At 44.3% G+C, this 60,948-nt stretch overlaps 2 protein-coding genes across 2 annotated transcripts; one reads left to right on the top strand and one right to left on the bottom strand.

The window, feature by feature from the left end:
• The first annotated feature begins 9,822 nt into the window (after positions 1-9,822).
• Positions 9,823-32,886, top strand: PLAT (plasminogen activator, tissue type). The gene is made up of 14 exons (XM_079779652.1): positions 9,823-9,968; positions 21,689-21,784; positions 22,618-22,660; positions 23,405-23,542; positions 24,171-24,281; positions 24,631-24,805; positions 25,524-25,615; positions 27,119-27,293; positions 27,827-27,912; positions 28,836-29,031; positions 29,122-29,258; positions 29,509-29,649; positions 30,520-30,686; positions 31,988-32,886. The coding sequence occupies exons 2-14, from the start codon at positions 21,710-21,712 to the stop codon at positions 32,144-32,146; spliced, it is 1,695 nt and encodes a 564-aa protein (XP_079635778.1). The 5' UTR covers positions 9,823-9,968; positions 21,689-21,709; the 3' UTR covers positions 32,147-32,886.
• A 5,341-nt stretch (positions 32,887-38,227) lies between these two features.
• On the bottom strand, positions 38,228-58,287 carry AP3M2 (adaptor related protein complex 3 subunit mu 2). The gene is made up of 9 exons (XM_079779488.1): positions 58,248-58,287; positions 56,168-56,512; positions 51,463-51,634; positions 48,048-48,185; positions 42,902-42,987; positions 42,510-42,643; positions 40,663-40,870; positions 40,243-40,387; positions 38,228-38,628 (listed from the first exon to the last, which is right to left on the bottom strand). Exons 2-9 carry the CDS (start codon positions 56,438-56,440, stop codon positions 38,528-38,530), a joined length of 1,257 nt encoding a protein of 418 aa, XP_079635614.1. The 5' UTR covers positions 56,441-56,512; positions 58,248-58,287; the 3' UTR covers positions 38,228-38,527.
• Between the last annotated feature and the right edge of the window lie 2,661 nt (positions 58,288-60,948).

Genomic DNA, 60,948 nt, shown 5'->3' with positions numbered 1-60,948 from the left:
ATGCACCCCTATGTTCATAGCAGCACAATTTACCATAGCTAAGATTTGGAAACAGCCTAAGTGCCCATCAGAAGATGAGTGGATTAGAAAACTGTGGTACATCTACACAATGGAATACCATGCCGCTATAAAAAAGAAGGAACTTTTACCATTTGCAACAGCATGGATGGAACTGGAGAGCATTATGCTAAGTGAAATAAGCCAGTCGGAGAAAGATAAATATCACATGATCTCACTCATATGTGGGATATAATGATCAACATAATTTGATGAACAAGAATAGATCCAGGGACAAATGGTAGGGGAAGGGGTGGGGGATTAGAGAGCAACCAAAGGACTTGTATGCATGCATATTAGCATAACCAATGGACACAGACACTGGGGCGGTGGGGGCTTGCCCTGGGTGGGAATGGCTGGGGGTGGGGAGCGGTCAATTGGGGGAAAAGGAAACATATGTAATACTTTAGACAATAAATAAATAGATAATAAAATATTCATTGAGAAAAAAAATTCTCCATAGTAACTCAATCCTCCTTTCAATAAAACTATAAAAGTAGGGTTTTTTTAATTATGGTCAGATTAAGGGAGGCAGAGGTGATGAAATGTTTGAAACGTTGACAATAGGAATGTCAGTAGTCACTCTGGTGGTTCTAGCAGGTGGTGGGCCCCGGAGGCAGCCATTCCGCATGGTATTATCAAACGGGGTTGATAGTGGGGAAGGGCGTGCAATAAGAATAGAGCCACACTTGTCTAATAATTACTCACCTTACTAACTATTGATAAGGAGTTTTCTTACAGACCCTGGGAAACTGGAGGATGAAAAAGGATAAGATGCCTCAATGGGTCTATTACTCAGAAAAGAAATACATTTTGAAAACAGACCAAAGACAGGAAATGCTTTGATTTGGTTGCTGTGCCCAGACTCTGACCCACTCCAGGAGTTTTTCTCAGGACCGCTGACCATCCTCTGTTCCCAGGAATGGGTTGAGCTGTTTGTAACATCATAAAAGATTGGCCACCTTGTTATCGGAGCTCCTGAAGGCCGGGCTGCAGACTCTACCCTCCCCTTTCACTTGCGGCTCCCAGCTGCACGCAGCTATCTTCTCCCTCGTGTGCATATGACCAACCAACTGTCAAGAAGGGTCAGATTGGCTCATTGGTTCGAGTGGTGACAGGTAGCTCGGACCTCTTGGTTGTCCGGTTATAGGGTCACAAAAGGTCTACCCAGAACCACACAGAATTGTGAGTTTGTAGATGGCAGAGCCACCTGGGGCCTAAATCTGCAGGGAAATAAAAACGCAAGTTCGTAGGTTCCTGAAATATTCTCTCTAGTGGGATGGGCTGAAGTGTGCTGATGCGGGGAGTCTCGGCCTTTGTCCTCTCTGCCCCAATTGAGGAAGTTTAGGCCACTGATGGAAACACAATCTCCTTTTGTGCAAGGCGGGCATGTGGATGTTAATAAACAATTGTTTAACATCTTGTCCCCACTTGCAGCAGGATAGAGCCACTTCAGATATATTTTTGTTTAGTGCTTAACCTTGAGTCATTTATAGGAATTTAGCACTCAGGTACCATTTCCTGTTTAGACCAGGCAGAAGGGCTTAACGGAAGTGGTGCTCGTTAGCCTTTGGTGCCCCTGCTCCCTGCATGTCGACCCCCAGGACTGCCAACCACACCCGCAGGGCTGGACGACCCCGAACTGGCCTCAACAAATCCCATGCAGCCGGGTCACCAGGTGGAGTGTGCAGAGGCAGCCTACTTCCTTCCCCACCTTCCCTGTCCCCACCCTCCTTTCCAGTCTGTACTCTTTTTAGTTCATACAGAATCATTTAACTTACGTTTGCACAGCAATGTCTCACCAATTATCATTGGATCCTCCAAAACCCCTCTGCAAGTAGGTAGCGTCAGATTTCATTTCCTTTTTTTTTAAAAAATATATTTTATTGATTTTCTACAGAGAGGAAGGGAGAGGAGAGGGACAGAGAGCTAGAAACATCGATGAGAGAGAAACATCGACCAGCTGCCTCCTGCACACCCCCTACCGGGGTTGTGCCTGCAACCAATGTACATGCCCTTGACCGGAATCGAACCTGGGACCTTTCAGTCCACAGGCCGACGCTCTATCCACCGAGCCAAACCGGTTTGGGCTCATTTCCATTTTACAGATGAGGAAACTGGCTCTGCGCAGTTAGGAGCTGGCCCCCTGGCCGGCAACAGTAGTAATACAGGCTGTCAGAGCTTCTGAGCTGATGTGCTCCAGATGTGAGCCTGTTGCTCCCACCTGCCTCCTGGCACCTCTCTCAGCTGGAAATCAGCTTCCCCAGCCTGGCCCTGTGGCGGCAGGCAGGGCTGCTCTTCAGGGTGGGGCCCAGCATCCTCTGGCCCTCACATCCTAGCTGCTGGCTGAGCACAGGCCAGAAGGACCCGCCACCACGATGGGGCTCGTGGCCCAGTGGGAGGTCACGTCTACAGGGATGACTTTAATGACTCTGGCAAGGGCACGCCTTTGGCATCCCTAGGGATGGAAAAAGAATGATCTGTCTCGGCCTGACAGAGAGGAGGGAGGTGCGGAGGCAAAGCTCTGCTGCAGCTGCAGCTTCTTGGTGGCCATGACCTCCCCCTGACCAGGAGGCTGTGGCCATTTCAGACCAACAGTTCCTGAGGGTTGCCCACTGGCACGCAGGAGCTGAGAAGCCCAGGAAGAGACGTGGGGGCAGTCATAAGACTCAGGGAAGGGTCTTCTATTCCCATTAGTGAAGGAGACAAGGAGGAGGAAATACAATATGCAGTAGTCTCAGGAACATTCTGTGGAGACAAGAGCTCAGCTCCACAGCTCTGCCATGAGGACATGAAGAGCACAAGGGTGGCGTGTGCTACAGGAAGCCACTTGGCATGTGAACCTACCACAACAGGATCCCTCCTGGCCAGCATGCCATGAGAGTCTGTTTCTGATGTGGTGTGGGTGCTGCTGGTAGCAGGTCAGACAAAAACATCAACAAACTTAATCCTCACTTGAGTTGCCTCCTATGAGAGCCAACGTTGGGTTCTCTAATTGCCCACTGACAGGTGGCCAAAAGGAGGAGAGTGTTTCTAATGGGTGGTGTCCTGGCTGGAGCCCAGATTTTATTTCTGTTGACCTTGTTGGGCTCCCTCTCATACTCACAAGCAGTTCTGTGGCCACAGGCAAGTTCTCTCTGGGCCCAGTTCCCTGCTCTGTGAACTGGGTATAACATCTTCTCTGTCCCTCTCCTAGGATATCACGTTTGTGAAGAACAAATGTGATCATGTGCATGAAAGTGCTTTGTAAAAGGCCAAGCACTATATAAAATTAGTTATTAGCTACAACCACATGGTGTCTGCAAGACAGGCTCACATTGGAAGCATGTGGCTTCCCCTGGTTTGAAGTCTCCTTCCCCCTCTATCTTCTCTCCAAATACGCACCATCCTCTAGGTATCAGCTGTGATATGGTGATGTAGAGGGCCACACCATCAGCACCGCCCTTTAAGAATAATTTCTACCTTCCTTGATGACTCAGATTCCCTTTCACTTCCCCAGTAAGCTGCCTTCCTTCCCAGCTTCATGCTGCCCCCCTGAGCCTTCCCAGTTCCTCTCTTCCTGGTCCTCGAATCTCCTCTGCCCTTCAGCACCATCCCCACCTATCCCTGACACCTTTGCCCTCTGCCAGCCTGGACTCAATGACCCATTACCCCAGTGCCTACTAACATGCTAGAAATCCTCCCTCCCTTATTCTAATGCCAAGGTTCAAACTTTGGTGATCTCAACACTCTCTACTGAGGGCTTCACCCACTCCCCTGGTTTCAAATACCATTTCAGAGCAATTGTTTTTCAAATCTTCAGCTACAACCTCTCCTCTGCTGTTAACCTTTTGAGGAGTGTGTGCTTTTTGTAACCTGATGTATTTCTTCACATTCCAAAGTCATTTCCATATTCGCCCAAACACATGAAATAGTGATTTGAGAATGGGTGTGATGATCATGACAGGTAGTGAGTTGGCGCTCACGAAGGTCTTTCCTTTTCGTTGGAGGACAGGCCAGATCATCCAGATGGACAAGAGCGCCTCCAGTGCTCTGCGTTCTCACAGCTTCCCTCCGTGTCTAAGAAAAGCCGTGGACTGAGTCACTCCTGAACCAACACAGTGAGATAGGACAAGGGACATTTGAAATGTGATAAAAGTCATCCATCGAAAATTAAACAGGAAACCCTGTGCCCCATAGATAAAGGAAGGCTGACAGAAAAAAAAAAAAAAAAATCTCAGGTTCATTCGGATTGGTTCAAACCCCACACAGGGAAAACATGTACAACTCAGTCAGGATGAGGTAAAAGAATCTCATAAAATATGCATCACTTCCCTGGGGTGAGGAAGAGGGGTCTGTGGAAAGCTTCCTCAGAACTGTATTCACTGAGCAAAAAGGCTTGGCTCAGGAAGAAGGTCTCCAGAGCAGCAAGTCCCGTGACACCACAGTGGAAGGTGGGTCCAATGTCAACAGTCTGTTCCTGCCACCCCGAACCGTGCAGTTGCGCAGCCCATGGCCAGAACTGAGGGAGAGCCTCCCCTTCGTAAGCCACCACGCACTCGGAGTCTGCCTCCCGTGTCAGGATGATCTCATCGCTGAGGTGAGGCAGGCTTTGCCGGCTCTGTCCGGGGAGCCTGCCCTGACACAGCAAGGACCGAACACGTCAGGGTCAGCAGGAGGGCAGAACTCATTGGGTGATCCAGGTCCACTTGGTTTTGGCTGCTGCTGCTGTCATTATTTTAAAACAAAAGACCAGAAAGGCTGAAAGGAAACCAATCAAGCACCTCACCTGAGGCTACCAGGTGTGGTGGCCCTAGGCACAGTACTGGGACCAGGGCTTACAGACCAGAGGACACCAGAATTCCAGCGCTGGCCAGCAGCCCCTACCCTGGGACTGGGAGCAGTCACTTCTCAGTGTCCTCAAGCTTAAAGTTAAGGGACTTAAGTAGATATATGCATAAGCCTTGGACACAGACAATACAGTGCTGAAGGCCTAGGGAGGGGGCAGGAGTGGGGTGGAAGGGTCAATGGGGGTGGGGGGAGGAAGGGGACATCTGTAATACTTTCAACAATAAAAGTAAATTAAAGAAAAATAAAGTGAAGGGACTAGAAGAGCTCAACTTTCCTGAACTTAATTGACTACAGACACCCTTAAAATCATACAATCCTGGTAGAATACCTGCAGGTATTGATTGGATAGGAAATGCCTGAATATAAATAGATGGCACTGGGTGGTATCATAGACCAACTAATCTCTGCAAAAATCTCCATAAAAGTTAGATTTCAATGTCTAATACATATGCATTATGTCTAATACATTACTAATTACATTATGTCTAATAATTACATTATGTCTAATACAATGTCTAATACATTTTCAATGTCTAATACATATGCAATGTCTAATACATTACTTTATATCAGAAATGGCTGCATTTTACATTTTCAAGTAAATATTTTTTAAGTTAATGGGCATTATGTTTTAGGAAAGTTTTAGGTTTACAGAAAATTGAGCAGAAAGTACACTTTCCCGTGTACCCTCCTCCCCTTCCACTCCCCACAGTTTCCCCATAATTATCTTGAGCTTAGAGTGGTGGTATTTGTAAAAGGAATGTGTGGTAATGTTCTTAAAAGAAAAAATGTTATTAGCATTGATATCCCCCCCTGACACCTCCCTCCCTGCTCCCACCCCACATGTGTGACACTAACACTGCTTAGAAGACGGTTCGAGAAAATCTCAAGCAGCTGCTCTTTCAGGTCCCTTTTGGCACCTCTGAAAAAAGAGTGAGAGTTTTTCCCCTGCAAAGGGCTTCCCATTTGAGAATAGATGCCGGAAAGGGAGAAAGCTGCAGAAACAAAACTTATGGAACAGCTCGTTAAATCGCCAATAGCATGCCATTTGTCTCAAAGCCTTTTCTTTCCCTTTTCAGCCAAACAATAATCCTCTGAAGCACAAGGAAGCTAAAGCACAAGGCAAACTGGCCCACAGACATGCAACTAATTTCGGAGAAAAAAAGGGCGAACTTCCTGATTCACAGCCACAGGCTCTCTCCGCCAGCCGCACAGCTCACCAGGCGTGAGCACAGGTGGGTGAGGCCCGTAGGTTTACTCCTAGAAGATTGAAACCAGCTCTGCCTCAAAGCTCAAAGGGGTTGCTTTAGGTCCAAAGGCAAGAGGTGCTGCTTTAGAGAATGGGGAGGCCACCCGGATAAGCTCGATTCCCCCCACAAAGGAACTGATTGAAAATGAGATGTATGGAAGAAGAGTTTGAATAAGTTCATGGAAATCTGTAAAAGGTTAAGGGAAATTCCCAACCTTCCCACACACAGTCATGGACAAGCCTGCCTTTCAGACCCTGTGTCAGAGAGAAGCTGCTGGAAACAGACTGGACCCAGTGTGGAGCCCGTAAGTCTCTTTTTACTAAAGCAATCTAAAAGTTTTGAGAAAGGAACTGAAAAAAAATTCACCAAAAATTGCAGCACTCCAACACTTGGTTTTATCTTTTAGTCTTCATATGTGTGTGTGTGTGTGTTTTATATCACATAGTTTATATCACAGTTCATGTACAAATTTGTTTTCTACTTCTTTGTGGTAATATAATATGTGATTGATTTTGATATTCTGTATAATTCTATTATCAATCCTCAGAATGGCTACACAATATTGCATTATAAAGTACTATTGCCTTGTTTCGGGACATATGTTATTTCCAGTTTTTAGATAGTCAAAATAATGTTTTGTACATATCCTTTCCTTGCATGGGAATTTTTATTTCATTGGCTAAATATTCAGAAGTAGAATTGCTACCCCGAGAGAATAACCCAGTTTTTACCTTTTATTTTAAAAGTCATTTGCAAGAATTATTTTGAAAGAGTTGTCAGAATAGTACAAAGAGCCCCCATACGGCCTGGTGAACCATTCATAACAAGAACAACCATATTTAAGGGCACTTCCCAGGCATTCGGCCTTAAAAAACCCACAAGAATTGATGTTTCTTGGTGTTAGTGCAGAATTCGGGTCACTGGTACAGCTGACCAACTTGGTATCTCTAGTCTAGATGAAGGCCGTGCATGTCATAATAACACCATTTCAAATCCACTGTGCTGTTTACCCCAGCCTCTGAAAAGCCAGATGGCTCCAAAATAAACAAACCTTCTGAGATTATACACAAATTTTCTGTCTTCTGATCACAAATTGCTTTGTCATAAGCCTCCTGTCCATCTCCCTTTGCCTGAGTTTCCACAGACATCACATCATTTCTTACTCAGCTGATGGGATCTCAGTGGTCCGTGTACTTCTGCTCCATCCCTGTGCCCACTCTGGTGATAAGGTGCCCCCCCAGTGACGCATTCTGCCCATCCTGGGAGCGGGGAGAGGGAGGCCCCGCCTCAGAAATAGTGCCAGGCTGAACAAGCTCTGTAGGAATGCTTTCTTCCGGTTTCCCCGCGCCCACTTTGGCTCCGTGTTATCTGGGCCTGGGTTTTATTTCCCTTCCTTGAAAGCAAAGGGCTTTGATACAATTTTGCCAGGATGTGATTTCACCAAGATATAGTCTCATTTTCCCCCCCACTGCAATCCCTTGACTAAAATCAAGGCTCCCATTGTGTTCCTATTAACCTCCCTACATCCACCTCCTCCTTCTCAGGCTGATCCAGAATCCGCAGAGTCTGTGAAAGAAAAACCGATCTCACATTTCGTAGGAACACAGAGGCCCCAGCGTGGGTGCTAGGACCAGGGACCCTCTGGTGTGAGTCATGTGGGAGTCATTCAGCAAAGCTCAGGGGCACCTGTTGGTGGCCTGCACACCCCGTCCTCTCAATCTCCTGCTCTCAGCCCACCCCTCTCTTTCTTAAGACCGCAGGTTAACTGATCACGTTTGTGTTTTAAGTGGTGGTTAAAAACCTGAGGGAATGAGTTTGGCAAGGTGGAATTGTAGGTGACCTGTCAGGTGGTGGGGAAGGATTCTCCCTATCCCTCTCCTTGATCAACCCCAGTGGTCACTGCCCAGGCCTTAGGAGCCATGCCCAGACTGCAGTCTCTGTGTGATCGAAGGCCGTGGTCAGCAAACTGCAACTCGCAAGCCACATGCGGCTCTTTGGCCCCTTGAGTGTGGCTCTTCCACAAAATACCACGGCCTGGGAGAGTCTATTTTGAAGAAGTGGCGTTAGAAGAAGTTTAAGTTTAAAAAATTTGGCTCTCAAAAGAAATTTCAATCGTTGTACTGTTGATATTTGGCTCTGTTGACTAATGAGTTTGCCGACCACTGATCTAAGGAGTTAAGTGTGATCGTTCAGGTGCAAACCATCCTCTCCAGGAGTTCAAGTTAAAGTCTCATTACCACCACCACCCCGCCCCCCTACTCCTGCTGAACCAAAATGCCAGAGAAAGCCCCTACCCCTCCTCATGGCATACCATGTCACAGGAAAATAGACACATCTCTGTGGGCCAGGGCCGCCCTCCGCTGCAGCTTATCTGATGTCCTGTCTCCAATGCTCTGTAGCTAACGGGTCCCCTATTTCCCCTTTTCTAATAATGGCCATTGGCAGAACTACATCTTGATAAAAATATGGAAAAACAGTTTGACTTTGGTGACAACTGCCTTATTTTCCAACCTCAAAATCAGCTCTCGTTGCTTAACAACTATGAGCACATTTAGAATCAGAATAGATGAAATCTGGCCTCTCCTAGAATAGCTGCTTGTCCCACAATGTCCTCTGCCATCCACTGTCCCTTCTCCTGGCATCCTTTCTCTTACTCCTCGCTCACAATGCCTTGTCTCAGCTAGACATCAACCAGTAATAACACGTGCCACTTACTGTGATGAGCCACTTACTGTGATCGTAGGCACATTGTTTCTGATTCACACGTGACCTGCAGATGCGAAAGCTCAGCATAACTGAAAAACTCGCCTGAGCTCACGTCCCTCATGACTGGTAGAGCTGATTCAAGCCTAAGCCTTGCCCCACACTGCGAGGCTTTTATCAGTCATCTGTTAACAAGTCAAACAGGTTACCTGTTTCCAGGAGCATTTACACTTAAGGGCAAACTCCAGCACACGGAGCCGCTTCCATCAGTTTAAGGGATGGATGGATGGATGGATGGATGGGTGGGTGGGTGGGTGGCAGTGATAGAATTTCAGCTCAGCACTCCACCCCCTGCATTCCACTCAGGGAATGCTGCAGCTGAGATGACCTCAGTGATCACTGATTCACTTTACAGAGAAGCGAAATGATTTTCCTCATAATCACAGAACTGGGAGTGGCAGGGCAGGTGCCCGATGAAGCAGATTCTAGGCTGGGGCACTTTCCACTGCAGGTGCCTGCCCTTAAATGCCCCCACCGCTACCCCAAACGCTCCCACCCTGGCATTTCCTCTGCCCAGAGGGCAGCTGGTCCACCTGGCCAGTCCCTCCAACCTCTTGTGTCCAGAGGGGCGGAGTTACTGCTGGAGATTCCAGAAGAACCCCTCCGCCTCCTCAGTGTGTATTTCTTTAGAATTGTGAAGACCTCTTTTCGTGGCTTAGCTTAGAGCCTGCGGATCCTGAGGGTCCCTTTTACGTCATTGAGACTACGATTCTAAAAAAAATAAAGATGACTCTTAAGGTCCTGTCCAACTCCCAACTTGTATTCGATGACATCAGGACCGTGAATAATCAGGCTGGCCCAAAGCCAGGATGGGCTACGCAGCTTCCATCCTGAACTTCCTCCCCCTCTTTATGAAAACAGGCCCGCCCTGTTTGGCTCCCTCGTGGCCCTGTCCACTGGGCATCCTCCCGCTGCAGAGAAGCCCGCCCACCCGGGGCCACCGACCCCACCCCCTGCCTTGAAATTTAAAGGAGGCTGGAGCTGTGCAGAGATTGGCGTTGAGGTCCTGCTAGAGTCCGGGGCCGACAAGAAAGCCTTTCCAGGAGGCAAGCGAGGCAAGGAGTGGAGGTAGGTTGAAATTCTGTGCCTCGCTGTCCAGCGGCTCCTCTTCTCTCTCTTAAAAGTCTTTCTGGCAAACTAAGCCAATTCAAGGAATGCCTGAGTCAGGCACTGACTTTGTGCTCCAGGCAAAAAGAGGATTAGCTAGCGTCTGCACCCAAAGGAGACTTCTTATTGAATCTGCATTTAATTGGGACAGGCTGAAGTGTTTGGGGCCGGGAAAGAGAGAGAATAGGAGGGTTTATTTCTTGGGTAAGAAATCTCCGCTTGCAGGGTAAAGGGGAACGTGAAAAGAATTATACAGAAATGCTCTGAATAGGCAACAGGAGCACCTCATGACTAACAGGCAAGAAATGTAAAATCAGCTGCCAGCGGGCCACTTGGGGTGGGGGCGGGGATGTCTGGCTAGGCAGCCTCCCTCAATGAGCCCACGGGGGAAACTGAGGCTGGGGACGGCTCGGAGAGGGACATTTCCAGAGCACGATTTGGTGGGAAGTGCTGGGAAAGAGGAGGAGGGGGCTTCCAGAGAAAGGCCTCTGAGCTCCCCCTTCCCCCGCTGGACCAGAGAAGCTCTGTTTTCTGGCTTTTTGCCCAGTGTGCAAATGTGAGGTCCTCTTTAAGGAGTTTTCAATTACAGAGAAAAAAATAACAGCAACGTCCTTTATTCCTAAAGCACTCTGCAGGAAGCCTATCAAGCCTCTAGATTTGCACTGTTATTATCTTTATTTTCTTAACCTCACAGGGCAGGGGGGAGGGAAGGAGGGAGGCAGAGAGGAAAACATGCTGAGCTCCCAGGTAACTAATGATCTCAAGTGCAGAGCAGTGTGGTAAGGACCAAGCTGGAATAATGACAGTAGTCTCCTGCAGCCGGTTGATGACAGAAAAGCGTTACATGTGTGTGTGTATTTATGAGCCCGTGGAGAAATTCTGCAAATACAGCTGTTAAGTGGAGTTCCCTCAAAAGGACTTCCTAGCAATTTTAGTCTGTAGGCAGGAAGACTCAGGCTGGGATCTGGACACTATCCTGTCCAGAATCAATAGATGACGATCAGAGTGAGCTGCTGGGTGAGAGCTTCCTGTAAGAGCAGAGTCAGACTCCGGGCACTGGAGGGGATGCAGTCAATATTGAACTAGAAAGAGCTTCATCCCATCCATCCATTTATTTTACTTAAAATGCCCGAGACACCAGCTTCACATCTCTGGGTCTAGGTACCCAAATGGCTCTGTCTCTGTCCAGACTCTCCAAGACCATCTCAGGAGACTTTGTGAAGCCTCGGGTCAGATTCTCCCAGTGTCTGTGCTATTCTCAGTTGCTTCATCACAGTCTGGGATATCAGCCACCAGGGAGTAGCTGAGGAACTGCAGTGATGCTGTTATTAGTTTGTGCTCATTGACGCAGGACTCTAGGACTTGTATTTCCTTGGGGCCTAACACGCTGATGAGCAGAGCTGATGGTCAGTACATTTCAAACTATCATAACAGACAGTGCAGCCATAGCTTTGGTGGTGTGACGTAAAGTGACCAGGGCCATCTAAGGCTTTTGTAAATGAGTGATGGGAACCACAGAGGAAGTGGAGAAACTTACTGTCCAGATGAGGCCTGTTACTGATCTGCAACAGGAGTTTTTCTGGTCATGAGATTTATAGCAGCCTAAGGGGTCATTAGGAGAGGATCATCATTTGGAAGGAACAGTGCTGGCTTCAGGGCTTCCAAAGCTGCCAGGGGGCGGGGGGGGGGGGTGGAGATTATTTTCAGTCAGATGGCTGCAGTGGCAACATGGTTCAGAGCAATGATAGTGGGCTTAGCTCCTGTCAAAATTCAAATTCCATATACTACTCTGAGATACCGAGTATCTGGTTGCAAGGAAAAAATTGGGGTGCTGATTATTTGGCATTGTGCATCTGCAGTCTCAGAATAAAATTTCCATTTCCTGTGATTTTTCAGCTCCATCCTGATAAGAGGGCTAGTATGAACAATGAGTGAGCAGAATACTCTGCGTATGTATTCCTTCTTTGGGACATTGCTTTGCATGGAGAAAAATTCTGTTTCTAGTTTCATCCTCGTCAACCAGCTCACAAAATCGTGTGATGGGTGTCAAATCAAATCAGATAAAAAAGTGAGAATGATTTAGACTCGCAGATAGAGCTAGAAAGAATCTTAGAGATCGTCTACCCTGGTCCAACCCCACGTCCAGCCACATGGTTTTGTCTTAGTTGTCTACTTACATATAAGGACAACATGTTTTCTTAGTGATATTTTGTATATTTTATGTACACTCTCCTGCTGGGAAATAGACTTCTGTAGAAGAGGGTAAGAAAACAAATAAACCTCTTCATCGCCTAAAAATTAAGACTTATGACAGAAGGTAACATGAACCAGGTACTGGGCACACAGTAGGCATTTCGTAAATATTTTTTGAAGGGATAACTCAGGCAAGTTCTGATACTGATCATGATTACCCAGGAAATGCTAACCAGCTGTATGCATAGAACTAATACAGTTGAGTCTCCTTAGCAGCTGATAGCACTATCCATGCCAAAGGCCATGACCCAGAAAGTAACTCTTGGCCAACAGGCCCAGCTGAGGTGTGCAGGATGACTATGTGATGCTCCTGACCTGTACACCAGTGGCTTGGAGAGGTCTGTCTGGGAAATGACCTACAAGACCTGATTCCACCTGGGGCCTCTGATCACTTCAACGTCAGGTTGAACCCAGACACTGGGAGACTTTTATATAAAGAGCCTTTTCTGTTTATTATGTAGCCACAAATATTCCATTAACTTACAACTAGGCATTAGGGAATCCACATTGAACTCCTTCCCGCAAGGCCCCAACATCCTTAGACCTCTTGGGCCTTCCAAACCACCCTTCCTCCTAGGGACACCCTGGAAGGGAGACCCTGGGGTGTGTGAATTTTATTCCTTTGCCCAGAGAAAGGTGTTTGCACTGAAGAGAAAGAGGCTCTGGTTGCTTCTGGCTATTGTTCTTGGCCCCAAGCTATGGGCCCATCTCTGCCAGTGGCTTGGAGAGGTCTGTTTAGGGATATACTCTGTCAAGAAACACCCTGCTTCATTGCCTGGCTCACTCCTACTTGTGTTCAATAAACAGCTTATATAGTATCCATTCCAGAAAGCTTACCCTGACCAGCCCCTGACCCCCTGCCTCAACAAAAGTGAGCTAGACCCCCTCCTCCACAGTCCAGTAGGACCCCTTTTTCTTCTGCATACCTACCTTCCATCCCCTCCAACCCCCCTGCATATCACAGCACAGTGATCACACTCTTACTATGATTATCTAGTTGTTACTTGTCTGTCCCCTTCCTAAACTATGAGTTTTTGAGGACAGAATATATGTGTCTTTATACCATGAGCCTGTGCCTAGTGCATGGTTGGTGCTCAATAAACGTTTGATGGTGAATACAGAGAGTGAGTAAGTCATCAGAGAGTGAGTAAGTCATCACCTACAAATTCAAGAAAGGAAGAAATTAGATGTGAGATCGAGATGGATGGGATGGGGATCTGATAGACACGGGGAGGATGGTACCCAAAGAGGTTCTCAAGCCCCTTTGTTAGGCATCTTTGCATGAGCAGTTTGATATCAGCTGAGTTTCCTGAAGGTGGGGACAGGGGACTGGTTGGTGAAGCTGAACCCAGTAACCTACTATGAATAATCTAAAAGAGAACTTCTCTGCTGGCTATTCACATTTTGTCATGTTCACTAAAAAGAGAAACTTGTTTAATTTTGCTCATTGTGGCAAGAGCCAGTGTCTGCCACCTGGGCTTTTCTGTATTTTTCTGTTTTTCTGGGAAGCTCTGGTTTCCTCATTTTTCGCACGTAACGTCTCTAGTTGTCAAACATTCATGTGTTCTGCATCAGATGGGCCTTATCAATAGCGAGAGTCTAGCCTTCCAGCTGTCTTAGCCGCTAATTCCGGCTTCTCTCAACAATCACTCAGGCGTGTGTTGTGTAAATAGGCCTGGGAAAGGCAAATAAAAACACAGATTAAAGACAGGATAAAAAGCACCACCCCACATGCAGGAAATAATGGCTCCTGTTGATACTGATCTGTACACATAGATGAAGGGCATGATTCTCTCCATTGTAAAGCATCTGGCTGCAGGTCATCGCAAGATGTGCAAATGATCTAGGAAACAGAATTAACACGTGAACACGATGAGGACCCCATAGAGCTTGGTGTCCCTTCTACCTTGGCAGCTTCTAGTTATTGTTCCAGAGAGAAGCTGTAAACTTAGGTGCTCCCACTTCTGAAGGACAGTAAGCACAGTTAACCCTACTGTGCAACAGCCATTAGTAGGGGCTTTACCTGCTGCTTCTCTATGGCCGTAACAATGCGGCAAGGTGGGCATGACTGGCCCCGTAGAAAACCAGGAAGCTCCACACAGTCCGTAAGTGGTCCGCGGAGTTTGAAGTTAAGACTCTAGAGGCTGTGCTCCTCTCATGCTGCTCCTCTCAAACAGCAACTTTGACCACAGGAAAAACATGACAATCCAGCCTCCGGGCACAGTAGGAGTAGTGGAAAGAGTGTTGGGTTTTGGATATTAGATCTGGGTATCCTGGGTTTGAGTCCCGACACCACCTCTAACCAGGTGTGTCACCTAAGGGCCAAGTCCCTTATTCCTTTTGTGTTTTTAACAGCTTTTTAAAGATTTTTTTTATTGATTTCAGAGATGAAGGGAGAGGGAAAGAGAGATAGAAACATCGATGATGAGAGAGAACCATTGATTGGCTGCCTCCTGCACGCCCCCTGCTGGGTATCGAGCCCGCAACCCCGGCATGTGCCCTGACCTGGAATCGAACCTGAGACCCTTCAGTCTGCAGGCGGGACTCTCTATCCACTGAGCCAAACCAGCTAGGACCCTTATTCCTTTTTGAAGTTCAGTTCTCTCATCCCTAGAAACAAGATAATATTGCCTTAAATCAGGGGTAGGAATCCTCCAGCCCACAGGTCTTATAAGGCCTGTGAAATCATTTGGTCCGGCCCTGCCAAGGCATTAGGGGCGAGTTAATTAAATGGTTGACCAAATATAGCAGGCTAATTTTTTAAAATACATGTTTTATTGATTTCAGAGTGGCAGGGAGAGGGAGAGAGAGATAGAAATACCAAAGATAAGAGAGAATCATTGATTGGCTACCTCCTGCACGCCCCACACTGGGGATAGAGCCTGCAACCCGGACATGTGCCCTGACAGGGAATCAAACCGTGACCTCCTGGTTCATAGGTTAACACTCAACCACTAAGCCATGCCTGCTGGGCTAGCAGGCTAATTTTTAAGTTGATAATTTTGTATGGCCCTCGAATGATGTTATAAGTATCCAAATGGCCCTTGGCAGGAAAAAGGTTGCCCACCCCTGCCTTAAATAATTCAATGGATGTAAAAAGGTTTTCTGAACTATCTGGCAAGTAGTAGGTACTCAAGTACATGATGAGCAAGTGGCATTAATCCAGACATTTCTCAAAAATATCCTCCAACATCACTTTCATGTGAGGCCAGTAAAATGCGGACAAATTTCGATAATGATACAATGAAAGCTTCTGATCACTTTGTTTGGTTCATGTGTGTTGAAATCGGGAGGTTATCTGAAGAATTATCAAATTATTACGCATTTAATTACCATGCAGTGATGTTTGCTTTAGGGAGTGGAAGGAACAGGGGGAACTGCCCTCATTGCTTAACAGGAGGCTCTTTTAGATTCACATTAGATTGCACACTTTGTTTAGATCCAGATTTTGGGGTTAACATTTTATTGCACTGACTAATTGAATTCGCTTTTGCCAGCTGAACTTTGTTGTTTTTACAAGGATCTAAGTTCATTGGGAAAGGGTTTTGTTTTTGTTGTTGTTTTGTGTGTGTGTGTGTGTGTGTGTGTGTGTGTGTGTGTGTGTGTGTGTGTTTATGGTAGGAGAAGGCAGATGGACTTCTATTTCCCTAGACCCACAAACAACACTCCCTTGGTTCCCCCAGATCACTAGGATTACCTGGCAGCGGGTGGGATGTTGAGGAGATGACAATGCTCAGTATAGCTTTTTGTGAGTAGCCAGGTTAATAGCCCCTGACTTAGACTCAGTTCCTTATGCCGATATTTTCAAGATGCTTTGGAGAGAATTCTACCCTGGTGATTGAATGGAGATGTGGCAGGATTCTGTTCTATTGACCTCATTGGAATGATCAAATTAAATAATAGACAGACTCTTCCTCTCTTATCTCACAGTTATAAAGAGGTCTGTTTAAAAAGAGAGAAAAATAAGTTTTGGCACGTAGAAAATGACCTTTTTTAAAGGTTAAGAATTGCTTACATGATGGCAGTTTTTGAAACTGATTTCTATTCTGAGAGCATGGTCTCTATAAAATGCAGGACCTGTATAAATGGGACCAGAGCTACCAGGCTAATGGCTCCTGTCCCAGCCTCTGACTTTGGCTCAGACAATAGTGAGCTTTTGTGGGAGCTCACCCCCTTCTCCGAGGCCTGGTTCCTCCTCCCATCTCACCTCACCTCTTGTCCTTACACTGCTGGCATGCCTTTGCTGTCCCAAGGACTTCTGACCATTTCTTTTCTAATTTGTTGGCATCCATTCTGGGCCATGGTGGTTAAAGGGAGAGGGGGGTGGAAAGAGGGTGTTTTTGGTTTTATAACCATGAGTCATTTTAGGGTATTTGGTACTCTTACAGGCTGACTTTCTCTTACTCAGACTTCCAGAGAGAAACACAATAATAACTCCAAAATTTTCTTTACCAAAGATTCAGATTGCAAACCTTGCATACGGCATTAAATTCGATCAGAGTATCAATTTACTTTTGTCTTTCCCTTGCAATTTCCATCTTCCTCTACCTAGCTTGCGTGTCTGCCTTTTTCTTGTGGGCAAAAATGGGAACTAAATCCTCCAGTTCTATAACAACTGGGACAATGGCATGGTTTGTACCTAGGATTAGAGAACTTGACTACATGAGTGACTGCATTTGTACAGTTCCTTTATTGCCAATCACTTTATAGCAGGTGGTTGAGTGTTTAAGTAAAAGTACTTACACCCATTTGTAAGTGTTTTACAGTTTACACAGCACGTGTATACTCATTCTTTCATTTGTTCTCACGACAGAAACCATACAATGTTAGCCCTGGAGGAAACCTTGAGAATCCAGCCCACTGCGTTTTGCATCTCTGGGAATAGGTTCTATGTCTCAAAATATAGATGCTTTGGAAGAACAGCATGATGATTTTTATTCAGTCATTTTAACTTTATGTGACTGAGCGTGTCAGCTCCTTTATGGAGAGCAGATTTCTCTGGGGAAGATGAAGAAGGTAGGAGGACAATGGAGGGAAAAGGTAAAGCAAAGGGGTACAAAGGCACTAAGGACAACACTTCCTCTGCTGTCCCCCAGGTCCTTCCTCTAGCTGTCCTGCTGCCACTTCAGTGACTTCACCCAGTCCAGACTCAAACAATTATGAGCTCAGTGTTCATTTCCGCAGGGGTAGCATGGGGGAATGCTGATGGATGAGCACCACCCATCCATCAGCATTCCCCCATGTTTCCCCTGCGGAAATGAACACAGAGTGTCTGGTTGGTGTGATCATTGATTTCTCAGACAGAATGGCACACATCCTGGGCTTGAGGACAGTAACCAGACCACTGTTCCCGTTGTTCCCTAGAGCAGGCATCATTCACACTTGTTCAGAGGGACCAGTGACCGGCGCTACTCTGTCACTGCAGCCAGCAGGACCCAATGGGGCTCCCGGGCGGGAAGGTCAGAGGTGCTGTGGAAGCAGATGAAGTGTGGCTGCACATGCAGCGTGCAGGTGGTGTCCTGCCCAGGGGTGCCTGCCCTTGCATCCTTGAAATCCAGGCCATGCTTTATTTGCCGAGTCATGTGTCCTGTTCTATTTGCACAGAGTCCTTGTCAACTTGCCAAGCCTGAGTCTGCTGAGCTTCATCCACCAGAGAGGGTGCCTTTTACAAATCGGCAGAAATCAACTTTGTGTGCCAGGTTGAGCCTGCCAGGGTTGGAGCCTTGGGGCCTTGAGAATAGCAGGCTTTATGGCCATCCCATCACTCCTCTCATACAGTGATGCTTTTCTTTTTTAAAAAATAGATTTTTATTGAGTTTAGAGAGGGAGAAGGAAAGAGAGATAGAAACATCAATGATGAGAGAAAATCATTGATTAGCTGCCTCCTGCATGCCCCACACTGGGGATCGAGCCCACAACCCAGGCATATGCCCTAACCAGGAATGAACCGTGACCTCCTGGTTCACAGGTCAACACTCAACTACTGAGCCACGCCTGCTGGGCTCATACAATGATTCTTTCAGTGATTCAGAGAGTCCAGTCTAACAAAAGTGAGAACCCTCATGGTTTTTCTTTGTCTTTTCTCTTCTTTCTTTCTTTCTTTCTTTCCCTTTCTCCCATCCTCCCTCCCTCCCATATTTCTTCCTCCTCCTTCCTTTCCTCCTTCCCTCCCTCCTTCTCTTCCTCCCTCCTTCCCTTCCTCCCGTCCTCCCGTCCTTCCTTCCTTCCTTCCTTCCTTCCTTCCTCCCTCCCTCCCTCCCTCCCTCCCTCCCTCCCTCCCTCCCTCCCTTCCTTCCTTCCTTCCTTCCTTCCTTCCTTCCTTCCTTCCTTCCTTTCCCTTGCCTTTTTAGTTCTTTGATTCTGGGAAACCATCAAATATAGCAAAAGGAAGAGAACACATTTTTTAAAAATCTTTTTTCAGTTATAAAGTGAGCCTCAGAAGGACTTCTTACACTTACTCCTCAAATCTCACCTCCCACCCTGGCCTTGCCATGAGCATCTGGTACTGATCCCTTTGGTGGGAACCTGTGGTCCACTGAGGTGTGCTGGCATGGGTCCCAGGGGTCCTGAGTCTGAGTCCACGTCTCTGGTATTCACTTTCTTCTTTGTCCAGGCGCTGCCCAGACCTCTACACCCACCTCTTTTACGAGGGCAAAGCAAGGACACGTTTCCCTCCCTTTTCTCATTCTCCTTTGTCTTGAGACAGCGCTGCTTGTCTGCTGGCCGGGTGACTAATTTCTTTGTCATTCTCTTACCCCTTCAGCCTGCCCAGCTGCTCTCATTGCCTCTGACAGTGAGGATGGAGCAATCCCATTTGTGTGTGTGTGTGTGTGTGTGTGTGTGTGTGTGTGTGTGTGTGTGAGAGAGAGAGAGAGAGAGAGAGAGACTCATTTGCACTGGATCAGTGCAAGGCTAAAAGAGGCAGAGGAAGACAAGGACTGATAGAAGACAGACAGTCTCTAACTCTCCCAGGAGCCGAAGACAAAAATATGCTCCTCTCCCCCTTATGCTGATTCTTTAGTTACAAAAGGGTTTGACATGGTGCAGCTGTCGGAGTCTTTGCACCCAGCCCTAAGCCAGGCTCCTCCTTCCCCGGTTGGTCTCCCTCCCCCCATTTGTCCAGGGAATGCAAATATGTTAATACTTCACTTCCCACTTTGCCATTTCCAACATCTAGAATTGTGTTCCACTTAGGAGGATGGTGCGTTCTTGAAATAAAACAGTAACTCGGCAAGTATCCAGAGAAAAGACTACACCAATCCCCTGGATTTGGGTGAATGAGAATATTGAAAAGACTGGTTGGTTTGGCATGCAAGTTAAGTTCCTTGTTCAGCTGGTGGCTCATTTATTCGTTCACTCATTATTTCATTCAGAATTTCTTCATGTCCCGAGAGTTTAGAGGTCTCCTTGTCCTCAAGGCTTGGCTAAGACAATAAAGGATGGGACCATCTACAAATATGTGAAAATAATTAAGGTTGGGAAGAAAGGGGGGGAATACATTTCAGAAGATCTGTTTTTAAAGGTCATAAGTAATGAGATAAAATTAAGAAGGGAAATTTAAGAGGAATTTGGGGAAATTGTGAGAAAGGGGAAAATTAAGGACAGCTGAGAAAGAAAGTTCGGAGCCGTTCCCCGTGTTCAGAAGGCTTTCTGTGTGCTCCTGCTATAGATGGCCTACTCCTTTCTCCTGAAGCTGCCTAAAACCAGTGAATAGTAGTGAGCTTCCTCCTCTAAGAAAGGGGCCCCCAAAGGGCACCGCCCCACACCCCCGCCTGAGAGGGGGGCCTTGGGCAGGCCAAATTGGAACAAAGGCCCAGATCCTGAGCTTCTTTCTGTTCCTTTCACAATGGGCAAGGGGAGGTGGGGGAGGGGGATGCTGGTTGGCAAGACTCCCTCTGAGCCCATGGCCTGGGTTTCCTGCTGAGTTCACTGTTGACCAGGCCCTCCTGCCCTCTCCCCAATTCCCCCAGCTCTGGTTTCACTCCCCTGCCTGTCACCAGCATCCTAGGAAGAATCGTTGGGGCATAAAGAGTCTCCCACCACCCCTCTCACCCTTGATTTTGTGAAGGGAGCCTGGGGCCACGTGAAGGGAATGACACTTCCAACAGGGGGAGTTCTATGCAAATAAACAAAGAAGGAGCCGGAGCCAGAGCCAGGCCAGGATGCAAGTCCTGTGAGCCTCTAAGGGACAGGGCCCTGAAGATCCTTGGGATAGGGGGGGAGGGGTGGGACCAAAAGTTGTTGTGACTGGAGGGAAATGAGTCAAGGGAAGAAATTCCCTAATTTAATCCTTAAGGGTGAAGGAGCGAGTGGGCCTGCCAGACCACAAAATAACATCCCGACCAACTAACCTACTTCAAGCTGCTGAGAGCAAGAGCATGGGGAGGCACATGAAAGCCGGGAATTGGGGGTCCAGGAAGATCTGAGCTTCATGACTAAAACCAGATGCCCCTGCTCCTTTCTACACATCTGTACTTTGTCAGGCCTATCTGTAAAGAGACAGACATTCCAATGGAGCAGTGGGGAGGGGGAGGGCTGGCCCGGAGGAGCCTCCTCTTGGTTGGACAAAGAGGCCTGGAAGTCATGAGTGGAAGAGCTGAGGCAATCTGAGGTAGGCTGGCTCTGTGATGTGCCAGCAATAAACCCCTATGGTTTCCTCTAAAAAAGTCAGGAAGAGGACATCACTGTGGCTCTGTCTAGTCAACCCCAGGGCAAGAATTCACTTCAAGGGAAACCACGCCAGCTCACCATGGTCCCCGGGCTGCCAAGAAGTGCCAGAGATGGTCTCACCCTTCAGCCCACAGAAATCTCTGGACAAAATCATCTTCCAGCAATCCGTGTCCATCCATGGATGAATGGATAAGCAAACTGCGGTCTATGTAGACAAATATTATTCAGCTTAAAAAGGAAGGAATTTCTGACACATGCTTCGACATGGATGAACCTTGAGAACATTATGCTAAGTGAAATAAGCCAGACACAAAAGGACAAATATTGTATGATTCTAATTATATAGGTACCCAGTGTAGTCAAAGTCATAGAATGGTGGTTGCTAGGGGGATGGGGAGTTATTGTTTAAATGGGCACAGAGTGTGTTTGGAAAGGTGAAGCTTTGGAAACAGACAGCTGTTGATGACTGCACAACAATGTGAATGTGCTTCATGCCACCAAACGGCACTAAAAAATGCTTAAGACGATAGGTTTGGTGTCTTGTGTATTTTACCACTATATATAACACACACACACACACACACACACACACACACACACACACACACACACATATCTTCCGGACACTTGTCAGGGCATTTCCTGCGGAGGAAACTGATTCTGGGGTGCCCGGCCATGATAAGTTGCAGGTTCTTGACCTTTGTTGTACTCCTTGACCTCTCACATCACACGATTAAGCTTCACCCCCATTCTTCCAGAATCCAAGGGACACTGAAGAAATGACGGCTACAATGAAGAGAGAGCTGTTGTGCGTGCTGCTGCTCTGTGGAGCCGTCTTCGCTCTGCCCGGGCAGGTGGGTGTGCAGTTCCGGTCCCTTAGGGCTGTGGTCCCCCCAAGGGCTCCTCAGGGGAGAGGCAAAGGGCCAGAGGAGCTGCTGAACACACACGTCCATAATCCCCTCTGTATAGGATGCTTGGGATTCAGGCTTACAGCAGCAGACCCTAGGCACTTATTGTGACTTGAGGGAACAGTTTTTAATTCTACTCCTCTACCTCTGAACACCTTCTTTGGAGCTACTTTTTAAAAATTAATCCATAAAATACAAAAGTATGCAAGTGCTGCAAGCCCTCCTGCTGCTTACTATCTCATTGGAACGGAAACTGTACAATACACATGCTCTCTGAAAATGTCCAGCAGCAAAGGATGTCATAGAAGGCCAACTGAGCAATACCTGAGCAGCAGGCCTTTCCAAGAGAGTCAGAGATGGCTGCATAAAGAGATGGGGACTACAGCTCCACTGTTCAATATGGTAGCCACTAACTTCTTGTGATTATTTCAATTTAAACTTAATTAAATAAAATATAGGGTTCAGTTCAGTCACACTAGCCATATTTCAAGCGCTCGGTTGCCACATGGATTAGTGGCTATATATTGGACAGCCCAGGTATTAAACATTTCCATCACTCAGAAAGTTCTTTTGGACTGCGCTAGTCTAGAAGGGGAGGAAGAATTAGACCAAAAGGCAGGAAATGGACTTTCTCCATGGGGCCAGTTACCCTGAGGGGGAATCTCTGGGCAGGTAGCATCTGATTGGCAGGTTGATGGGTGGTCTTTTGGATTGGCTACTTTTATTCTTAAGACACCCAGCATGTACTGAGCCTTTCTCCACCCTTGGTTTCTCTGTAGGAAATCCACAGGCGATTCAGAAGAGGAGCCAGATCATCCAGAGGTAAGATGAAGCTGAGGTGGAAAGGGGTTGATGAAGGTAGGAGGCAGGGTTATGGCTCAGGGTGATTCAGGCTCTGTCAGGGGATCTATCTTCTATCCCCCACCTGATAACTTAAACTATGTGTGAAGGTGAAATTGTACAGGGCAATTCTGCAAAGATGCCTGTGTGGTCCCCCCATCACTCACTCACATGCACCCAGGTAGCTGAGGGGAGCGAGTCAGGATCTGAGAAGACAGGGACAGATGTGTCCTCAAGGAGCCAGCTGTCAGTCAGGGAGTCACAAAGCTGGGGGAGCCTGCAACTCAATGGCCCTAAGTCCTTCAAAAATACTAATGGAAGTAGCATGTTTTCTATACAGATCAAAATGCCAATTTTCTTTGTTTGGGGCCAGAAATGCATCATTTCAGTGTGGTAATACTCCTGTGGATCAAAAACTCTGGTAGGCAATTATATACATGTATATAGTTTTGATGAATTAAAATGAAAAAAAAAATAGAGTTTACCTAAAACATGTATTTTAATAGATAAATTCCTTCAAAATGAGGGTCCATCAGAGAAAAAACAATAAAAGGAGTCTTTGGAGAAAAAAATATTAGGTACTTGTTGTCTTCCAGTGGAGAGCAAGAAAGGAATAAAGGATGGATTATCTAGAGAGTGAGGTAGGAATGTTCTCAGTAAGACTGGAGGTGGACCATCAGTTTTGGTGAGTTGTGCCCTAAGAGGCCAGCCTGTCTTTCGTTACAGTGACCTGCAGAGACGAAAAAACCCAGATGATATATCGGCATCATGAGTCCTGGCTGCGCCCCATGCTCAGAAGCAACCGCGTAGAATACTGCTGGTGCAACAGCGGCCGGTCACAGTGCCACTCTGTGCCCGTCAAAAGTACGTATGACCCTCACAGGTTTGGCTCAGTGGATAGAGCATTGGCCTGTGGACTGAAGGGTCCCAGGTTCGATTCCGGTCAAGGGCATGTACCTTGGTTGCGGGCACATCCCCAATAGGGGGTGTGCAGGAGGCAGCTGATCGATGTTTCTCTCTCTCATCGATGTTTCTAACTCTCTATCCCTTTCCCTTCCTCTCTGTAAAAATCAATAAAATATTAAAAAAAAAAAAAAAAGTACGTATGGACTTCAAGCCCAGGCTTCGAGCTTCAGCATCCAGGCTCATAGCCCAAACCCTGTCTTTATTGATTCCAAACATGTTCAAATCTTTAAACGGAGATTCTGGGCATGATCTGCCTTAGGCAAATGTGAAGGTGCTGAGCAAAAAGGAGCAAAACTGAGTGACCTCAGGCAAATACCTTCACTTGCCAAGCCTCAGTTTCTTTTTCTGTAAAATGGGGAGAACAATAGTACATACTTCATGGTTTGCTGTAAGAATGAAATGAGTTAATGCCGTAAACTGCTCAGAATAGTGCCTGACATGTAGGCAGCACTCTTAATATTTTAACTCATATTATTCTCGGAGCTACTTTACAAGGAATTAGGGGTTTCTTGTTTCTGCTTGACAGGTTGCACCGAACCGAGATGCTTCAATGGGGGGACATGTCGGCAGGCTCTATATTTCTCAGATTTTGTCTGTCAGTGCCCTGAAGGATTTAGTGGGAAACTCTGTGAAATAGGTGAGTAGTGGATGGGCGGGTGTGAGAGAGGGACTGAAATCCCAATTGCCAAATCTACGCAGAAAGGAAATCTACCCTGGTGACAGAGGCGAGGAGGGGAGAGGGGACAGGAAGGGTCATCCCAGGGTTGGTTAGAAAACCAAAGTGCTGGGCCCACTTTGGAGTCTGGCTCTGCCACCAGTCAGCTGGGTGAGCTAGACACCCACTCCCCTCCTGCGCTCCAGTAGCTTCAGCAGCCAGTCTGCCTCATTGGTTTGGAGTGATGGCAGCAGCAGATGTGAGACCCCTTTGAGAAACTAAATGAGAGGGGGTTCACCTGTGAGATGTTGTGTTTCCTGCTTTCAATCAGATGCCAGAGCTACCTGCTACAAGGACCTAGGTGTCACCTACAGGGGCACGTGGAGCACCGCGGAAAGTGGGGCCGAGTGCATCAACTGGAACAGCAGCCTCCTGGCCCGGAAGTCCTACAACGGACGGAGGCCAGATGCCAGCAAGCTGGGCCTCGGGAACCACAATTACTGCAGGTGAGAGGGCTGTCTTCCCTACCGAGGAGTTTTTTCTCTGGTGAGAAGCTGCTACCATTGGGGACATACACTGAGTAGCCAGATTATTATGATCCCTGAACGCATAATAATCTGGCCACTCGGTGTATATATATATATTAGAGGCCCAGTGCATGAATTCGTGCATGGGTGGGGTCCGGCCAGCCTGGCCAGGGGGAGGGGACATGGGCGGTTGGCCGGCCTGCCTGCTGGTCGAACTCCTGGTCGAGGGGACAATTTGCATATTAGCCTTTTATTCTATAGGATATACACTGAGTGGCCAGATTATTATGCGTTCAGAGATCATAATAATCTGGCCACTCAGTGTATATATTGGAGACAGAATTTCTTTTCAACTTTTGCTCTTAAGGCCCTCAACTCATTAGGTGAGGCCCACCCACGTTATCAAAAATAATCTTAAAGCCAACTGATTGTAGATATTAACCACAGCTACAACACCAGCCACATTAACACAAAAAACTAACCATCACGGTCCACCCCACACACCCACATCTCCTTAAGCCACACTTGATCTCCAAATGAAGACAATTACTAAGTCATAGTCCCCCCTGACATGATACAGCTATCCTGTGCACAACCAAAAGCCCACTCTTTCCCCAGAAGAGGATGCAAAATCCTTGGGCCTGAGAGGGAAGCTCCGCTTTTAATGCCCCCTGGCTTTCTCTGGCTGATTTTTCAGAAACCCAGACAAAGACTCAAAACCTTGGTGCTATGTCTTCAAGGCAGGGAAGTACGTCCCGGAGTTCTGCAGCACACCCGTCTGCTCCCAGGGTAAGTGCAGCCACCCCACCTTCCCTGTGGGGTCCTGGGGAAAAGAGTTTGGAGGACAGGTTGAAGGTCCTTCTACAACCGGGAGACGAAGGAGCAGGCTGCGAGTTCACCGTTTGGGCTGCAGAAGGAAGAAAGTCATGAGACTTAGGTCCTCACCCAGACTTGGCCTCTAGCTCTTGTTGACCTTGAGCTGATTTCTTAACACCTCTGACCCTCAGTTTCCTCATCTACAGAGAAGGTGGGGCTGCATCAGTGGTTGCCAGTTCTTTTGAGAATGAATGGGGATTCTCCCTTTTTTTATTGCTGGGCCTATTTCTCAATGTCAATGTCTCTCTCTCTCTCTCTCTCTCTCTCTCTCTCTCTCTCTATATATATATATATATATATATATATATATATACTTTTTTTTAAAGTGACAAAATTTCCCAAATTTAAAAAAATACTAAGTTACAAAAGGTAATATGAATTCAGCGGTGCTTTCACAAATAATTGTTACTTATCACAATAGCATGAAAAACCCGTTTTGAAGTTCTAAATATACAATACAAAATAACGTGCATTCAGTCTACAACTAATGCTGACACACATGTGAATTTGAGGACTCTTTACAGTAATGCTAAAGCATCTGCCCCACCTCCCAGGATCTGGTCTAAATTGGGACTCCCTGGTCTAGATGATCTGAAAGATCCCTTCCAGTTATTTATTATGCTAGTATATTTTGTGAGTTTCAAATGGGGAGAAAAGAGGGTCAAGTGGGACAAGTAGATGAAAATAGGCAGCACTCTCTTTCCTTCCCAAGCCCAGCAAATCCTCCAGAGCACTTGCAGGCAAAAATCTGAGAAATCAGGGCCTGCTGACATGTCCCTCTATTGAACTACCTTAGTTCACTGTCAAATATAAACAAGGAAACCCGTAATTACTTTCAGAGCAGCTCCAGAAATAATCACCACTAATTAAACTCAGCACCCTTCCTGCTGAACCTGAATATACCCTCAGAAGCTCTTTCAACACAGCAATCTAGGAAGCCATCTCCAGGTGATGGACGTTGGCACACCAGCAGCAAGCCATTTGCCATCTCTGTGCGAAAGGGCTTGAAGAAGCCCTGGTGGGTGTGGCTCAGTTAGTAGGAGCATTGTCCTGAAAGGTCATGGGTTCGATTCCTGGTCAGGACACATATCTAGGTGGCAGGTTCAATCCCCATCCCCAGTCAGGGTACAGGTGGGAGGTAACCGATCGATGTTTCTCTTTCTCTCTCTCTCTCTCTCTCTCTCCCTTCCCAATTCTCTAAAAATCAATGAAAATATCCTCGGGTGAGGATGAAAGAAAAGGGCTTGAGGAAAACAAAAAGGGGAGGTGAGATGCTATCACACCCTTCTCACCGCAGGCTGGCTGCCTTAGCTTCTCCAGGCCAGCAGCTACATTGCAGGCCCTGTTGCAAACTCCAACCTGCCCGTTTTAGCAGTTAATGGGTTTTGTTTCAGTTTGAGATTTCCTCTGTTTCAGAAAAAAATGGGGACTGCTACTTTGGAAAAGGATTAGCATACCGTGGCACCCACAGCCTCACCGTGTCTGGTACTTCCTGCCTCCAGTGGAATTCCATGGTCCTGATAGGCAAGATAAACACAGCGTGGAAGACCAATGCCCAGACGCTGGGCCTGGGCAAACACAATTACTGCCGGTATGTAGCACACGGTCCCAGGGGCTCAGGTCTGTGCAGAGGACAAGATTGGGGCTGTGGGATGGGAGAAGAGTTGATGCCTAAAGTTATATGAAAGAACCAGTGAGTGGGAAGAAACCATGGCTATTATCTAGTCCAACCTATTCATTTGCTAGAATAACACTTATTATGAAAAGCAAAGTCCACCAGTTTTTCAACCCAAATCCCAAGTTCAAGGTCCTTTCCCATCGCCATTTAGTCCTCATCTGGTCCGCTCACACCTGGCACTGTTATTCCAACGAATTGAAAGAGTTTCTTCCCAGCACAGCTCCCAGTCCCTCCCAACGACCCTGGGAGGTGAGCATGTCATGTTGCTGACGGTAACATTGTTTTCTTATGGTGGGGCCTGTGACAGAGCCGAGTCCAGAACTCAGGATCTTCCTTCCCAGCTCAGTGGTTTTGCCATTGGTTCACTGAGCCCCCTTCCCCTCTTCCATGGCTTGAGATGTGATTGAAAATGTGGTCTAAAACCTTGAACTCCCTTTATCATCTAGGAATCCAGACGGGGATGCCAAGCCTTGGTGCCACGTGCTGAAGGACCGCAAGTTGACGTGGGAGTACTGTGACATCCCCCAGTGCTGTAAGGGCCGGCCCGTGGCCACCCCTCTTTGCCCAGCCCCACTGCCCTGTCCCTCTTGACCATTTCCTCTGCCATGCCCTTGCCTGTGTCTTCACAGCTGTCTGGTTCAGACTGTGTGGCTGTCAGATTTTCAGGAAGGTCAGGCCTTGCTGGGGAGGGAGCTTCCATGACTAAAGCAAGGATGCGGGGGTGGGGGTCGGGGGGGGGCACTCTTGGACAGATATCCACTTCCTGTGCCCGGGAAGTTGTCTGAGAATAGATTATTATTACTCAGTTCCTGTGAACACAGATTAGCTACAGTGTTCCTCAAGAAACATAGAGTCTAACTGGGCAGGTAAGACACAAATGATCAGTTAACTCACAAGCAAGGTTGTGTGGGGTGAGTCCCCAGTGAGTGGTGTCAGTAAGCTTTCTTAGAACCCTGTGGGCTTGGGGGTCTTAAATCAGCTTCGTGAGGATGTAGGATTTTACCTGGGCCTTGGAGGATGGGTAAGGCTGAGTAGATGGAAAAGAAATGGGGCAAACATTCCCTAGGAGGAAGTTGCAATGCTTCATTATTTCTTAAACCAGGAAGTGGCTGCAGAAAGAAAACTAGAGGCAACGAAGCATAGCAGAAAGATCCCCAGTTATGGGTTTTGACAGATCTGGGTTCTAATCCAGATGCCTTGGGCAAAAATCTTTCAGCCCCTGGAGTTCAGTGTTGTGAGGGTCACAGATGGTGTATGTACTGTGTTGGCATGTACCATGTACTCAACAAATGAAAGCTGGGTTTTTATCACCAGGGAGACTTATTACCCCTCTGTGCCAACCTGTAGAGCCAGTAGAAACTCAAGGGTCCCAAGAGAAGAAATCAAGATGGGTGCTCAGGACTTCACCTCCGGACCACAGACCTCATCTCCCTTCTCTGTCCTCTTCTCACCCAGCCACCTGTGGCCTGAGACAGTACAAGCGGCCTCAGTTTCGCATTAAAGGAGGGCTCTTCTCGGACATCACCTCCCACCCGTGGCAGGCTGCCATCTTCGTCCAGAACAGGAGGTCGCCAGGAGAGAGGTTCTTGTGCGGGGGAATCCTGATCAGCTCCTGCTGGGTCCTGTCCGCCGCCCACTGCTTTCTGGAGAGGTAGGGACTCAGCAGGCCCAGCAGCTTCTCCTGCTCTCCTGAGAGGAAGCCTCACACAGGAAGAACGTCCTAAGGCTGTTTCTCCGTCAGGTACCCTCCCCACCACCTTAAGGTGGTCCTGGGCAGAACATACCGGGTGGAACCTGGAGTGGAAGAGCAGAAATTTGAAGTTGAAAAATACATCGTTCATAAGGAATTCGATGAAGACACTTACAACAATGACATTGGTAAGATGTCATTATTCTCCCTGCTCCAGTTCAAACTCCAGACCGCAACACACACACACACACACACACACGTGCACACACGTGCACACAGGTGCACTCGCACCCCTCCTTCCAAACCCTCGCACTCTCCATCACCTTCCTCCCCTGAAATCAGAAGCAGGTCTATGGGACTGTATTAAGGGTATGGATCTTGGACTACAGTCCCATAGACCTGCACATAGGGTTTTCTCCTCCTCGCTCTCCCTCCCAGCACTGCTGCAGCTGAAATCGGATTCACCCCAGTGTGCCCAGGAGACTGGCTCTGTCCGCACCGTCTGTCTCCCGGAAGCCGACCTGCAGCTGCCCGACTGGACGGAGTGTGAGCTTTCTGGCTACGGCAAGCACGAGGCGTGTAAGTGGAAGGAAGTCGCGGCCCATCCTGCCTGTCTGCAGGACAGCAGGGGCTGCAGTCACTGACCAGACAGGGGAGAAAGAGGTCACGAGAGTGGCTCCAGCCCCGGGCAGGCACTGATGCTGTGTCAGTGTGGGCAAGTTCCCTGTGTGTTGAGGACCCATCGTGGGCCTTCCCTACCTCACAGGGTCACTGAATAGGTCTGAATAGCACCAGTGCTTGGAAGAGCTTAAGATTTCAAGAAGGTTCTCACAAGAGTGCAGACAGTCATTAAGGGTCTGGATCTTGGACTACAGTCCCATAGACCTGAGTTCAAATCCTCGCTCTGCTCCTCGCTAGCAGCGTGGCTCTTGCTTGGATTCATAAGTTACAACGCTCCAAGCCTCAGTTTCCTAGCTGGTGAGATGGGGACAGAACTAGCTACCTCCTTAGTTATGATGATTAAATGAGATATTAGGTTAAACCAGTGGTTCTCACCTGGGGTGATGTTGTCCCCCCAGGAGACATCTGGCAATGTCTGATGGCATTTTTGATTATCGCAATTCAGGATGGAGGTCTATCCTGGCATTTAGTGGGGAGAAGCCAGGGGTGCTGCCAACCATCTCCATGCACAGGACAGCCCCTCACAAAAATGGTCTCCAGGTCTATATGGCAGTAGTGCTGCTGTTGAGAAACTCTGGATAAAACTCTATAAAATCACTGTCTTTATAGGGCAGAACAGTAACACAGTGGCCATTTCCCAGGACTCAACCTAATGTGTGTAAAAGCTGGATACATCTCAGCAATTATTAGAAAAGTTGGCTTTCTCCTTCCAAAAGGTTGACAACTTTCCCTAAAACCATAAGACGCTTTCCCTTCTCTCTTTTTCAGCTTCTCCTTTCTACTCTGAGCGGCTGAAGGAAGCGCATGTCAGGCTGTATCCCTCCAACCGCTGCACGTCTCAGTATTTACTTAACAAAACCGTCACGAGCAATATGCTGTGTGCTGGAGACACGCGCAGTGGAGGGAACCAAGCAAACCTGCATGATGCCTGCCAGGTAAACATGAGCGTCTCTCCATACTCCGAGCCCACCCCAGGGTAAAAGTGACCCTTGGCCAACAGGTTCTGAACCATGGAAAAATCCTCCAGCCGGCACGGGGTGATTTCATCTTAGTGAGGCGCTGGGGATTCTGCATGAGGGCCTCGGAGAATGAAGCAACCGGAGAAAGATCAAAGTTACCCAAACATAAGAAATCTGAGCTATAGGAAATTTCCCCAGTGTCTGCACAGGAAACTCCACCTAGTACAGGATTTCCTGTAAACCCCACGCAACTAATTGGCCATTGGAGTGATGGATAAAGCAACACAAATTAAGAAGTTCTTGACTTCTGTAGGTGCTGGAGGATCGTAGTCTGCTTTGTAGCAGGGGAAGGGGGCATGGCAACCACTGGTTAGTAGGATAGAGATGATCTGTGAGAAGCGAGGTTTAAAAACTCACTCAGTCCAATAACCTGGGAAAGGAAACCAGGTCATGCTCTCTGTTGGCATCCTTACTGGAGTCAGCACTTCTATTTTGTGATAACAAGACACTGGCCCATGGGACACAGACCAGCCTGTGTATTAGGACCTAAATAGAGCCAAGGATCTGTTATTGATGGCACATGTTCATGCCTGCAGTGTGTCAGGCTGACCACGGAGAGGCAGGCGTGAGAGGGGTGCCAAGAGAAGGAAGGCCAGGCTCTTGCCTGGAAGACTTGGTGGACTCTTTGTGAACTCCTTGTTCCTTGACAGCCTTTGGTCTCTTTTTGAAAAGTTTCTTCTGAAATCTCCATTGTACCACCTCGCTCAACACTCACATAAAGGTTGTCTGCAAAGTGAAACCATGATTATTTGCAAGCTTCAAATTAAAAACCAAAACCAAAAATCATTTTGATTCAGCAAGACCACAGCAGCGAACAATTACCAAGAGTTTTGTTGAATCTCACACATTGTTCTCAGAGCTTTTCAAGCTTTCTTCCAATCAATTCCCAGAACAATCTCATCAAGTAGGTAGTATTATCTCTCTTATACTGATAAGGATATGGAAGCACCGGAAGCACCGTTAGCCCAAGGCCACACAACGAACAGTGTGGCGTTAAAACCAGGGCTGAGGCCTGAAATGTCTGAGCAATTATCTCAGAAACTTACTTTACAGTATAGATACAGCCTAATCCTCTTAGAGGATCAAGATCCTTGAGATAAAAGTTTTCCTCTGTGAACTAAGGACTATGAAGAGTACAGTAGTGACACCACAAATATTAACCCTAACTTCCACCCAAAGCAGATTTTGCAAACAACTAACCTGTTCTCCTTTTGCAGGGTGACTCAGGAGGGCCCTTGGTGTGCATGAAGGACAACCACATGACTTTGGTTGGCATCATCAGTTGGGGTCTTGGCTGCGGGCAGAAAGATGTCCCAGGTGTATACACCAAGGTTACTAATTACCTAAATTGGATTCAAGACAACATGCGCCCATAACCAAGAACGCCCAGTTCCCTGACGTCATGGCAGACCTCACCTTCCTCCACTTCAGAAGACACACCAAGACGGCGCCTCCTTTCACAGACTTCTCCTCGAGCCATCACACAGTACCCGTGGGGGGAGAACCAGCAGAAGAGGGGAGAGGATATATTTTCATAGGTACTTCCCTCTTTGGAAGTTCTCCGGGGTTAAGGTCTGATATCAGAATGTATTCTGTGAGATGGAAAGACAGATAAATGCCAACCCCTCCCAGAACACCACCATCCAGGGCAAATAGGTAGAACAAAAGCCTAACCACCTAATGTATCCATGCCAACAGCTTTGGAAGTGAGACCACAGAGAAAAAAAGCATGTCTCTGTAATAAAACTCAACAAGATCCTTCAGGAAAGAAGTATTGCATTAGAAACCGAATGTCTATTTATAGTGACAAGGAAGCCCAGCAGAGGCCTGGGCCTCCTAAGGAATGGGCTAGCTGGCCAGATCACGTTCTTCAAACCACCCTTTAAATCAAGTATTTGGCTACCCCCTTTCTCCACTCTACAGCTCTTGGAGGGAATTCCTTTTGTGTACAGTGTAAATGTTTTTTTCTTTATAATAGAAGAATTGTACCATTTTAATAACTGATCATCTAGGCTATAGCATATTTATGTCAGTTCATTGTAGTGTTTACTTTCTGTTGCCACAATTTTGTATTATACTATACTGAAATAATAAATTAAAATTTATTTTTCACATATTTTCCCAGAGTGGAATAGTTGTTATATACACAGTATTGCACAGCTGATTTGTTCATGTTCACTTTTTTAAATCATGTGCAATATTTTCTTTCATTCACTCAACAAATACAGAATACTTGCTGTATACAAGGTAATGTGCTAGGGGCTGTGGATAGTAAAAAGGGGACAAATAAACTAGTTAGACAAATAACAAGGCAGAACAGAAATTGACCACAAAATGGCAGAGAGAAGCTTTTCCTGGAATTCAGTTGCAGGAGGGATTAGGGAATCTTAAAGAAAAAAATAGAATTAGGTAGGGCTTTCAAAAAATGGGCAAGATTTGGACGGGTAGAGAGGTGTGGGAAAGACTTTCCTGAAGCAAGGAATATCAGTGAATGAAATAGTAAAGATCTAGCAAAAAGGCAGTGGGAGCATGGGGAGGAATTGAGTTCAACAGTTTGAAGTGAAGTTCATAAAGAATGTAGGTTGGGATTTAGATTATGGGGACTTTGAATGGCAAAGTGAGCCCTGGGCTTAGTTTTGTAGGCAACAGGAAACCACTGAGGCCTTTGCTCAAGGAAAGTGATGAACTAACCATGCCTCAGGAATATTAAGTGTGGTTGAGGAGACAGCAGATGCGGGAGGTAAGGAGGCTCCCTGGACAGCAACCACAGAACTAGAAAGAGAAATGAAGGAGTAAGAACCTAAGCATGACCTGCTAACATGCAACGTCCCAATTGTTGGCTCAGACGAGAAGCTAGTATTTGGGCCATATTCCCCCCCATCCTACTTTGCTTTCCTGTTCATCAGAAAGAATTAACTCCCAGACCAGTCCACACAAGTTATGCTTAAGGAATGCTGCTTTCTGCTTCTGACGACTTATATAACCCGTACACCTGGCTGCTGCCCAGCAGGCATCACTGACGCCCCAGATCCAAGAATAAACCTGCTGATGCAATGCTTCCTGCCGCGTATATGCTGACAGTTCCTTGGAGACAAAAAAGGTGGTTGTAGTTGTCTCTCACGATGTAAGACTGCTCAGTTTGGGGGTTCTCAGAAGAAAAGTAGTTTTAACTCATGAAAGAAAGATACTCCGTGTAAGGCCCAAGAGCTGGATTCAGGGGTGGGGGGAGGAGGAGGGAATCCAACTTCCCTGAAATGCTGAATGAAGTCCCTGGATCAGTTAAATAAATGCAGGTCACAGACCCTTTAGTCACAGATTTCTTGACTTCAGGCTGCTCGCTTACAAGTTTCCCTGTGTAAGTGGCAGATTTTATTTTAGATAAATGTGCCTTTCAGCCATCTCAGAAAATCATGGCTAGAGGACACCAATAAACAAGACTCCCAGTGCCGAGTCTCCCGCAGGAATTCAGCTGGTTTCACCCCCTGCCCCTTGCACCAGAAGCTTTTCCTCAGATGGTGGAGTTAATGAAGTGAAGCGAAGCAGTCAGGCCTCCTGGGATGGAGATGCAGTTAAAAGGCCCCGGCTTTCCTCTGAGTGAGGTCCTGGAAACCGCAGACTGGAGGAAGACAATTGCTCAGAAAAGGCCACTGACTGAGCTCCATGGCAGAATTTTACTAAAATACACTCAAAGAGCAACACATCATTAGCCAGTGTGCGTTAGGAAATTCAGGATAAAATGTCTGGAACTTGTCGGGGGAAGGAAATTAGCATAACGGGAAATTAAATAGTATATTCCCCTCACTATCCCCAGCCAAATAATAAAATAAATAGATGCCAATAGACCAGAAGAACAAAAAATATTCTCAGGTAATTGTGCAATTAGCCTTAATGGGTGAAGACTAGAGGAAATCAGGTGATTGAAACTGTTTTTCTCCTAGAGCCCCAATCTTAAATACAGTTATCAAAAAGTGTCATAAACTTTTGGTTCCATGCTTAGCTTCGAAAGCCAAAGATTCACACAATCCCCAGTACTTGGGATCTTGGGGAAAGTTTAAGAGTTTCATATTCAATTCACTTTTAATAAAAAATTCAAACAAAAATTTCATCTCATTGCTGGCCCGGAGTCACCACCTACTGGCCAGATAGGGAAGTACACGTATAAAATGTACCTGGTCACAACCCAACACTAGGAAAAGAGCCAGGCCAAGGGAAAAGATATTAACAATGACTAAGATAGCTAGGTTGGAATAGTAATAGATATTAAACACTTGTGGTAAGTCAACAGAAATAAGTCTTAAAATTCTTCATGGCCATGAGGGATTTACAGAACGAAATTAATGCAGATATGGGATAACCACCAGTGTCTACTTTACTAAAACTCCTGTCTTCTCTCCTAAGAAATCTCTACTACAGTTACGATGTCTGGGAACCTTGAAGCCCTGTTTCATGTTTGAGTTAATCAACAAACATGATCAAGAGGATGGGGAGAGAACTAGAGCAGACAACAGCAGCCTTAATGGTTTTGTCTCTTACACACGGGAGGGGGGAGGTAGTTTGATTGATATAGACCCTCATTCTAACAATCTTAAAAATGACATTAAGCCCTGGCTAATGTGGCTCAGTTGGTTGAGCGTCATCCCAAGCACCAGAAGGTTGCTGGTTCCCTTCCCAGTGAGGGAACACGCCCAGGTTGTAGGCCCGATCTCCGGTGAGGGGAGTGCAGAAGGCAGCCGATCCATCTCACATCAATGTTTCTCCCTCTCTCTCTAAAAATCAATAAAATATCTTTTTTTTTTAAAAAAATGACATAAATACCAATATCCATGTCTTTCAGAGATGACTAGAGAATCAAACCATACATATGGCTTTAGGTCTGTTGGCTGAAAGTACAATAGTAAGATCCTCCTGAATAATTTCTTACTGCTTCTACTGAAACACATGGCATAGCATCGTTGTTGGTCCTAACAACAAAACACTCAGGACATGGAGAATGGTAAAACTCCGCTTTATTAAGACAGAGAAGACACTTCTGCACATGTTAAACACATGGATCTGAACAGCGTGGTCAAGCCACCCTGCGTTACTTATGCTAACACACTGCCAGGCCGTAGCAACGCCACCCCACGTTACTCCAGGGCTCTGCTACAGGTGGTGTGAGAGTCACTTCATATGCTAAGGCCTGCAGCTCCCATCCCCTAGATACTTTATTCCCCTTTAACATCCTCCCTTGAGATTAGGATGAGCTGCCCTGGAGGAAATAAAACAGCTGGACTTACAACACTAAAAATATCCAGGGACAAAGATGGGTTGTTTTCTGTGAAACGTTAAAACCCTCCAGAGGCCTCAAGAGGAGTAATTCGATGTATTCTACCAACCACATGGTAGGTGTGTATATGGGACATAGAACTCAGAAAATTCTGGAGTGGTGGGATCTGAAACACATCATATAGTGCACAATTTATCCCAGAGAAAAAACACAAAGCAACATTGCTCTGCAGCAAAAACAAGTCCAGCAGGTAGGAAGGTAAAACTAGAAAAGGAACACTTAAGTATTTTGGAAATAGGGCTTTAGAGAAAGACTATAAGGTTTGGAGAATAGGGTCTTCATTTTTCTCCATGCATGAAGCAAAGTACAATATCACTACTTAAGCTATGATTTTTAAAAACCTGCCTTTATATAAATATTTAAATGGGTAATGGACACACTAAACTAGAATAAAAATTACCCGTGGGGAACGCCTGAGGTAATCGTGCAGTTGCCATGTTTCTGAAACTGGTTTACACATAATCAACACGGCCCATCTTCCTACAACATTAGTTTTATTCAAAGACTAGGGGGACTTTTGAGGGGGGCAGGATTGAAAGAAAAGTGGACTGGCGGATAGCTATCCTATATAATCTTATATAATAAAAGGGTAATATGCAAATTGACCCTAACAGCAGAACACCCGGGAATGACCGGTTGCTATGACACGCACTGACCACCAGGGGGCAGACACTCAATGCAGGAGCTGCCCCCTGGTGGTCAGTGCACTCCCACAGGGGAGCTCCGCTCAGCCACAAGCTGGGCTGATGGTTGCAAGCACAGCGGCGGTGGCAGGAGCCTCTCCCACCTCCTCGGCAGTGCTAAGGATGTCCGACTGCGGACATCCCCCAAGGGCTCCCGGACTGGCAGAGGGATGTCTGACTGCCATCCCCTGAGGGGTCCCGGACTGTGAGAGGGCACAGGCCAGGCTGAGGACTCCCCCCGACACCCACCCCCCACCCTGCTCCATGCACGTATTTTCATGCACCGGGCTTCTAGTTGTTAATAAATATATTATAGAGTACAAAATAAAAAACCGAGGAAGTAACTTGACTGAGCAGCTTCAAGGATGAATCACATCCTCATTTAAGCATTCTTTTTACTTAGGGTTACAGATAAAAAAGTTTCCGACAGGACGGCTTAGACTCCAGGACCAGTCCAGCACTGACACATGAAAAGGAATCGCCTGGCAGGTGTGGCCCCAGGAGGTCACAGTTAGTCAGGGCACATGTCCAGGTTGTGGGCTCCATCCACAGTAGCGGGTGTGAAGGAGGCAGCCGGTCAATGATTCTCTTATCATTGATGTTTCTATCTCTCTTCCAAAATCAATTTTAAAATTTTTTTATTTTTATCTTTTTAAAAAGAAGAAATCACTGGGTTATAGTTGTGGTACACTTTCCTGAGGGCCGAGCGGGCCACCTACACTCCAATACTGTGACATACAGAACATGGCTGCCCTGCACTGGCTTTTCTGAAACTCTCCTCGGGTAACAGGAAAAAGCTGGTGAATTCTGTGAAGTGAGTAGAATTGTTTTGGGTTACAAGAGGCATTTCTGGCAACCACCTCCAGGAACAGGCAAGTCACCTTCACACTGAAGATGACCAACCAAGTACTGAAGACAAGCAGCAGCCAGTATCTGAAAACTGGTCGGATATAGTCACGGTCTTTAAGGGGCAATCAGTTCTACTGGGGTTTTCCATATCAATAGTGGACTCGATTCAAGAAGTTGCCAGTTCATTTCTGGAAGTACAAATTTTTTAAATATATGAAAGTAGAGAGATCAGAAAGAAACTCAGCTCTATTTTTTCCAGCCCTCCTTCATGTGGGACTTGCTTGTCTTAACCACTTCCACTTTAGTGTCCTCATACTTCTTTAATTAAACCGTTTCCACTTTCTTCCCCCTCACAGACGAGATCCTTAACTGGCTTTTGCTTGACTAACATTCATTCTCTTCCAAACTTTCCTTTCTTCCTTCCTATTTTTCTCTCTCTTTCTTCCTTTTTCTCTCCTTCCTTCCTCCCTCCTACCCTCCCTTTTGCTCCCTCCCTTTCTCTTCCTCTTTCTCTCTCACTTTCTTTCCACCTTAAAAAACAATAACAAAGAAGTTTTTCATTGGCTTTAGATAATTAAAGCCAAGCAAGTAACAGATGCTAGTGTTTTCCTATGGTAACCACATTAAAATAGTTAAATACGGTATCAAGTACCCCTGGCCTCCGTCGCCCAGCTCTTTAAGAACTGAGATGGTGCTGACTGTGTTTCCGTTCTGTCCCATCCTCCCCGGCGACCCTTTTCTCCCTTGATTAGTTCCGTGGCACTGAAGGCGAAGGGAAAATGGGAGCAGGTCGGTCCAGAAGGGGACTGACCTAGGAGGCAGGCTGATATTGTTTTACACTTTTAGACAAGTAAGAAATGAAAAAGTGTTTGTACTGTTCCCTTTGCAAAACTCTCCCTTCAGGTTCGGACTTGGAACTTTCCAGCTTTGGTCATGTATTTTATGCCCTTAAAGGGTTTGTACTTCTCTCCATACATATCCAGGCGGTTCACTTTGAGTCCTGGAAGGAAGGAAGAATATGACATAAGCATGATTCAAAGGAAGCAGGTAGCATAGCTGTTTAAATTCATTTCAATTCTAAGAGTGGGACAGAGATAGTAGTAGCCATGAACCAAAAACAAAATATTAGAGGACCTGTTCCTGAAGTGGAAGGGCAGAAAGTTATATGCAGACTGAAATGAGGTGCAAGGAAAGTAAGAGCACCGTGTGTTTTTCTGAATACCTGAACGGACAGTGATAAGAAATAAATCACCACTGAATGAATGAATAATGGAAAATAATGAATAAATGAATGCTTCCTAAGTATTCTCACTATACTAAGCAAAAAATATTTATACCATATAAAACTTTAAAGTTCATTAAGTGTTTTAAGATTGAAGAGTTTTTAATTTAAGTAAATTCTAATCACTTAAATTAGACAAAGCCCTTTGGTAAAGAAAAATAGGAACTTCATGTAAAGTTAAAATCATCTCCTCTCTATCTTACAGGATTGTTCAACAGATTGAATAATAGATGAAAAGAGCTTAAAACAGTACCCAGCACACAGTAAATGCCCAGTAAGTGGTAACTATTATTATTACTAGTAGAGGCCCAGTGCATGAAATTTGTGCACTTGGGGAGGGGGGCCCTCAGCCTGGATTGCAAGAGGGCGCAGGCCAGGCCAAGGGACCCCACTGGTGCACGATCAGGGCTGGGGAGGGACACGGCAGGTTGGCCAGCCAGGGAGGAACCGCGGGAGGGCTCCAGGATGTGCCTGACCTATCTCGCTCAGTCCCATCGGCCAGACCCAGCAACAAGCTAACCTACTGGTCGGAGTGTCTGCCCCCTGGTGGTCAGTGCACGTCATAGCGAGTGGTTGAACGGTCTTAGCATATCATTGTCATATTACGCTTGATTGGTTGAACAGTCGACTGGACAACCAGACACTTAGCATATTAGGCTTTCATTATATAGGATCATCTTGAGGTAGGTATAGACTATAGTGAACTGACTTGGGTAGGCCCGAGGATTCTAAATGATAACAAAAGCAAATGTGGCCCTGGCCGGTGTGGCTCAGCTGGTTGGAGCATCATCCCATATATCGAAAGGTTGTGGGTTGGATGCCCAGTAAGCACGCACCTAGGTTGGGGGTTCAATATCCGGGCAGGGCACAGACGTAAGGCAACCAATAGATGTTCTTCTCTCTCTCTCAAATCAATATCCTTGGGTGAGAATTTTAAGAAAAGCAAATGTGAAAGTCTTCTGAAATTGGGGGAAAGGAAAGGAAATTATTCTTTACAGTTACCAGCTGAGAGTGCAGAAGCATTCCCACACTGAAGACCCAGGCAAGCTCAAAGTGACAACCTAGGATGACTCAGCAACTGCCCGGGAACACCTCTGCCTACCAATATTGTTCCTTTCTCATGTGTCTCAGACACTTTTATTCAGGTCCTTTAGTCCAACTTCAAAGCAAGGATTATAAACTTTCCCCAGAAATATGCTAGAAAAGATTTCACTAAAGATTACACGTCAGGTAATAAAATCAAACTCGATAAGCAGGGAGCCAAGAGAAGGCTTTGTGATGTCGGTGCCATTTCTGTTCTCTTCAAAGCCACCTACGTGGTGGGGCACTTACCAGAAATGGCCAGCTGCTGGATTTTAAACTGCAGGTTAATGGTGGGGTTCTCATCTGGTTTGGAAGCTCCAGCCTGAAGACTCATGGTCCCCTTCAAACTTGGTAACTTTTGGGGATTTATTTTTCCAACATCCCAAGACAGCATCTTCAAAGGGAAAAAAAAAAAAAGTTACAGCAGAACCGTTCATGTGAGGTTGTTGAGTTCTAACCTCAGGGCAACTGTTCACAATATTATAAGCTGCCTCTAGGGTGTTTCTCAACAGAGAACTTGATTTGTTACCATAAAATATCTCCAGGAGAAAACAATGCCCCTGTGACTAATCACCCCTTTCAACAAGGTATAAAGTCTATGGGGAGAGCTCCCGCAGAGTTACTTCTACTTAATGTCAGCAATTCAAAACCTCCTGCTTATTCTCCTACCTTAGTAACTGGGTCAAATGTGTGTGTCCCCTGAGATGGAGTGAGGCTCATATTCAAGACCCCTTTGGGCATCTGGCTGGTGACAATCACTCCCTCGACGATCTTCCCCATGGTCTGCTTAGGTCCCACTGTTATTTCAAAGCGTCCAAGTGAACTACTGTCCCGGAAACTGATGTTATGTTTGACATACACTGGAATCGCCACCAGACTGGAAAAGAGACGCACAGAAGCCCATTTCATGAATGTTCTGGGAAAATGGCAACCTTCCTTCCTCCTTTGCCCTGTTGGCAGCTTTTCCTCCCTTACTTGCTTCCTCATTCCTTATCTTAAAAATCAAGCACAGGAAAAAAAACAAAAACACCTAGTAATCTTTTGATATTTTTCTTTTTGTAAAGCTAAGATGCTATCTAGTAAGTAAACTAAGTCTTCTTAATAACTCTTTGAATAATATCCATAATATCAAAGAGTATGATAAGCCTACTCTGACAAAGGTACTATGAACAAAAATTAGAAATCACCATATTTGTTTTATTTTGTGTCATGTGACTGATAATTATTTGTACTTGGGAGAGTGATATTCATACATGATGGACATTTTATAATTTCTTGAACTTTTACCTGACCTCGTCTGATCCTTACAAAAACCTATGAAGTAGGGTAGTTGTCATGATTTGACCAAAGAGGAAATAGAGAAGTCACAGAACAATAACAATTCTTAAAATCTATTAAGCACTTCCTGAGTACCAGTCACTATGCTAAATGCTTGAGCCCTATTACCTCACTTAATCCTCACAATAAGTATGAAATGGGTACTGCTACTGTCCTGATTTTCTAGATGAATACTGATATGCTTAACCTCAGTTAGGGAACTTGCCCAAGGTCACATACCGTAAGTACTGAAGGTGGAGCTTAAGTCTAGGCAGTCTGATTCCAGAGCCTTTGCTCTCAGATATTTTTATAAATTATTTATTCCAAATCACACAGAAAGGTATTGGTGGTTCTGAGGTCTCATGGCTCTCTTCAGTTCACATACCTTCTACTGTATACCTTCAACTAAGGGCCCCAAAATCCCCTAGACTCATATTTCAGAGAATGTTCAAGATCAAAAACCAGGGGGGTTAATGGAGGGATGAGGACACATATGTAATACCTTAATCAATAAAGAAATTAAAAATAAAATAAAATAGAAAAAACCATTGCAGTCTATGGTTTTCATTGCATAATTTAATGCTTCTTTGGGGTGGGGGGCGTTGAATACAGGTGTACTCAGATTCCAATTTGAGAAAGAAAATACTCTTGTTTAGACATATAATAATCACAACAAAAATAATAGCAGCAAACTTAATGAGCACTTACTTTGTGATAAGCACTATTTAGATTCTCTTATTTAATCCTCATAATAAGGAACTTTCATTATTTTCAACTTGATGTTAAGAAAATAGACACAGCCCAGCTGGTGTGGTTCAGTGGTTGAGCTTTGACCTATGAACCAAGGGGTCACTGTTCAATTCTCAGTCAGGGCACATGCCCGGATTGCGGGCTCGATCCCGAGTGTGGGGCGTGCAGGAGGTAGCCAATCAATGATTCTCTCTCATCATTGATGTTTCTATCTCTCTCTCTCTCTCTCCCTTCCTCTCTGAAATCAATAAAAATGTATTTTAAAAAACAAACAAAGAAGAAAACAGACATATAAAGGTTAAGCAATTCACCAGAGTTTACCCAATTAGTATGTTTAGAAACTGGAATTTGAACCCTGGTAACTCCAGAACCAAGAGTTCTTAATTACTACGGATATGGTTTATACACACACATACACACAAACCATTCTTAATTATAAGGCTGCTTACTTCTGGGCACTGACATGGTAAGAGAGCAGGCGAAAGTTTCCATCAGGAGGGATAAAGGAGAGGATGCGCTCAGATTCCCAGCGCTTGAAACGAACACAAGGATGGAAGCTGACATCATCCAGCAACCTGGGGTTCTATAGTTACCAGGCAAGGAAAAGCAAGAGATAGGAATTAAACACCCATTTCTTTCAGGAGTAATTTAGGTGCTGTTTTTATTAAAGTACATACACACATACAAATTCTGAAGTTACTTATAGAGAATTCAAGCCTGACACAGCTGTGTGGCTGTCCTTAATTATATCTTCTTGCTCCATTTCATGCTCACCACTCTGTCTTTCCAAAAGCATCTAATTTCCCATCCCAAGAACTAAATCTGTGGACCAAGCTTTTACCATGAAGGAAAGGGTAAGGTCTGGCATTCCAGTCAGTTTGACACAAGCATCAATCACCCCCTGGATTTCAGCGGTAATTGTGGAACCTGACACAGGAATAAGACAAAAAGAAGGTAAGGATTATTGAACTTTTCTCTGTTCTTCCCAACCTATTTCCTTCTTCCCTCCCTCCTTTCATCTCTTCCTTCCTCTATCCCTCCCTCATTCTCTTTCTTCTTTCCTTCGGTCTATACATCCAATTCATCTACCTAGCATTGTCCATCCTTCCAAACATTCATCAACCTTATATCAAGTAGGAGATACTTAGATGAAATAATGGGGGTAAAAAATAAATGAGAGGCCTGGCCAGTTTGGCTCAGTGGATAGAGCGTCGGCCTGCGAACTCAAAGGTCCCAGGTTCGATTCCGGTCAGGGGCATGTACCTTGGTTGCGGGCACATACCCAGTGGGGAGTGTGCAGGAGGCAGCTGATCGATGTTTCTCTCTCATCGATGTTTCTAACTCTCTATCCCTCTCCCTTCCTCTCTGTAAAAAAAATCAATAAAATATATTTAAAAAATAATAAAATAAATGAGATAATTAGTCTAAAGGAGTTTTCAATCTAGTACCATAATCAAACAGAATATCATTATCCTAACCAATAGTTCAGAAAATTTCTTATCAGAAACTGCTCTCCCTAAGGCCACCAATGAGCTGTGCTGCTATATGGAATGGACAACTTGGTCTTTATCCCACAGGATCTCTGTAGCATACGTCATTGTTGACCCCTTCTTCCTTTTCAAAATCTTCTCCTCTCCTCACTTTCTACTTTTCTAGCTCCTCTTCTGCAGTGCCTTCTGCAGCTTTCTCTCTTTTCACATTCTATAAATGTCTACGCTTTTTCACAGTTCTGAACATCTCTTTTCTTTCACTCAACACTCTTCCCTTGGGTTACTTTGCCTACCACCCCAGGCTTCAGGTTTCATTGATGACCAGTTATTTCCTAATATTTTTTCCGGTTCAACCAACAGGACAACTCAACTCCACTTGGATTGTCACAGAGACACTTCAAACTCCCCATGTCAAAGTGAGTTCATTATCTTCGTTTCCAGACCTGCTCTTCCTATTTTCCATATCTTCACGATGATACCATCTATCCTGTTGCCTAAGCCAGAAAATCCTTGACCACTTCTAACTCTTCAGTGCCTACATCTAACCGATGATCATTTCCTCTCCTTTTATGATTTCTATCTCTTAAATCTACTCATTCCTCTCCACCCTCACTACCATTGTGGATGTCTATATTTTGTGACTTCAATAACAGCCTCCTGCTTTCCCTGCCTTCAATCCTACCCCATTTCAAGCCATTCTTAACACTGCAGCTGGACTGATAGTTCTAAATTACAAATCTGTTCAAGTTACTCCCCAACTTAAAACTTTTCCATTGTTCCAAATAATCTTCCTTAAAATGGCACACAAGACTCTTCACGATCTAGCCATCTAGTAATTGTTGGGGTTTTTTTTAATTCTTTATTGAGGCAAAACTTATAGTAAAATGCAAAAATTGTAAATGTTCGCTCAATGAATTTTTAAATATGTACACACTTATGCAATACCACCCACATCAAGACGTGATACCTTTTTAGCATCCCAGTGTGCTCCTCTTGCCCAACCTAGTTAATCCAAGTCCTTAAAATTCTGACTTCTATTCCCTCAGATTAAGTTGCACCTGTTTTCAAACTTCATATAACCATATGCATCTAAGTTTCTTGCTCAACACTGTGAGGTTTATTCATGTTGTTGGGGTTTGTCAGTATTTCATTCTTTTTTATCACTGTACAGTATTCCATTGTATGACCACATCAAAATTTACTTATCATTTCTATTACTAATGGACATCAGTAATATTTCCAATTTGGTACTAATATGAAAAGCTGCTATGCCTTTTCTTTTTTTTATGCTTCTCAATCCAGTCATACTAAACTACTTTATTTCCCAACAATATTTTATTCATCTTAAAGTGTTTGCACATACTTCACTCCAAAATCCATGAAGGTTTTAATAACTTCTACTCATTCCATTGATAAATCATAAACACTAACACCTCTTTACACTTTGTTCTGGATGGGTGGGATACCTCTCTTATCCTCCACCTTTTTACCTTTCTCTCTCCCTCACTGGACTTAAGCAAGCTTTCTGCAGCCATACTATGTCTTTCTCTCTATGGAACCCCATTTTGTTTCCTTTATTTACATAACTTCATCATATTTAACAACCAAATAGCATCATCATCATCATCATCATCATCATCAACATCAGCAGCAGCAACTACCAACATCTCCTCATTTCTCCCTCCTCCTAACTCTGATAACCACCATTCTCTGCTCCTATAAGTGAGATCATGCAGTATTGGTCTTTCTGTATCTGGCTTATTTCACTTAGTGTAATGCCTTCTAAGTTCATCAATGTTGTTTAAAATGGCAGGATTTCCTTCTTTTTACAGCTGAATAATATTCCATTGTGTGTATGTATATGTATATGTATATGTATATATATATATATATATATATATATATATATATATATATATATCTTACATTTCCTTTACCCATTCATCTGCCAACAGACATTTAGTTTGTTTCCATATCTTGGCTACTGTGGATAATGCTACAATGAACAGGGAAGTGCAGATATATCTTTGAGATACTTATTTTATTTCCTTTGGATATAACCAGAAGTGGGACTGCTGGATCATAAGGTAGTTCTGTTTTTAATATTTTGAGGATCCTCCATATTGTTTTCCATAATGGCTGTGCCAATTTACATTCCCACCAACAGTGTACAAGGGTTACCTTTTCTCCACGTCATTGTCAACACTTATCTTTTGTCTTTTTATAATGGCCATTCTAACTGGTATAAGGCAATATCTCCTAGTTTTGAATTGCATTTCCCTGATGATTAGTAATTAATTGTTGAGCACCTTTTCATATACCTGCTGGCCATTTTTATGTCTTCTTTTGAAACATGTATAGTCATGTACTATGTCCACTTTTTAGTCAGGTTATTTGTTTTTTGTTTTGTTTTGTTATTGAGTTGTATGAATTCCTTATATATTTTAGATAGTAATCCCTTATCAGATACATGGTTCGCAAGTATTTTCTTCCATTTATAGGTTGCCTTTTTACTCTGTTGATTTTTCTTTGTTGTACAAAAGCTTTTTAGTTTGATATAATCCCATTTGCCTATTTTTGTATATGTTGCCTTTGCTTTTGGTGTCAAATCTAAACTAAATCATTGCTCAGACCAGTGTCAAGAGCTTTTTCTCTATCTTTTCTCCTAGGGGTGTTATAATTTCATGTATTATGTTCAAGTCTTTAATCCATTTTGAGTTGATTTTGTCTGTGGATATATGTCTGTGGATATTCAGTTTCCCCAACACATTTAATGAAGAGATGATTCTTTCCCCATTGTATATTCTTGGTACTCCTGTTGAAGATCAGTTGATAATAAATGTACTAGAGGCCCAGTGCACGAAATTCGTGCACGGGGTGGGGTGGGCCCCCTCAGCCCAGCCTGCACCCTCTCCAATCCGGGACCCCTCGGGGGATGTCCAACTGCCGGTTAAGCCTGATCCCCAGGATGACCAGCAGTCGGACATCCCTCTCACAATCCAGGACCACTGGCTCCTAACTGCTCACCTGCCTGCCTGCCTGCCTGATCGCCCCTAATTGCCCCCCCCCCACTGGCCTGGTCACCCCCAACAGCCCCCCTGCCAGCCTAGTCACCCCTAACTGTCCCCCCAAAGGCCTGGTCGCCCCTAACTGCCCCGTCCGCCAGCCTGGTCGCCCCTCACTGCCCCCATGCCAACCTGGTTGTCCCCAACTGCCCCCCCTGTGGGCCTGGTAGCCCCACGCAGCCTGCTGTTCGGTCGTTTGGTCGCCTCTCACTAACCCCCCTGCCGGCCTGGTCGCCCCACGCAGCCTGCTGCTCGGTCGTTTGGTCGCCCCTCACTGTCCCCCATGCCAGCCTGGTTGTCCCCAACTGCCCCCCCCCTGTGGGCCTGGTAGCCCCACGCAGCCTGCTGTTCGGTCATTTGGTTGCCCCTCACAAACCCCCCTGCCGGCCTGGTCGCCCCACACAGCCTGCTACTTGGTCCTCTGGTCACCCCTCACCAAACCCTCTGCCAGCTTGGTCGCCCCACACAGCCTGCTGTTCAGTCATCTGGTCGCCCCTCACTAATCCCCCTGCTGGCCTGGTCGCCCCCTGCTGCTCAGTCATTTAGTTGTCCCTCACTAACCCTCCTGCCGGCCTAGTCGCCCCACACAGCCTGTTCCATCGTCCGTTCAGTTGCAATGGTTGTTTAGGCTTTTATTATTATAGATGGTTTTAATTCTGAGCTCTATATTTTGTTTCATGGGTTTATATGTCTGTTTTTATTTCAGATGCATACTGTTTTAATTAATGTAATTTTATAACATATTTTGAAATCAGGAAGTGTGAAGTTTCCAGCTTAACTCTTCCTGCTCAAGACTGCTTTGGCTACTTGGGGTCTTTTTTGGTTCCATATGACTATTAGGATTTTTTTCTATTTCTATAAGTGTACCATTGGGATTTTGATGGGGATAACAATGAATCTATAGAACGCTTTGGGTATTGTAGACATTACAATAATGTAATTCTTCTACTCCATGAATACAGGTGTCTATCCATTTATCTGTGTCTTCTTTAATGTTTTATAATTTTCGATATACAAATCTTTTACTTCTTTGCTTAAGTTTATTCCTTAGTCCTAAGTATTTTATTCTCTTTGTTGCTATTATAAATGGAACTGTTTTCTTAATTTCCTTTTAGGATAGTTTGTTGTTTGCATATAGAAATGCCACTGATTTTTGTATGTTGATTGTTTTTTCTACAACTTTATTGAATTTATTTTTTTAGTTCTAAGAGCTTTTTGTTGAATCTTTAGGGGTTTGTACATATATAATCATATCATCTGCATCATAATGTTTAAGTTCATTCCTAGTATCCAGCATAGTGCTTGACAAAAAGTAGGCACTAAGTTGAAATGAATGATTTTGAACGGGGGATAATTCTGCTAATAGCAAGCATTCTAAAAAGGGGGCCTCTTTCTATTTTCATAGTTTGAAAGATACATTAAAAGTACCTACCTGATTTATCAATGATGGCATCAATCTCTTCAATCACATCAAAATAGGCCTCATTGTTGGTGTATTTCACCCCAGTCCGTCGCCACGGCACCACTGACAGCTGCCCAGTGGGAAGCTGGTCACCCACATTGGTGCTTCCTGAGACAATGAATATTACTGTAATTTAATTCCAATTTGATGATTGGATGTAACCAATTATCTAATAATCATAGAATTCTTCCCTAGAAGTTTCTATGCTTCCACTATTCAAATAATTTTTCCAAAAAAAAAAAAACAAGAAACAGGAGTTTTCCCAACTTCTATATGGGTAACCTAGTCTACTTTAAAAACTTGTCGCCATCTGGTCTGCCTTCTCAAGCAAAATAAAGGTTAAGAACGTTACCTGAGAAACAGATATCATATTTTGGTTTTGAAAGTAACTTGAACTTGGTCTCTCAAATTCCACAATAGCTTGCAGCTTAAATAATGTATTGGCTTTCAGTGGAGATGGTAATCTACATATTGATATAAAATTTTCATGGGTAAAAACAGTATTCTAATTTGAGGTAGGTTCTTAGGTACATTTATGCTAGGTATTAAAATGTATACATCAATATAATCTCTCTCACACCAATACTTAAATTTAGGAAAAAAATACAAATTAGATCTTTCCCTGTCTATAAGAATCATAAAAATTATAAATCAATTCCTTGCCTTGTTTTTCCCCCACAGGCATCAAAATATTTTTTTAATTCAAAGGTTCTATATAATAAATTATGAAATATTATAACTAATTACAAATCTATTTCCTTCTTCTGTAACCTGGATCTTTTTAACCTAAAGAAACATTAAATACACATATATTCAGCATATTTACAAAATATTTCAGTCTTTTCAAAAGCTGGTTCTCAGATACCTTTTTCTAGATTTAAGTGAGATTCTGAAAAATGACTCAATAATATTCATAAATGATTCAGGTACTAATAAAATTCTTTAAGGTTTAAAATAAGTCCCAAATATTGAAAATCCCAACGAATGTGTTTTCTTACAAAGATGCTCTATATATTAAATCATCTCATCAAGCTATAATAATTAAATCAGTATGATAATAAGGCAGGAAAGCCTAAAAAACAGAAGACCTAGAATCCATAATGACTTAGTACAAGATAAAAATATCATTTGAAAACAGGGAAAAAAGATAAATTATTCAATATGTGGTGCTAGGAAAAGTGACTGAAAAATTGGGGAAATAAACCTAGAGCCTTACCTCTTATTGATTAACAAGATAATTTCCAAATATATTAAAAAATTAAATCCAAAAATAAAATCACAAAAGAATTAGAAGAAAATTCACTTAAAAAAAAAAGACTTTTCTTCTCCAAGATCAAAAAGGTATTCTCCTGTGCTTTCTTCTAACAGTTATAAAGTTTGTGTTTAACTCTAATCTAACTGGATCTTACTTCATTTCATGTATAGAATGAGTAGGGAGACTTCATTATATTTCTATATCAAGGCTGACTGCCCCAATGCAATAAATATATTTAACAACTGGCCCTTGGCTAACTGATTTGATATGTGACAACACCTATCTATATCAAATTTCTATAAATGCAAGAGTCTGTTTCTAGTCTTTCTATTTTATCCCAATCATCTATTTGCCTATTACTGGGCCAATACTACATTTTTTAAATTACCAAAACTTCATGATATATCTTGTATTTGATAGTACACACACATTTTTCTCTTGTTCTTTTTTTTAATATTTATTTTCAAAACCATCTTAGTTTTTATCTCTCTTGGTTTTTGTGTTTTTGTTTTTTCTTTCTCTCTCTTGGTTTTTAATCTATTCTATGAGTTTTTGTCTCAAGCACCATATGAAATTGATATATATTGATATTTGACAGGGAAAATTCTTTCCACCCCTTTGTAATTCTTTTTCAAAATTGTCCTGGCTATTTGTGCATATTTATTCCTTTTAAAATGTATTTTCCAATCATTTTGTCAAATTTTAAGTAAACCCTGTTTATATATTAGCAAGACCCAAAATGTAAAGCAGGGGTCCTCAAACTTTTTAAACAGGGGGCCAGTTCACTGTCCCTCAAGACCATTGGAGGGCCGGACTATAGTTTAAAAAAAACTATGAACAAATTCCTATGCACACTGCACATATCTTATTTTGAAGTAAAAAAAACAAAACGGCAAAAGCACCTGCATGTGGCCTATGGGCCGTAGTTTGAGGACGCCTGGTGTAAAGCCTTAAAAAAAAAAATGATTAATTTTACTAAATCAAAAATTTTTAAATATGGCTAAACAAACCATACCATGTACAATGTCAAATGACAAGACAGATTGTGAGAAAATATGTATAATAGAATATTCAAAATATATAAAGAACTCCCACAAACTATCATGTACATTTCCAATATATATGGTAGTTTAATATCCTTAAATGAAAGAAATTATTTTAAACTAGAATAAAAAAAGAAAATAATTTCAACAACCAAAAAATGGGCAAAAGACACAAAAAGTAATTCACAATAGAGAAAAAAACAGCCAATAAACACTTGAACAGGTTTTAACTCCCTTAGTCATAAAAAAAATGAGTGTGTAAATAATAAGATACCACTAAATTATCAAATGTCAAACTTTTTAAAAATAATAATAATGATAGGGTTGGCTAGGGTGCATAGAAATTGCTGCTGAAAGTATAAATTAGTGTAACTTTTCTGGAGCGCGATTTGGCACAAGGCATTAAGTCCATAAAATGTGCACACCCTTTGGTCCAGCAGTTCTATTCTAGTACTGAAAATAAATCATTCTAATGTACACAAAGATTTAAGTATAAGGATGCTAATTCCTTGATATTTAAAAGAACAAAAAAATCAGAAACATCATAAACAGGGAATCAGTAAATAATTTAGGGTCTATTCCATATGGCAGAAAATTGCAAAGTCACTAAAAATGGTGTAGAAGAATAGTTGTGTCCTAATAGGATAGTGTTCATATATTAATAAAAGGTAAGTTTTAAAATATATATGAGTTGTTTAAAAAAATTCTATCCATTCATCTATAATGTTTGTCTAGAAAAGACAAAAAATATATACACCAGTATGTTAAAAGTATAACAGGATTAAGAATTAATTTCATGTTCTTTGTGCTTTTCTGTATTTACAACATGCCTACAATAATCGTGTGTTTCTTCTGTAATCAGAAAAAAATTATTTCTGAAGGAGAACATTTCATTCTGTTATTGAATCAGGGTATTTTTCTACATAATTAAAATCGACTTCAGTTCATACTCAAAGACTATAAAGAGCAAAATTAAAGCATCTGTATATCTGAGATCACCAAAGATAAGCACTCAAAACAACGCACACCAGACTAAGCCACACCCATGATGGCGGCAGCTTTCTGCGGGTTTCCCCTTTCTCCATACCTGTTATGGTGTTGACAACTGTTCGGAGGATAGTGGGAGGCTTTATCAGTTCTTTGAGGATGTTTGATTCGGTAGCTAATGGAAACCCATTATCAAGCATCTCTTCCAGTACTTCATAAACCACAACCACATTGTCTTTGATCACTGGCTCTGAACAGACTCCAAAATAATCCTGATGAAAATACAAAATGTATATTTATCACTCAGATACTGTAATAAGTGAAAGAATGTTCCTAGAGAATAAGGATCTAGTCCTGCCCATATGTGTTTACTCAATGTTTGGGATATTCTTCTACAATAAGGAAATGAAGTACAACCATAGTTCACGTAGATGAAAAGAATACCAGATTGTCTTATAGTACTAGTGTCATTACTAACTTCTTTTATAAACTAAAGTAAGTCATTTAACCTCTATGGGTTAGTTTCTTCAACTAGATATGTAGAATACAAAAACTGAATCAAGACTTATTATGTGTGCTTATGAACAAGAATTTGAAAGAACTATGATAATACTTAATATGACATAGATTAGACCTGAAAATCTTTTTAACCTTTACTGTGTGCTTCTATTCCTTAATAAGAATTTAGAGAAAAATAAAATAAAACGAGGGGGATGCACTAGCACACCAGAAAATCACTTTAGATCATCCCTACTCTAAGATGCTAGGATTCTAAGAATGCTTTGTCCTTTTATTAACAAAGGCTAAACTTAGATACTAAATTATCTGGGGTGTGGAAAAGCTCTGGATTCCAAATCAGAAGACCTAGGTTACAATCTTAATTGTCACTTACTAGATTACTAGATTAAGTCATACTAACCCATTTGGGTCTTGATTTCTTTTATAATCAGGATAATACCACTGGACATACAAGGGTGTTGTAAGAACTAAGCATGATTGATTAAATGATAATATATGTAAAAGTGCTTTGTAAACTATAAAGCACTATGTAAAATTCAATGCATGATGATGAAATAATTTAGAAAGAAATGCTGCGGTCATTTCGTGTGCCCTTCTAGCAATGTCAGTGATGTCTTTTACTGGAACTAAGAGATAGTCATATAACCCTCCTTTAATTCATCCAAGGAAGGGAAACTGACCCCTTTCTGAGAAAGCCCACTCTCTTCATGGACAGCTCGGATTATTAGAAAGTTCTATTGCTAAACTAAGATTTGCTTCCTAGATCTTCCTTAAAGAACAAGTTTATAGAATAGCCCCACAGTTACTTGAAGACAACTACAGGATTTCATTTCAATATTTTTTCTCAGGGCCAAACTCCCTGTTTGATCTTTCTACTATTCATGCTATAGTATGGTTTCTAGATCGTTTCACCATTTGCCATGTCTTTGAATATGCTCTGGTTTTCCAATATTCTCCTCAAATTATGACATCCAAAATTGATCATGGACTCCAGATGTGATCTAAATCTCATCAGATAATGTCAATTATCGAAGCCATTCCAATATCCAAGAACACTTAGGAATGTGTTTCTAAAACAAAAAGATTGCCCAAGCCAGTTTTGCTCAGTGGACAGAGCGTCGGCCTGTGGCCTGAAAGGTCCCGGGTTCGATTCTGGTCAAGGGCACATACCTCAGTTGCAGGCTCAATCCCCGGCCCTGGTCAGGGCAAATGCAGGAGGCAACCAGTTGATATTTCTTTCTATCTCTCCCCCTCCCTTCCACTCTCTCTAAAAAAAAATCAATGGAAAAATATCCTCGGGTGAGGATTAATAACAACAACAAAAGAATAAAGATTGACATGCCTAATTTTAAATAAATAAATAAATAAATAAATAAATAAATAAATAAATGATTTCTTCTTTAAAAAAATGAGTATTTAAGAGAAAATAAGTTATATATTTCCTTCCCAAGACTGATTTTATTTTGGAAAATAAGTAAAACACCTCTCTAGATTTTATAAATCAGGCAGAATGTGAACTCAGCAATTGGAATGGAAACTTATAAATATGACAAAGTGCTACAGCAAAAGTGCTTGCAATTCTATAGCTGAAATTCTTCCATTATATTCCAGTCATAGAAATAAAATACAGCCAGAGAGAACGACATCAGATAAGACACCAAAATCAGGATATATCCATTTACTTTTAACAAAACCTTCAAAGATGACAAGTCCCAAACTATGAAGTCCCAAACTTCCAAACAAGCCACTGTACTGTTTTCTCAAATTCCTCTGTGGTTTCAACTAGATTAAACAACTTTTCTCACTTCCTGTCTTATAATTAGATAATATCACTCTGGCAATATGAAGCTGATGTCAAGTTTCACCAACGGGGCTGTTAATCTTAGAATGGGGTAAAGTACCATATGTGCAAATCATAATGGGTCCCAGTTAGAGTGGTTTAAGGCCATAACTATTGAGTTCTTCCACATACTGAGGCTCAGGTTTTCACTATGTGAAGGAACTAGTATGCCCATGAGAACTGGAATCCCAGAATAATACTACCAGAAAGTATCTGTGGGGAAAATTATAAAATAGAATTCTCTTGGAATGAAAGCTGTTTCAGACATGTGATCTAGATATAAGTGCAAATGAAAGGATGCTTTGACGTGTTTTTCAATTTTTATCACAACATTTGGGTCCTCATTCTCTTCTTCTACGGTTCTACAATCTCTGTATTCATGAGATTAATTCCAGACCTCACATGACATAGAAGTTGAATCAAAGGGCCCTTGCTTTTCATTTATCATTTCAGTTATGCAAATACCACAAGTGTTAGAAGTTGAGCAAGTCTTTTAAGGAGAGGATTCCACTGAATCCAGTCTGGGCAGCCTAAAATCTTATGCTATAAACTAGAGGCCCAGTGCACAAAATTCATGCATGGGGGGGCAGAGGGGTCCCCTCAGCCCAGCCTGCACCCTCTCCAATCCAGGACCCCTCGGGGGATGTCGGACTGCCGGTTTAGGCCCGATCCCCAGGATGACCAGCAGTCAGACATCCCTCTCACAATCCGGGACCACTGGCTCCTAACTGCTCACCTGCCTGCCTGCCTGATTGCCCCTAACTGCCCCCGCTGCTGGCCTGGTCGCCCCCAACTGCCCCCCCACCAGCCTGGTCGCCCCCAACTGTCCCCCCCGCCACCGGCCTGGTCACCCCTAACTGGCCCCCTGCTGGCCTGGTTGCCCCACACAGCCTGCTGCTTGGTCGTTTGGTTGTCCCTCACTAACCTCCCTGCTGGCCTAGTCGCCCCAGGCAGCCTGTTCAGTTGTCCATTCAGTTGCGATGGTCGCTTAGGCTTTTATTATTATAGATGGTGCTGACATCGTAGTATAACTTACCTCCCCTATTCCCCCTGCCCAAAAATGTTCAAATCTATTCCTAAAAGAAAAACTCACAATGAAAATTGTATCTTATAAAATATGTTACTTAAATTTGGGGGGGGGGGGGGGTGTGTACAGAAGATTTCCCACCTTAGGTTTTCAATAAGAGCTCATCACTACTACTCCAATGCTGTGGATAAGTACCCCAAACACAAGATGAAATATAGGATCACAAATTATCCCTGCCAGGGATAAGCATTACTTAATTTCTCTACTTTAAAAATACATATATCTTTATACACTTACCACTTTTTGATGTGACTCAAAGCAATGTAATTAACAATGGGTAACATCAAGTCCACTATTAAAAACAAAAATAGCCCTAGCCAGTTTGGTGCAGTGGATAGAGCATCAGCCTGAGGACCAAAGGGTCCCAGATTCAATTCCGGTCAAGGGCAGGCTCCTCCCCAGCCCAGGCCCTGGTCAAGGCTCATGCAGGAGGCAACCAATCAATGTGTTTCTCTCAAACTGATGTTTCTCTCTGTCTTTCCCTCTCTCTTCCACTCTCTCTAAAAATCAATGGAAAAATATCATCAGGCGAGGATTAAAAAAACAAAAACAGAACTAAAGTCCTCTGATTTGTGAACAAAATATAAGACAATTCCAATTTCCAGAACTAAAATGACTGCACACAATCATACTGAGTAGAGTGGCTTTCTCATGCAACAGGTTCAAAAGTATTCAATTTGTCATTCTATATGCAGCCAACTCAATCAGCAGAATCAAGAATCTTATCAGATGGGAGAGGAAGTGAACACTGTCAGAGTCTTTATTTATTTATTTTTAATCTCTTCCTTTTTTGTTGTTAATACTCACCCAAGGATATTTTGCCATTGATTTTTTAAAATATATTTTTATTGATTTCAGAGAGGAAGGGAGAGGGAGAGTTAGAAACATCAATGATGAGAGAGATTCATTGATTGGCTGCCTCCTGCATGCCCCCTACTGGGGATCGAGCCTGCAACCAAGGTATGTGCCCTTGACCAGAATCGAACCCGGGACCCTTGAGTCCACAGGCCAGCGCTCTATCCACTGAGCTAAACCAGCTAGGCCATTGCCATTGATTTTTAGAGAGAGTGGATGGGAGGGGGAGAGACAGAGAGAAAGAAACATCAATGTGAGAGCCACACATGAATTGGTTGCCTCCTGCACAGGGATTGAGCCTGCAACCAAGGTATGTGCCCTTGACCAGAATCAAACCCAGGACCCTTCAGTCTGAGGGCCAATGCTCTATCCACTGAGCAAAACTGGCTAGAGCAGTTTTGATTTTCATTGTTTTAAGTTTCTTAATAGAGCTGAATACAATGGAAACAGAATAGGAAAGATACTTTATCATTTACGCGCATGAACCTCCTCACAATCACACACCTGAAATGTGTCCACTACCCGGTGAAGGAACTCAATGACAAACAGAGGTGGAACCTCTGTCTGGATCACAGCCACAAAAAAGATCTTGTGCCGGTATACACTTAAGAGGTAGTGGTGAGGGGTAGGGATAACAGGCGGTACGTTTTCTGCCTCAGTGGCTCTCTCTTGTGCCTCAAAAAAGTAATCACAAACAGAACGGCTGACCACGCTTTTCCAATGTTTCTCCAGGAAAATATCTCCAGAGGAGTTGATCAAGAAAAGGCTATGAATCATGGTGGAGACTGTCAGTGAGAGAGGACAGTCTTTTTCAGTCTGCACGCCTCAGGACTCTACAAATTTTCAACCCTAAAAAAAAAAAAGAAGAAGTTATGATTAGATCCATTCAACCGAAACACCTTCCCCATCTTTTCCAGCAGTCCAAGTCTTACCCATCTTTCAAGACTAGACTTAAGTCTTCCTCTACTACATGAGCCTGAAGTATCCCTCCCTAGAATTCCTAAGGATAATTATCAGCCATCTTGTTTGTCAATCAATCATATACTGCCAGTTGTCCTTACTAGTGCCTCAATCAAGTCCATTTAAAATTCAGCTTAATTTTTGGATGTGTATTTTCTCAACTAGACAGGAAGCTCCTTGAGAAAAAAGACCAGGTCTCATGTTTTTTGTTACCTCCGTGCACAGTGCCTCCTTGCAAATAAGAGGGCACCAAAGAATATTAATGAGTTTCATGTTTTTGGTCACAACTCACACACATGTAAGAAATGTCTATGGTTGTGTAGTCTCATATGGTAGCCATTAGCCAAGTATGACCAATGAGCACTTGAAATGTGGCTGGTCCAAATTGAGATGTTCTGTACGTGTGAGATACACACCAGGTTTTGAAGTCTTTGTATGAAAATGAGAATTTATAACATTTCCCCAATAATTTAATATTGATAAAGTAATATTGACTTAATTTTGATTATATTTAATATTGATGTTTTGTATATATTGGGGTAAGTAAAATACATTAAAATTAATTTAACCTTTTTGCTTTTTTAAATGTGCTGACTAGAAAATGTAAATTTAGTATACAGTATGTGGCTCGCATTATATTTCTATTGGACAGCGCTGGCCCATGGAAGGGGAAGCTGCCATGGTGGTCTTATTCATTCAGTCAACCCCCATTTTCTAAGTATTTGTTATGCACAAGGCTCTGTGTTAGATGCCTTTTTAAGAAATCCCTGACGAGACCGGTTTGGCTCAGTGGATAGAGCATCGGCCTGCGGACTGAAAGGTCCTGGGTTCAATTCCGGTCAAGGGCATGTACCTTGGTTGCGGGCATATCCCCAGTGGGGGGTGTGCAGGAGGCAGCTGATCGATGTTTCTAACTCTCTATCCCTCTCCCTTCCTCTCTGTAAAAAAATCAATAAAATATATTTTTTTAAAAAGAAAAAAAAAGAAATCCCTCTGGGGGACACCCCTGGTCCCTCAGGCTACAGCATCTCTACCGTACCAGTTCCCAGGATGAGGCGGCTGCACTGCATCCCAGTTGTGTCCATTCCGCGAACTGGCCCAGGAGGTTGCACCTCAAAGGCCTGTGGTACCAAGTGCCCCGGCGCCGGCTTAATCCCTCTGCCCGAGGGCAACGGGAGGAAGGGGAAGCTGCGAGGAGCTAGGACGTGGAGCAGAGACAGCTGCCAGAGTGGGTTAGTTTTGCGCTGGTCCCAGCCCAGCCGCTCGTGAGCCACAGACGATAGACACCGCTTGAGGCCGGATGGAAAAGGGGGTAGATTTAAGGTGTGTGCACGTTCGGGAGGCGAAAGGAGTCGACAGGTTGCACCCTGCGTTGCCATGGCAACAGTATCCCCCTCCTCCCTCAGCCAGCATCCCGGAGCGGGCCACCTTCAACCGCCCGGTACCCAGCCCCTTACCTCTCCCCGCAGCATCCCGCAGCGCGGAGGATCAGTCTGGTGGCATCTCGTGACCCTGCCCCTGCCCCGCTCTCCCCGCCCCACTCTCGCGCGCCCTAGCCGCCACCCCTGTCGGCTGTGAGCGCACGTCACCCCCTCCCCAGACCCAGCTCGCCAGCCCTCCTCACCCGGCCTTGCTCTTCGCAGCGCCCACCTTTCCACTGCGCGGACAGGCCCCGCCTCCCCACGGCCCCCCGCGCGCGCACCGGTCGCCGCACGCCCGCTGATTGGCCGGCCTGCGGGCCCGCGCCCGCGACCGAGGTCTGAAAGCCGCGGATTGGACATCAGTGTTCCACTCCGCCCCTCAGATTGATTGCGGTTCGTGGCTCACCCAGTTCTTCGGCTCAAGCTCCCAATTGGCCCTTATCGAGGTTTCGTTCAGCTCCGATTGGTGCAGCTCTGTGACTCCAAGCCCTGATTGGCTGTCGTGAACAGTCGGCTGGCCGCCAGTCACAAAGGCCTGGCCGGCTGTTGCTGGCAGCTGCAGAACCGCGGAATGTGCCTCCAGGGGATGCTAAAAAGTGTGATTTCCGGGGCATGATTTATCTAATAGCGTATCATGGATAATAAATCATGAGCAGTAATAACTACTCTCCATTAGATAAGTGCATTTAAAAAGAGACGTGATGCCCTTTCAGTTATGTGCATTGGGTATAGTAAAGGTGATGGGCAGTGTAGCCTCTCATCCAGAGCTCTGGACCTGGATTCTGGATGCTTCTTTCAGCCCCAACTAGGCCACCATCTGCTTGACCTTGGGCAAGATACTTAACCTTTAAGAATCTCAGTTAGGTGCTAGGCAGGTGTCTCTGCAAACTGCATTGAAACGCTAATGATGTTGATATTACTATTATTTTAAGTGACTCAAGTCATTGTGCTCCAGAAAAGCACAGAGCAGAGGTCAGAAAACAAGATTCAACTTCAGTTTTAAAAAGTAGTTATTAGCCCTAACTGGTTTGGCTCGGTGGATAGAGCGTTGGCCTGTGGACTCAAGGGTCCCAGGTTTGATTCCGGTCAAGGGCATGTACCTTGGTTGTGGGCACATCCCCAGTAGGGTGTGTGCAGGAGACAGCTGATTGATGTTTCTCTCTCATCGGTGTTTCTAACTCTCTATCCCTCTCCCTTCCTCTCTGAAAAAAAAATCAATAAAGTACATTTTTTTAAAAAAAGTAGTTATTAAATAAGGTGAGATAAGGAAAGTGTTTGCCTTGGTTCCTGGCACATTGTATGTGTTCAATAAAAAGCTAAAGTGTGGTGATGGTAGTAATGACGTCTACCTAGACCACGAGGGTGTCACCCTGACTACTTCACTTTTCACGTTGGTAAAAGGGAGCATGAGCAGCAGCTACTCCGTTACACAGGACCATAATAGATGTTTACTGAAGATGGCGTGGATTGTTTTCTGCCATACTTGCTACGGGCAGATAGTTGGCTAATTCTGAACTAAGTAAATGAGAAAACGCATAATCAGAATGGCTGGATGATGTGGCATCCTGTAAGGGAGCTCAGGGGCTCTGGTGCCAGACGACCTGAGTTTGAAGTGCTTCAACACTTACCAGCTGTGTTACCTTGAGAAAGTACCTTAACTTCCCTAAACTTCAAGCTCGTCACTTCTCAAATAAGGACACTAATAGTACAAACTTTTTATTTTGTTTTATTTTATTTTATTTTATTTTTAATTACTTTATTGATTAAGGTATCACATATTTGTCATCAACACCCCCCCATTCCCTTCCCAAACCCCCCCAACACGCATACCCCCCTCCCCCTGTTGACCGTGATCACTGGTTAGGCTCATATGCAAGCACACAAGTCCTTTGGTTGATCTATCTCCCTTGTCCCCACCCTCCCCTACCTTCCCTCTGAGGTCTGACAGTCTGATCAATGCTGTTCTTGTTCTTCAGTCTATGTTGTTCATCATTTCCCCTAGATGAGTGAGCTCATGTGATACTAGGAATACACTTATAGGAACCGAAAATGAGACAAGCAATAATAGTTATGCTGAGAGGCAAATGAATCAGTCTATAGTGAGTTTCTTTCTGGGCCAACAGTTCTTTTGAGTCCCGGTTTCTATGTCCAATAGTTGTTTATGTGTTCATAACAGCAATGATATTTCAGTTCTGGATGGTGGACAAATGGTGGTAATGCAGGTCCGACCCTCTCTGGTTTGGTCCTGGGCAATCTGCAGTGACGCACATCTGCTGACTGCTAGTATGGCAAGGCATGGTCAGCGTCTTCCATCTCTGGACTGTTTCTCTTCTGACTTCATGGCTGGAGCACTCCTGTCAATTCCTCTCTGTTGCAGGAATCCACATGGTCTCGGAGTATTTTGTTTTATTTTAAATATATTTTTATTGGTTTCAGAGAGGAAGGGAGAGGGAGGGAGAGATAGAAGCGCCAACAACGAGAGAAAATCACTGATCAGCTGCCTCCTGCACGCCCTCTCCTGGGCATGGAGTCTGCCACCTAGGCATGTGCCCTGACCAAAAATCAAACTGTGACCTCCTGGTTCATAGGTCGACACTCAACCTCTGAACAACACTGGCCGGGCTCACAGAAGTTTCTATCTCTCTATCCCTCTCCCTTCCCCTCTCTCTCTAAAAATCAATGAAAACATTTTTTTTTAAAAAAGGGGGGGATCATAAGTAATTAATTTAGGATAGGTGGGGGGATTAAATGAAGCTAGATCTTCCTCTCCTCTTTGAACTCTTAAACTTGGAGTGTCCTAGGCTCTGGTCCTCTTCTCTCTCCATGCTCACTCTTTTAGACATTTCACCTGCTCTCATGACTTTCAATATTCATATACTGATAAACTCCCAAATTTACATCTTT

Source organism: Cnephaeus nilssonii, assembly GCF_951640355.1.
Source record: "Cnephaeus nilssonii genome assembly, chromosome: 8".
NCBI classification, from domain to species: Eukaryota; Metazoa; Chordata; class Mammalia; order Chiroptera; family Vespertilionidae; genus Cnephaeus; species Cnephaeus nilssonii.
Note: the sequence above shows the minus strand (reverse complement) of the source record. Positions and strands in the feature narration are given on the sequence as shown.

Coding starts and splice junctions, on each gene's coding strand:
- PLAT (XM_079779652.1), top strand. CDS start 21,710: ATGACGGCTACAATGAAGAGAGAGCTGTTGTGCGTGCTGCTGCTCTGT. Junction 22,661..23,404: donor AGGAGCCAGATCATCCAGAG/GTAAGATGAAGC, acceptor CTTTCGTTACAG/TGACCTGCAGAGACGAAAAA. Junction 29,032..29,121: donor GCCCACTGCTTTCTGGAGAG/GTAGGGACTCAG, acceptor TTTCTCCGTCAG/GTACCCTCCCCACCACCTTA.
- AP3M2 (XM_079779488.1), bottom strand. CDS start 56,440: ATGATTCATAGCCTTTTCTTGATCAACTCCTCTGGAGATATTTTCCTG. Junction 42,644..42,901: donor ACCTTACCCTTTCCTTCATG/GTAAAAGCTTGG, acceptor TGGTAACTATAG/AACCCCAGGTTGCTGGATGA. Junction 40,388..40,662: donor CATTTGACCCAGTTACTAAG/GTAGGAGAATAA, acceptor TTCCCTTTGAAG/ATGCTGTCTTGGGATGTTGG.